This window comes from Carex rostrata, chromosome 25 (genome assembly GCF_964058835.1).
Source record: "Carex rostrata chromosome 25, lpCarRost1.2, whole genome shotgun sequence".
Taxonomy (NCBI): domain Eukaryota; kingdom Viridiplantae; phylum Streptophyta; class Magnoliopsida; order Poales; family Cyperaceae; genus Carex; species Carex rostrata.
In genome coordinates this window covers 1,084,998-1,155,232 of record NC_135942.1, presented here as the reverse complement: position 1 = coordinate 1,155,232, position 70,235 = coordinate 1,084,998, and the positions used below count along the sequence as shown (strand labels likewise).

The window sequence follows — 70,235 nt, the reverse complement described above, 5'->3', positions numbered from 1 at the left end:
ACTTGCTGTGGTATTGTAATTACAATAAACAACTATTAAATAGAGCACAGTTAAGGTGCTATTAGAATGAGTTCAAATGTTTATACTTCAAATCAATCAAAATGTGAACATCGAAATTAATCTCTCTAAATAATTAATTTAAAAGAGTTGCAAACTTGCAATGCAATACATATTTTGTATTCATTCTTCATCATAACATGCATCCATATAGCACAGAGAACAATGGTGTAAGGAAAAAAAAAATTATATACAAATCAGCTTCCAACTGAATAATTCATGCATAAGAATTGAATTGATGATAATATTTGCAACTACACTAGATTGTTTTTAAGTTACAACGCCACCGCTACCGTTACACTCTGCTTTTAATTTGTATGAATGAATTTTATCTATTAAGCACAAATATTAGCTATTGACCATTAATGACATTTTCATTATGAAGCTCAAAATCCAATTTCCACAATATTCAAATTTTCATTTATAAAAGCATTTTTTTTTTCTCGGCTATGTCAAGATGATTTCGCGCAAAGTTAAATCCGTCATCAGAGACATGTTTGAACTACTGTAAAATATTTTGTTGTTAAAGATTATTTGTAAAATTAACTTGCTTAAACCCTAGACCCTAAACCTTAAATCCTTTTTTTTTGTAAAATTCACTTAGTTGAAATTTTTTGCTCAGGATATGTGCAAATGGCATTGCAATATTGCATCACGGTCCAACTTTAATATTAGCCAGGTGTAAATTGCAATTCACTTTATGTGTCGAGAGAGTTCGAATTTCTCCACCCTTTTTTTAATATGTTTTTATTCTTAAAATTTATTAACTTGAAAAATAAATTTCAAATGACAAAATAGAGCTATTTGATAATTTAATTGAAGGATTTAAAAAAAAAAGATAATTCAAATGAAAAAATAAAACTATTTGATATGATCTAGTATTATTTTTTATGATATTTTGATTTTGTTTTGATTGATATTACTAAATTTGTATAAATACACTTATGTAAATAGTTTATGAACATATACAAATAAACTCAAAAAAGTAATAATTATTTATGTGGACATAAAAGAACCTTCCTTGTCAACTCCAGTTAGGGGTGTTCATCGGTTCGGTTCGGTTGAAACTGAACCGAACTTGGCAAACCAAAGTTATAATTCGGTTTTAAAAATAGAACCGAACCGAATTAGCATTGCAACCGAACCGAACCGAAGTTTTATTTCGATTTGTTCGGTTCAAACCGAAATATATTAATTTTTTTTATTTAAAACAATTGATTTATAATAAACCAAAGTATATTAAGAAATAAGCCGGAGTATTAAGAAATAAACTAAGATATTTAGAAATAAACCAAGTATTTAAAGCAATTGATTAAGAAATAAATCGGAGTATTAAAAAATAAACCGGGGTGATTCCGATCAAATTCATATTATATGAAAGTTCAGTCGGTTCGGTTATTTCGGTTTTGAAATTTTTCAAACCGAACCGAACCGAAGTTATAATTCGGTTTTGAAAAGCCAACCGAACCGATCCAATAAACCGAAATAACCAAACCGTTCAAACCGAACTAATTCGGTCGGTCCAAAACCGATTAAACCAAACCGTTTGAACACCCCTAACTCCAGTTGCATAAAGCGATAATTTATTTGTGTCATCTCTAGATTTACAAGTATATATCAATGTATAGCAATGTCCGTACTGAGTTCCGTAAAATCGTTAATCTACACAGCTGAACGCCAGTTAAAAAATATGATGGTGACCAAATATATTTTTGAACGAGCGATTTAGACATAAACATTATGCTGAATCGACTAATCAAACAACTTAATTTCAAATGAACTTAAGTCAAAAGAATGTACTGGAGATACCTGTGACAAATCAAAGCTTTCTAGCTTTTGAAACCATCTATAAGCAAAAATCATCTCTCAGACAAACTAACTTGTGTTTTTCTTTTTGCTCCTCCTGGGATTTACTCAACTTTTACAGGCCTTAGGCATCGTGAATTACAACTTAAATGCCCTGTTACATAACTAATATCCAAATCACCACACTCCAAGAACTGAAGAACAACCCCAAATGACCAAACATCATATATACAAAAATCCAAATCAAAAGAATCATACCCTACTCTTGACTCCACCCGAAAACCCTATCCACCAGGACAAGGTGCATTGACCACAAGGATAATAGCACCAAATTCATACTTTACATTGCGCATTTATAAATTTCAATAGTTAGAATGGGTCAATTGCAATAACCATTTCACCGGTTCCGCTGTACGGAATTACATGCCGAAGGGCGACTACACATAGAAACAGCGGTGGCGTAGCAATCTCTCTCTATCTCTCTCTGCCGTGGAGGCAGAAGAAAAGACTCGAGGGAGACTCTGAATTGCTTGTTCATAGTTTGCCTTTATTTTTATTAAAGTTAACAGACATGTAGTCGTGTTTGGCCTGTCCTGACCAACTGGAGTCAAACAATCTCTGGCCAAATTAAATATCTCTTTCAGTGCTTTATGATTAACTTCTAAGGCCGGAAGTTGTGGGTCCAAAGCCACACTGACATTGTTCTCTGCCAGTTTTGCCATAACCTGTTAACAAAACTTCTACACATTAAACCAGAAATAATAGTGTTGTATTGTAACATTCTTTTGTTGTTGGTCTTTCTTTCTTTTTTCTTTCGTTTATCTGATAGTGGTTCTGTCAAGAGTAGACCCAATTAATCTGATAGTGTATCAACATCAGAGTCTTTTGTTTTCAATTTGTAAGACAAGTGAGACCTGATTTTATTGCAGTACCAATTGTAGTACAAAATCTCTTTTAGGGAAGTACCCTTTCAAAATGTGAAAAAGGGTAAGAAAGAAAAAGTTTTTTTGCATCATCAACCAATTGTTTATGATACATTAATGTTACTGACATGCAACAATCATCAAAACATTGGTCTGTTTCAAATGAGACATAATTTGACTAGTCTAGAACTCCAAACTTAAAGAAAGACATACTTTCGGAAATTTTGTGAATTTAGGTATTTACTAAAAAAGCATTATGTTCAAAGAATAAACGAAGGGAGAAAAGAAAAATATGAATACCCATTTTGCCGTGATCCTCTCCTCTGGTCTACTGTCAGGGTCGATAGGGGGCCTCCCAGACATTAATTCCACAAGTAGCACACCAAATGCATACACATCGCTCTTTTCTGTAAAGATATAAGTGTCAGTGTATACAGGATCGAGATAACCACCAAATATGTGCGAAGAAACATCTATCACTCTATCATTGAATGCATATGCAAATCCGTAATCAGAAACTTTCGCCCGATTATCTTCAGTGATCAAAATATTGGAAGATTTAATGTTTCCATGTACAATTGGATGACCTGCATGAGTAAAAGTTTGCTGTTTAATGTTTTGCTTGTTGCATAGTAGATCTATAATGTATGGACAACTTCACTCTTTAGATTGTTCTATGCAAGCTTTACCCTTTCAGTGTTTTATCATGTGCATGAATAACACCTAACATAAGAAAAGTAGACCTTACTTGAAAAAGCCGTAAACATGCATTTACTGGCTAAAAAGTATCTCCTTTAAAAAGATGTAACAAAATGAACTATTATGGATTATTAAATAACTTGAATTTTGGAGAATGCTTGCCTAAACATTTCGAATTCCAATCCCCTGAGGTTAACTCAAACTTTGAGTTTGAATCTGAGCCGTCCAATCAGAATCCGCATGAATATTAGAGGGGCCCCGTGAATTCTAACCTGGGCTGGACTGGCCCAAACTCTGATCAGACGGTCTGGATCTAAACTCAAAGTTGGAGTTACCTTAGAGGATCCGGACCCAAACACTTCTTGCTAAAATACAAAAGTGACAAGTAGAGGAAAGTATTGCTAAAGGCAACGTGTTTTCAAATTACCATCAAAGTATGTGTGAAGATATGAAATGGCTGATGCGACATCTATTGCAATGGTGAGTCGTGTCAAAAAACCCAGAAAAATTCCATATACACCTGCAATCATATTTTGTTACGCTAAACTTCATTTTGAACAATAGAAAGACACAGCATGTAGGAAAAAAGAATGTTGCTTTAAACCAAAACTTACCTGGGTTGACCAAACAAGAAGTAAAAAGACAATTATGGTAGCTAGATTTTCAAAGTCCATCGTATGTTTAAGTAGGAACATTTGTTTGACTGAACTTTGTTCATATATGATTTTTAAAAACAATATCATGTGTTTAGTAAATCAAATGAGCTTTTGTTGCCTGAGGTCTCAAGCTTGAAGAAGTAAAAACAAGCAACCTTTCTTATTATATCATTCCTAATCTAGAATTGTTATATTGAGATTTAACAAAACAAACTTTAGGACTAAAGAATTGTAAGCCAAGCTGGAAAAAAAATGTCCCAGAAATTACCATCTAGATGTTCTCTTAAATTTCCATGTTGTATGTATTCAAGAATAAATATCCTCTCGTTCTTGTAATCCAAGTATCCATAGAGCTTGACCAAATTCGGATCATCCAAAAGCCTCAATGTCGAAATTGCAGTCTGGAACCGAAACTCTGATGCATCATGGGGGCTACACACAGGCTGAACAGATCATCAGTAAGTCAGCTACCAAGGGGAAAAATCAATGAAAAAGATGGATCTGGAATATCTGTAGTTTACTAGTGAGAATTAATAATAGCCTTTCTAGTATCGATCCATGCACAGTATTTTAGAAATTTGTTTCTTGTAGAGATAAACTAGCTTAGGCTAAGGTGTGTATATGTAGGGGTGTTCATTGGGTTCGGTTTATTTGGATTTTAACCGAACCGAAAAAGTTTGGATTAAATGGTTCGGTTTTTCAGTTTAAATAAATCGGTTCGGTTGAATTTTTGAATTACTTTGTTTTTTTATATTTGGTTCGGTTTAGATTTTTCAAACTGAAAATACTGACCAACCAAACTCTATATGGTTCAAATCCATGCTTTAGTGTGATTGATGATTTGTTGACTTTTTTTGGACTAAAATGAAGAAAAAAATTGGTTTGGATATTTTAGAACATCTACATATTTTGTATGGAATTGAACAATGTGTGTAATGTCAACAACTGGTATATATAATTCATATTTATTTCTATGATTATTAAGTGTATTTGTATATGTATTGAGTTTTGATCTTTTTAAATTGAATCTCTCTTATTTCGGTTCAACCAAACAAACTGAAATTTACTTTGGTTATTTTGGTTTGGTTGTTATTTGGTTGACAATTTTAATTCAGTTGGTTCGGTCATATTTAAAAAAAAACGAATAAAATTTTGGTTGGCTATTTTAATTCGGTTTTAACAAATCCGACCCAATGAATACCCCTATGTATATGAAGATTTGCAGCACATAACCTAAACCCAAAAAAAAAAAAGTTATCAAGCACTACCATCGGTTACCTTTCTCGTGCGCTTAATTACGACAAGTGTTGGTTCTTTTAGGTTGCCAACCTTCAGCATCCCAGTATAGACAGCGCTGCACCAACCTTGTCCCAGAAGTGATGTGGGGTTGAACTTATTGGTCGCTTTATGTATGTCTTTAATATTGAAATCTCGATGATGCGATGCAGTAGAATCTTCCTCAAATTGAAAATTTGCTGTCAAATTTTAAAATTGCATTTGACTAGTTAATCAAATATTAACAGAATCTAACCTTGCGATTTGGCGTTTTATCCTCAAACTTTTAAAAAAAAAAAAATCTAATGTTGGGTTCAAATCTACAGGCAGGTACTGATCCTTGTTTCCAGTTTTTCTTAAATAAGAGTGTTTTCGGAATGAGAGAGATGCTCACGGGAATCTAACGGCACCACGGGACCGGTGCTCCCCCGGTTTTTCTTACTGAACCAGTTGTGCATGAAGCATTTCAGCAACCGAATGTTCGTCTTGTGGGACCCACTTCCCTGATCCTGCACATCCTTCCTTCTATTCAAAAACGAAAACTGTGACCTCCAACCAGCATTGCTACCAGTCACTGGCAGTATCCCATCCTGCCTCCGTTTTGAAACCGAAAACGACAGTCTCCAACTCCGTCTGCTGCTGCTATCACTGCTCGGTGGCAGTAGCGCTGACCTCCGGCTCCGGGCCCCAGCCCACATGTCAGCCCAGCTTGGCCTATGCACGCTGGGGTTGCGAGCGATAGCCATCTGCCCGCTCCAGCTGTGGATGGCATTTGGGATTTCTACAATTGAGTTGCGAGAAACTACGGTTCGGCCGCTGCAGCTGTCGCTGGCGGTCGCTGCTTCTTCGACCGAATTGAGGGAGTCGCCCTCGCGTGAAGGCGTCGGGCTTCCGTTGTTGTTCGATTCGGGGTTGTTCCTTTTGGCGTCCTCTGCCTCCACAGAAATAGAACCCATAGCTGAATCGGATTCGGGTTGGGGTTGGGAGTTGGATCAGCTGGCCTTGCTCCTGCTCTTCTTTAGCATGGTTATGGATTGGGATTGGAGAAGAAGGCATGGTATCAGTGCCTTGACGGAGATAACAATGCGGGAGGAGAAGAGCGACTGCGTCTGACGACGCAATTGGCAATAGCTATTGGTCGAGGAAGAAAGCAAGCTCTCTTCTACACTCGCTCACATTTTGTTGCAAGAAAGAATATTATTTATGTTATTTTTTTTGTAAAAAAGCAAAAGCTCGTTTCATTTAGATGAAATTTAACCGTCTTATATAATTGAGTGAGTCTATGCTACTATCCATATTACGATTTGTTACTGTATTACGGTTCTATATTTGAGTTTTCAAATTCTAACGGTCGATTCGAACCGTTCATCTTGTTCTCCATATTAATATATGTTTGGAGACCAAATTTTACATTTTTTGAAATTTTTTTAACTATTTTTTTAGATTTATTGAAAATCACTGTTTTTGGATGGTCCAGAATTTTCAGATCAAGTGATTTTCTAAATATCTAAAAAAATAGTAAAAAAATTTTCAAAAAATATAAAATTTGGTCTCCAAACACATTAATATGGAGAACAAGATAAACGGTTCGGATCGACCGTTAGGATTTGAAAACTCAAATATAGAGCCGTAGCACAGTAACAACCCGTGATATGCATAGTACCATTGACTCACTTTATATAATTCGGTGCATCACAGAGAATTTTTTTTATAAATCATAATTAATTAAATTAATTTTAGCAAAACAGCATAATTACTTTTTTTTTTTTTACAAAAATCATAAGGAACGAATTTCCAATTCGGTCTCTAAATTTTATTTTTTTCTGGACCGAATTAGGGATTCGATCTCCCTTTATTTTGAACTTTTTGGTGTGGTCATGTGTGTAGAAACATATTTTTCTTGGGACCGAATAGGCTATTCTATCCCATGATTTTTTTTTTAAACTGTGATTTAGGTTTTTGTTTAGTGTAATTTAGGTTTTTGTAGTGTAATTATTAATTATAGAATTTTTTAGTTTACATGTAGAGTAATTTACCGACATTTTTATTACTATCCAACTTAATGTAGAGCATTCAAAAAGTAATTACACTACCATGTAGAGCATTCAAAAATACACAGAATTGACATAAATTTTAATTTATTTGGATTTTTCTACAATTAGTTATGAATTTCTAAAGTTTAGCTTTTGAAAAAACTTTAAACAACCATAACTTTGGCTAGGAAAGTCGGATTTGTGCGTATAACCACTTTTCGAAAAGGGGGGACGAGACGGATTCGGATTTTGTCCAAAATTTCCTCCGGCCATCCGAAGCATCAGAATTACAAAATAACGTCGTTTAGTGCCTCAAAAATCCAATTTAAGTTTTCTATCAACGGTAGATATACAATGACCGGTATTTTGTTTAGTATAATTTAGGTTTTGTAGTGTAATTATTAATTGTAAATTTTTTAGCTTGCATGTAGAGTAATTTAGCTTTTTTGGATATAGTATAAATTAATTGTTGAATGATTTAATTTTTTAGTGAAATTTAAGTTTATGTAGTGTAATTATTAATTGTAGAATTTTTTAGTTTGCATGTAGAGTAATTTAGCTTTTTGCATGTAGTATAAATCAATTGTTGAATGAGTTAATTTTTTTAGTGTAATTTAGATTTTTGTAGTATAATTGTAGAATAATGTAGAATGATAGAATGAAGGTTAATATTTAATTGGGTTTGCATGTCATGCATGCTAATATTTAATTGGATTTGCATGTTAATATTTTTTTGGAGAGAGAAGAAGGGTATTTAAAAAAAAAAAAAAAAACATGGAGACCGAGTAGCCTATTCGGTCTCCCCTACGTGGGATTTTCTGTGGCCGCATCCACAAAAAGCTGAAAAATAAGGCAAGACCGAATTCCCAATTATATCCAGAAAAAAGTAAAATTTGGATATGAAATTGGAGATTTGGTTATTATGGTTTTTGTAAAAAAAAAAAAAATCATGCTACTTTGCTAAAATTAATTTAATTAATTATGGTTTATAAAAAAAATTCCATCACAGACGCTAAGCAAACAGAAAAGTAAAACTTCAACAGAAACTAGGATAACAACTAAGCCGCATCAAGAGAGTATTATGTAATAAATTGGCATCCATTACATAATAAGAAAGTGAGCATTATGCAATAGTTAAATATGTATTTTAAGATGCATTAAAAGTATGAAAATTTTAGGTGGATTCATAAGGATGGTTATCAGGGTTGTTATTTTTAAACAAAATGCTTGACCTGTACTTGCCTCTTAAGTTTGCAGTCAAAAGTCCTTTCTAAGCAAATATTATTAAATATAATGTCAACTAGTTAGGTAAACTTTAGAAATGTAGTCCTTCATTAATCTTTGGACACCTGGCACAAAATGTAGACAAAGTGTACTTATATTTTTTATAAAATTTAAAATAATTAATCTAAATCTTTCTATCGAAGTCAAAACTAGTGGGATTGGAATACCAAATGAGAAGCTTGGATTGTACCGTCAATAAAGAATAAGATATAAGATTTGCATTTTCGAAGAGAACAGATAATATCTCCATATAATTGAATTGCTAAACACTACCAAAACTACAGACAAGTCACAATGAAGATAAGAAATATATTACATCAAAAGGGAGTTTAACAAATGTCTCAATTTAAAAGGAAGACAAGAAAATATATTATGCCAGGAAAACATGATTTGGCCACATTTGGTGATAATTTTTTATCAATTTAGTAGCACTTCAGTTTGAGTAGACAACAAAGTTACATTATTGTGCCATAAAAACATCTCTAGTTTTTACATGAAACCATACATGCTATCTTCAAAATTCAAAAACACTATTCGACTTTGGTCCAAGAATTATGATACAAGTCAAGAGTGATATTATCCAGTACAGCTTATAAAGATCGAAATAATAAATTGCATAGAAAAATTATGCATGCATTCCATTCTACCAAACACACGCGAAACCCCTAATATACACAAAAGATAACCCAAACATCACTAGCAGTTCCTATACTTTATACATTAACAAAAACTATTCTATAATCTTCTATCTTTACAACAAATTCTAGTTTTACCCTTACAACCTTGTTTTGATCTACAATATGGTCCATGTGTTTCTCCCCTATGAATGATTGCAATTTGGCTGTTATAAATGTAGCTTTGAACTCAGTACAGCCAGTAACAACAATTTACAAATCTTTTTCGAAAGGACTAACAAGCCATGTAGGACCACTAAGTACCAAGCACTGAAACAAAACAATAGTATCAGATTGGTTCAGAGTTATTCAGAATCCCAGACTACTATTAAGGCTAAACTAGACTCAATTGATCCTAATTATAAAAAAAAATGAAACATAACAAGAAATCAAACTGAAAAGAATTCATGCTTACCTCTATCAGTAATTACTGAACTCATTTTCCACCTTAAGTAAATAACTATTTACTGTCAGAAATTTTGCCAACTGAATCTGATGAAGCATAATTATAGGTCTCTGAAATCCTTCCGAACATTCCAAAGGATCTCAGCACACCGCCTCATGCTGGGCCTATCCTTTCTTTCTGGACCCAGACAAGTAAAGGAGAGCTCCAGTACCCTCTCCAGTGCCACAATGGTTGCCTCATTTCTGGGAAGAGCAGGATCCAGAACCTCTATTGACTCGCCCTCTGTGAACTTCTTCATTGCCTGTTCAAACCATATGTAAACATTTGTTGTTCTGTTTGTTTGTGTAATTAACGTAAACTTCATCTAAGTGCTTATGTCTTCGGTCATTTAGATAAATGTTGACTGTTCTGTGACCATTTTTGTGCCTACCAAACATAATTTGGATATCTGTTGACACAGTTGAGACGCATTAAGCATTGCACAATAACTACGAAAGAGACTGCAGAGAAAATTTTCTGAAAGAAAGTAAAAGAAATCATCTTAATTAGTTCATCATCTTATCAGAGAGAATTGCAACAAGACAGCAACCCGTCACTTGCTATTATTGCAAAGCATCATCTAATTTAACGAAAATTCAATGGCAATCTCTGATCTTGATCTTCGATATCAGAAAAAGTTTCTTTTGCAAAGACAACTGTTTCTTGCAAAGGAACAAAGTGGGGCAAAAAGGAAATAAAAATCGAACAGACTAAAACCACAAATGATAGTAGAGAGCTAACTCTTAGTTTCTCAGTAAAGTAGCAGTCCGTTTGATACAACTATAAGAGGACTTTATCGATAAGGACCTTCTGTTGGCCAAAACAAATAAAAAAAAAAGGACAGAAAATTAAAAATAAATAAATAAATAAACTACCCAATTAGAGCTCCTACAAAACCAAAAAATTTAGCACATAAGGAAGTAGAAGTGAATTCACAAAAGGTAGTGGGTCATAATCAGGCATAAAAGAAAAGGTAATAAACTACAAAAAGGAGCAAGAAATAAATATACCCATTTTGCTGTTATTTTTGCTTGAAGTTCTCTCTTGGGCTCTATTGGCCTTCGACCTGATACCAGCTCCACCAGTAACACGCCAAAGGAATACACGTCGCTTTTCTCAGTCAAGTGGTAAGTCTTCAGATACTCTGGGTCAAGATAACCGGCAGTTCCTTTGACTTGGGTTGAAACATGGGTCACACCAGAATCAGAATCACCCGATCCGAACCGTGCAAAACCAAAATCAGCAACCTTCGCACGCATGGTTTCAGTAATAAGGATGTTGGATGCCTTTATATCTCTGTGGATTATTGGATGATCTGGAAAAATAATGAAGATAAACTTAGCTTAGTACTTTAAATTTGCAGTACATGAAATAGCACTCAATCACAAAATATGATTTTAAAGACGGAATTTAATTTAAATGCTTAGTCAATCCTCATCTTGTTTTGGGCCTGCACTATGAAATATAAAAGAAAACAAGCAACATATAAAATGGGGAGAGGATTGCCAAATGTCAGGTATGGATATGATAAGTACAAACATATACCTGCATACATGTGGAGATAAGTGATGGCATGAGCAACGTCAATTGCGACATCTAGACGTGCACCCATGTCTAGCCATTTACCCTGATGTCCTGCATAATACATTATATATATCTCAACCAAGCTGCACATAACTAAAACTTCTTGTACTGCCTGGTTTTTTTAAAATAGTAGCTCAAAATGCTGACTAGGCTCTTGACAAACAATTATGGTAAAGTTAAATATAAAGCCAAAATGAAAAAGGGCCAAACAATCAAATTAGAAAAAAAAATGCAACGTGCGGCAAAGTAATGCATTAGACTTGTAAGTATTAGGATCTGAATGGAACCTGCACCAGACCTGAAGCCAAAACAGTTCATGAGATTTTTTATCAGAACTTGGATTTGGATTCTACTCGAAAGATAAAATTGGGAAAACAAAACAAGATAAAATTATATACAAGGAACAAAATGTTTGGTCAGCATATATATATATATATATGAGTACGGCTAACGCGCTTCCACTAGTATATTAACAATATGCTTCCGGCCTCTAAAATCTATTTAATCGGCTTCAAATAAAAAATCCGAACCGTTCAAACCAATGTCCTTAACGAGAACTTCGTTTCCATATAAAAAAATTTAAGTTTCGAATTTATTTATTATCAAGTCAAGTGGTCAATAAAATGAGCAAATATATTCGAAACTTAAATTTTTTTGACCGCTTGACTTGATAGTAAATATATTCGAAACTTAAATTTTTTTTATATGGATACGAAGCTCTCGTTAAGGACATTGGTTTGAACGGTTTAGATTTATCATTTGAAGCCGATTCGATAGATTTTGAAGACCAGAAGCATATTGTTGATATACTGGAGGAAGCGTGTTAGCCGTACTCTATATATATAAATATATAGAGTACGGCTAACGCGCTTCCTCTAGCATATGGGCCGAAATGCTTCCGGTGGAAATTTGAAATTTCAAAATCCAAAAAGTCGATCTGAACCGTTCATCTTCTTCTCCATATTAATATCTGCTTGGAGACCAAATTTTACATTTTTCTGAAATTTTTTACTATTTATTAAGCCACTTTGAAAATCGCTGATCCAATGGTTTTACTGTTTTGTTAAGCCACCGTTGGATCACCGATTTTCAAAGTGGCTTAATAAATAGTAAAAAATTTCAGAAAAATGTAAAATTTGGTCTCCAAGCAGATATTAATATGGAGAAGGAGATGAACGGTTCAGATCGACTTTTTGGATTTTGAAATTTCAACTTTCCACCGGAAGCATTTCGGCCCATATGCTAGAGGAAGCGCGTTAGCCGTACTCTAAATATATATATATATATATATATACCAGACCTGATTTCACGTACCATCCAAGTGATTCCGTAATGTTCCGTTTGGTACATACTCCACAACGACGATCCTTTCATCTCCTTGCTCAAGGTATCCATAGAACCGCACGAGATTTAAATGCTCTACTTTAGCCATTATCTTTATCTCACTTTTAAACTCCACGCACACGTGAGGGTTATATAGACTCTGAATAGAAGAGAAATCGACAGTTATTGTTTGGGGTCCATTTCTTGCCCAAATAGATAAAATAAAACTTGATCAATTGCTGACATGATATGCATAAAAAGGTTCATTAAAGAGAAAAAGGATACCCAAAACAAGTCATATGGTACTAATGTATAACAGATCTATTACATCATGATATTGGTACATATCTTATATGGTTGCATGATTTCTTTTCTGGTAAGTTGAGGTTTCATGTAAATAGCAGGACATCAAAACAGAATAAATAGATGTTTTTAGATTTTGGAATAAAATTGAATAATCTGATTATAAATACCAATTGAGTTCCCCATTCCAAATTGAATAATCTGATTATAAATACCAATTGAGTTCCCCGTATGAATGACTTTTTCAATTTGGAAAAATTAACTCCTTAAATTAACAAACTACCTACGACATTTGTAAAATTGCAAAGTTAGAAATCCCATTGCTGAATTTAACAGCTCGGCCATTATTTTACTTAGCAGCCTAAGGTGTTGACATCACTTCGACTGCTGGCAGTTAAACGATGTAAAAAGGCCATTATTTAACTAAACAGCATGGAAACCAGGTCCATTGAAAAAACTATGAGAATTCCAGCTTTATAAACACCTGAACTGCATTGGCACTTTGTCAAATTGTATAATTGATATCTCCAAAGATGAAAATCACTCGTTGTAAGTCCATCTAAGATAAAAAAACAAGGAATTCTGACCCTTTTGGCACGTTTAACTGCAACAAGTGTACCATCATCAAGCGTCCCTTTGAACACCGTGCCAAACCCTCCTTGTCCAATCTTGAGCCCAGGGGAGAAGTTCTTCGTTGCACGCCATATCTCTTCCATGGTGAAAACACAACTCTGGATATCATTTGTGAAGTTGCCAAATGCATTTCTACCCGATTGCTTTCCCCTTGTGCTGTATGAACCACTATATGGGCTACGAAATTGTGCTGCTGACATGAAAACATGAGTGGTGATTAAATAAAAACGCACCAAATTAACTCATTTTGAAAGTTCCAATCCTTAAAAAATGAATAGCTTTTGAATATGCATTTAATATTTTAATCTTTTTGAAATTTATGAAATCATGGAACCGCACCTTCTAGAAGGAAGTATGGTTCTCAAGTTATTGGTGTACGATCATAACATAATACAAAACATCTTCAGAATTTACACTGATCATGGTCACTAAATACACTGATCAACCTTTTGTTCATAACACACACGCACACAAAAAAAAAATCTGCACTAAACAAAAACACGAAAAGAAAAGAATCAAAAAACTCACAGGAGGAATTCTTCGACATGGTCTCCGGAGCCGACGACGCCTTCTCAGAGACACCAAAGCAAAGCCGCATGGATTTGAAGAAACCTCCAACCTTCCGCTGCCCCTTCTCAACCGTGGCAGCCGAAGAAATGGAGAACGGACTGGCGGTTGGGTCCCACCTGTCAGGAGTCGCAGTGGAGGTCGACGCTCTTCTCCTGCCTCCGCCTCCATTTACTCCACCGGATATGTTTCGGCGGTGGTCGGAAGAGAATGGGTCCCACCTGTCAGGAGTCTCGGTGGAGGTCGAAGCTCTTCTCCTGCCTCCGCCTCCATCGGAAGAGAGCGACGCCATCGCTGAAAAGTTCTTCGTTTGCCGAAGTCTTGAAAACTGCGTCTGATGAGTGGCGCGAGCTGTTTAGAGCGTGCAATTGAATAATTCTATCGGGTAGAAGACTCCGTCGTCTGAGTACTTTGACCCGGTAAAGATATTGACATAGCTGGTTTATCTTCATGCAGTGCAAGATCAATAGAAGATAAAATGAAAAATTATTTGAGTGGTGCACTGTATGAAGTGAAAACACCTCTATCAATATATTTACCCGCGTTGACCGGGGGTTGGGACTTAACACCTTGTTTGGATGTAGAGTAGAGGAAAGGAGGGAATGGAAAAGAACACAAACTTTTCGTTGAATTGTGTTTGGTTGATAAAATTATGTTGGAGTTGAAGGGTATAGGAGGTGAAAGATTTAACAATGTATCATTATAATTAATAGAATCGGTTTTCCTTCCAAATTGAGGTGTAATGGATGGAAAGAAATTTTGTTACAAATATTTTTAAAAAAAATCACACAAATACCCAATCCTATGTCTTACATATATAATTCTCATACAAGATTTTTTTTCTCAAACCTACAACAGTCACCGAATTTCTCATTAACCTCCTAAATTTTAATCAACCAAACAAGAAAATAAAACAGAAATGAAAGTTAAATTTATTTTCTCTCATTAATCATCCAAACACGAAAAAGTTAAATATATTAATCTTCCTTTATATTCCATTCCATTCCCTTCTATTCTTTACCTCCCATTCCACCTTCTACTATCCATCCAAACAAGGTGTAAGAGTCTTAAGAGTGCTTTGGCTGTTACGAGATTGTATGATTTGTTTATCGTTGTATTGTATGGGATGAAATCTCTCGGAAATAGAATTCAACAACGCAAATTTCGGGATTCTATTTTTAAATGGAAATGGATGGAAAAGTGAAGTAAAATATTGTTTGGATGTAATGCAGTGCAGGTCACAATGATAAATGAATTATTTGGATTCGATCTAAAAATTTGAGATTTGAAAATAATTCAGAAATAATTTAGTATTATGAGAAAGTAAAAAAAAAATAACCAAAAAGAACTCAAAAAAAAATTAAAAGAGTTGTTTTTTTCACAAATAATTAGTACTTCGCGTTTTATTCGTGAATAATTCGGTCAGCCAAATAATTTGTCATTAGGTTCGGAAACACTTTAAAAATATTATGACTGTAATTTGTTCAAAGGTGAAAGTTGTTATTTTCTATTTTATGGAGTTGTATTAATTATTTTAACCATATAAATTGAAAATAATAATCTAAAAACTGTATAATTATAAAAAAAAAATTGTACTGATGATAAATTTATTAAAAACCGAAATCAATAAATTAAATGAGGTTCGTAGAAATAGATACAATAATTTATTTATATCCATTTTCAATACACTAATATATTTTAAATTCATTGTTTACAAAATTTAATGACATTTTATCCATTCAAATTTAATTCACTTTTTAAGTTTTCCCAAATCATAACAACACATACTTTTCCCAGTATAAAATAAAATATCCTAATTTCCAAAATGATGCGGGGACATTTGGTCTCTTTCAAATGCGGACACGCCACGGTCCTCCTTAAACGCATGAAAGCATCACATTTCTAAATTCCGTGAGCGAGCGAAACAAACAAGCGGCTGCGAAAATATCCACGAAGACCACGAGTCATAAATCATAATATGCTTGGTTTGCAAAATTATGAATGGTCGGCAGGGGCTCATAAACAGCTTTTTCCGCTCCTCGTTTTTATTTTTTGAGTCGACTGAATCATGCACAGCTGGAGGCCACATCTTTCTCTTTCTCTTGGACTCTCTTTTTCATTTTCTTCTAAGAATTTTATGTTATATCTTAAATTCTTTCTAATTGTAATTTTTGACTGTTGATTGTTCAGAGGATTTTACTGGAGCAAACTAGGATCTTGGGGTTGCAAGTAGAACGCCAAACAGGAACCCGTTATGTTAGTGCCCTGCACCAGTCCTTTTCAGTAGGAAATACATCAAATCATTCTTTATATATATTTGGATATACGCATTTTTATAAATAAGTGTTTATAAGTAAATAATAAGAAATAGATAGCTAGGTCTATTAGACAATAAGCTGATTCCTTAAATGTGAGCAAAACAGAAATTTCAGTATTCTAAGACTTAGTCAAAAGTGACTAAGTCATCTCTATAATTTTACAATTTTATTTATACACATAGGAATTTAATTGAATTTAATTTTTTTTAAACTCTTTATATAGTCTAGATGCTCTCAGTAAATGAATAATGTTTACTTATAATATAATGGTTAAAGCTCTATTTTATAATTGGGAGATCCTGAATTTTAATCTCAATCACTATAATTGTGCATTTTAGTTTTCAGCCATCTCTATTAAAAGTTTCTAGTTCCGCCCTTGTGAATCTAGTTATTAAAATGTACAACCAGATGAAATTTCATTTGTGTGTTCGGTTTCGATTAATCTAATAAGAATTTTAAACTCAACTTTTAAGCAATGATATACTGAGTAAAATTTTATCTGGTGTTATGTATAATTTGCACTGTGTCTGTAAGCATAGAATAATGTGCACCAAATATTGGTTTATCTAATTGATTCGGATTATTTGTTTGTAGTTAATTAACAAAATCAAACCGAGATAGAGATGCCATTAGCCCATTAGTCAATCTTTTAGTCCGAATCGAACCTTTTAAAATACTTGGGCCTGCGGCCCAACAACTCATTAAACCCATAACATTAACCTTCCGTTAAAACTTGCTAACCTCCAACTACTAACATAAATAAGCCCACATTGAAGGCCCACAGTTGACCCATTTGAGAACACAAAAATGTTAGGATCATGAAATTTGCATAATCATAATTAGGACTCCACCAAAAATTCGTAGTTCATGATTCGATTTGAGTTTGATTCAAAAAAGTCCATAAAAAATTCGATTCGAAATAGTTTGAAATTAATTCAAACTGGACCTGGTTCGCAAACTTTTCTAGTTTGAAATTCAAAATAACGTGAACTGTTGATTTCCACTGATGACTTATGTTCGCTAATGACTTAAAAGTTAAAATATAAGGCCACCCAGCCATAAGTTATAACTCGTAAGTCGTAACCCTCATTCTTAGTTCTAAAATCCTAGACAACTTTCATCTCTCGCTTTCGGCAACTACAATCACTTTTCCTTGTCATGAAAAAGTTCGTAAAAAATTCGAAATTGAGTTCGTAAAAAATTCGATTCGAAATTAATTCAAACCAAACTCAGACTGAGGTAAGTTTGATTCGGTTCGATTCGCTTGCAGCCCTATGACATAATAAAGCTTCAAACCTCCAAAATATATGTTCTAATTATAATTATTGAAAACCCACGGTTTCCCATCATTAATAGTACAGTTTAAGGTATAAAATTAAGCACGATAAAATAAACAAAGAATTATATTAATGTTTCTTGCATTTATATAGCTCGAATGTCCAATTTAATATAATTTAAAAGACAACTAATCTATGATGGCATAATTGAAATTTAACAGCACAATTTTCATTTTACTTTTACTTGATCACTAAATGACATCAAATTATAGAACAAGTCATATTAAATTTAACAGCAAAACTGCACTTACAAATTTTTTCAATTTTGATAAATTTCATGTTAGTTATTACGGTTATCAAGTTAATGTGTTAATATATACTAGGTACTGTTTCCTTGAAGAATACATCTAAAGTACCTTATTTTCATTATCTGCTTCAGGGCCTTCATCAGTGTTTGCACCAAGAATGAAATCTCTGCTATTCTCTTTCTGTGAACAATAACTCTACTATTCTTATTTTTTCGAATCCAACCATTCAATTTTTTTTCGGAAACGAATCTCAAAGTAACTTTTTTCAAAACTTTTATGTGCGTACATCTCGAAATAATTCAATGACTGAATTTGAAAAGGCAGAGATAACAGAAGTATTCTTCATGCACGAGAATAACAGCATATTTTGATCCTTGCACCAAACGCTACATTCAAGGGTGACATTAAATCATTAACACCGGGTGCAAATTTGGTAACCACAGCAATGATTAAACCATTGACTTAAAAGTTAAAACCATGCACGTGGCATTTAATCATTAGCACCCTAGCTAAATATTTTAAAAAAAATTAAAAGAGGGATCAGTTAACGATAATTATTTCGACAAAAAAACAATTTCAACACAATTTAAATTAAAATAATTAAGCATGTTATTGAATATATAAATAGTCTGCTAATTAAATTTCATGTTGTTTGAATTTGAAGATATATCGATAACTATTCATTTTAGCTTGTCAGAATTTCAAATTATTTTATATATGTTGAACCATATACAAAATCTCAATATCTTCTATGTAATTTATTTGTACAGCATGTAAATCACATCTTCTTGATCATTTCAAATTAAAAAAAAAAAAATTGTCAAAAAAAATTGTTATTATGTTAATCCTTCGCTTAATACAAAACTTTCTTATTGTCAGGCTGTCAGCGTCACCAACTCTCAAATTATCTTTCTCCACCTGAAGTTGGGCCCCATTTGATAGATGCGGGAACCTTATTTTTTTATTTTCGATGTTAACATCTGATTCATTGATTGTTAAAGTTTGTTTTTCTTATCCCGTGTAAAGATTCGGATAATAAAAGATGTGATTGTTGATTGAGATGGAAGTTATTGATGAGATATTCCGGGGACAAACAAGTCAGAGGACACCGATCACGACTCACGAGGCTGTACATGCGATTCGGGTCTCGGATTTTGTACTACTGTTGGTTCAACCCGGTTGAGGATTTTAGTGAGCGACGTGTAGGGATAGATCATAGGGGTGTCAACGGATCACATATTATCCAATTTCGTCTGGATTCAAATCCAGAAAATTGTTTAAATTATCTGATCCTTATCCGTATCCGAGACTATCTGTATCCAAAAAGTTATAACATATAATGATATGGTAAGATTTTTAACTATTTGTATCCGACCGTTACATTCATAAATCACAACAAATGTACTTTATTATGTTCTTAAATTGATTTATTAAATTGCATATTCATACCAGTGATTTATTAAACTGCATATACATATACTAGCATCGTACCTGTGCGTTGCAACGGAAACATATTATTTCATTATAAAATATTATAAAATGAAGAAGATCAGGCGTTTCATTATTTCAACAAATGTAATGATACGGTAAGATTTTTAACTATTTTTATCCGACCGTTACATTCCTAAACCACAACAAATGTACTTTATTATGTTCTTAAATTGATTTATTAAATTGCATATTCATACCAGTGATTTATTAAACTGCATATACATATACTAGCATCGTACCCGTGCGTTGCAACGGAAACATATTATTTCATTATAAAATATTATAAAATGAAGAAGATCAAGCGTTTCATTATTTCATTATTTGCGTGACCTTTTTGAAAATCAACCGTTCAAATATATGCTGCACAAATCTCAAAGTAATAATGATACGGATACTGCAATACGGTAATTTTCAAAAATGAAGGATACGATACGGCTATTAAGAGATGGGCTATGGTGCATTGCAATGCATGGAGGGGTTTGTGCATTGGACCATAAATCTAAAATTCAAAATCTAAATGGCTGATCCAAACCGTTCATCTTGTTCTCCATATTAATATGTGCTTGGAGACCAAATTTTACATTTTTCTGAATTTTTTTACTATTTATTAAGTATTTTACAAAATTGTTGATCCAACGGTGGCTGTTGATTTTACTGTTTTGTTAAGCCACCATTGGATCAACAGTTTTGTAAAATACTTAATAAATAGTAAAAAAAATTCAGAAAAATGTAAAATTTGGTCTCCAAGCACATATTAATATGGAGAACAAGATGAATGGTTTGGATCGGTCATTTGGATTTTGAATTTTAGATTTATGGTCCAATGCATAAACCCCTCCATACATTGCAATGCAACACAGCCCATCTCCGGCTATTAATATATATATATATATATATATATATATATATATATATATATATATATATATATATAGTTAGGCTGGGGTGCTATGGATAGCATAGTGGCCTCCCGTGCTACAGCTCAATATTTAAGTTTTCAAAATCCAAACGGTCGATCCGAACCGTTCATCTTATTCTCCATATTAATATCTGCTTGGAGACCAAATTTTATAATTTTCTGAATTTTTTTTACTATTTATTAAGCCACTTTGAAAATCGCTAATCCAACGGTTTTACTGTTTTGTGCAGCCACCGTTGGATCAACAATTTTGTAAAATACTTAATAAATAGTAAAAAAATTCAGAAAAATGTAAAATTTGGTCTCCAAGCAGATATTAATATGGAGAATAAGATGAACGGTTCGGATCGACCGTTTGGATTTTGAAAACTCGAATATTGAGCCGTAGCATAGAGGCCTCTATGCTATCCATAGCACCCCAGCCTAACTCATATATATATATATATATATATATATAGTATGGCTAACGCGCTTCCTCTAGCATATGGGCCGAAATGCTTCCGGTGGAAATTTGAAATTTCAAAATCCAAAAAGTCGATCTGAACCGTTCATCTTCTTCTCCATATTAATATATGCTTGGAGACCAAATTTTACATTTTTCTGAAATTTTTTACTATTTATTAAGCCATTTTGAAAATCGCTGATCCAACGGTAGCTTCTGATTTTTACTGTTTGGTAAGCCACCGTTGGATCAGCCATTTTCAAAGTGGCTTAATAAATAGTAAAAAATTTCAGAAAAATGTAAAATTTGGTCTCCAAGTAGATATTAATATGGAGAAGGAGATGAACGGTTCAGATCGACTTTTTGGATTTTGAAATTTCAAATTTCCACCGGAAGCATTTCGGTTCATATGCTAGAGGAAGCGCGTTAGCCGTACTCTATATATATATATATATATATATAGCGTCTGTCTAAATTGCTGCTGGCAGCATTTCGGCAGAGGTGCTGCCGGGGCTATATTTAGCCGCGTGATGTCCAAACAACAAATCCAAACCGTTAGATGTTTAATCTATATTATAATCTACTTGGAGACCAAATTTTACATTTTTTGGAATTTTTTTACTATATATTAAGCTGGTTTGAAAACCGCTGATTTCAGTAAATTTCTGCAGCATTGAAATCAGCGGTTTTCAAACCAGCTTAATATATAGTAAAAAAATTCCAAAAAATGTAAAATTTGGTCTCCAAGTAGATTATAATATAGATTAAACATCTAATGGTTTAGATTTGTCGTTTGAACATCAAAAAATAAAAAAAACAGTGGCAGCACCGCCTGCAGAAATGCTGCCGGCAGCAAATTAGCCACAGCATATATATATATATATATATATTATTTTATATATGATATTTATATAATTATAATTTAAATCAAATTTATAGAGAAAAATAGTTAAATACTATATTTATCTATAAGATAACACATGTGAACTCTAGTGTAGTGGTAAGAATTTTGGCACCAACAGAACCCCAATGCGCGGTGCACAGACTCGGTCCGCAGGCACCGTGCGTGGTTCAGAGGCGCGATCCACGGGTGCGGTGCGCGGTCTACAGGCGCTAGGATCATATGCGGCGCGACCAGTGCATGCTTAAGTGTTGAAGCGCATAATTTGGAAAATTCGTCTATGTGCAATCTGAAAATTCAACGGTTGAGCATCCTTCCGAAAAAAAAACAGTAAATCAGGACCCTTACAGGATCTAGACATTAAGCTTCTTAATAAGGAGGAGAGATATTTTGATAAACAATATAACACTATGACACAGTTAGTGACTAATATTTTGATAATAAGATATATATTTTATAACCAACAAACTTACTATAAAAAATATTAGATCTATTTATGAATAGTGAATAGTTTTTATCTGTATTCTTATTTGTATCCATAAACTAACAAAAAAAATTATTTATACTTGTGTTACTGAATACAGTACAAAAGTTCAGATAAAAATGTGCTACTGACACCCATAACGACGTGGATCCCATCATTTTGTATTTTCATCTCAATTAATGTAATTCCCGACAGCTGTAATTTTTTATTATTAGAAATTAAAAAATTAAATTATCGAAAATAAGATTAATTGTGTTTTTTTTAGATCCATAGATGAAAACCAATTATCCGATTCCATCAAAAAAATTTAATGAAATGATTTGATTTATTTAGTTTAGTATTTTTTGTAAGTTGCAACATGTTTTTAATGAAACCAATTGTTCGGTCCCATTGATTTTTCATACCGTGTGATTGTTGGTGTGATAAATTGTGAAAATCAATCGAACCAAATAATTAGCTTGCTTTTAGTTTCATCTATTTATTAAAAAAAATGATCAATATTTTTTTCAAATTTTCTTTTAATTTCCAAAAAGACAAAAAAAAGTATGATAGCTACAGATGTCATCACCACGTCAACTTCACGTGCCAAAAAAAACAGGAACGAAATCTCCTACCCACCTATGGACATGATTTGTTTGCTTCAATCTGGATTATTTTTCTGACCACAGGTCCATCCGTTTATCCATTTTATGTCTGCTTCATTATGGATGGTCAATATTAAAGTATGGAGAGTGTCTTTCAAAACTCAAATTGTACATATTAAATTGGAGATAAAATAGATGGAGGATGAATATATGAGCATAATTTTTTTTCTGACAACAGGTTCACAGGAGATTCGGTTCAAAAAAATTGACCAGTAAGTCAATTGAACCATTGTAAGAGTTTAATGTTGTGGCTTTCTTGAAACTATTTTTTTTTTCTTTTCATAATTACTCGATAAATACTTACAAAAGGTAACACTCCAACACTGACAATTCATCCTAAAATTTTTAAAAATACCATAATTCAAAAAATATAAACCAAAAAACCAGCCTTCTTGAGAAATTTAAATTTTGACACGATTGCATCCCTAAAATGCGACCCCATTTACTGGAGACCGCATCTAGGAGATATGAAACATTAATGAGATCCGCATCCCTAGATGCGGCCCCATTTTTCTTTTTCTTTTTTTTTCAAAATTTTGAAGTTTGACCATCTGATACGAATTAATCATGTTTTTTTTTCTTAGAGAATACGAATCATTGTGATTCAAATTTGGAGTTATCATTATATATTAAATTGATTATTTTATTTTATAATTATTATTCACTGAATGTCTTATAAGTTTATTTGATGATAACCATAAATTAATTTTTATTACAGAGAAGTCCAATTAGATATATATATATATATATATATATATATATATAATTTTATTTTATGGTTATTTTTCACCGAATACCATAGAAAATTATTCGCTGATATCTATAGAAATTTAAGGGTCTCCGAAGAAAAATGATAAAAAAATACAATATTATATATGTTATTGGACTTCTTTAGAATAAAAATAAATTTAACGATATCGGTGAATAAACCTCTAGGGCCTTCGGTGAAAAATAACTATAAAATAAAATAATATATATGTAATTGAACTTCTTTGTAATAAAAATTAATTTAGGGCTATGGACAATTAAATTTTTAGAATCTTCGAAAAAAATGATTAAAAAAATAAAATACAATAATATATATGTTATTGGACTTCTTTGAAATAAAAATAAATTTAATGATATTGGCGAATAAATTTCTTCGGTGAAAAATACCGATTTTTTTATAAATACCCAAAAGAAATATAAAATTACGAAATGTACCCACTGTCTGATTGAAATTCGAAAAATACTCAATCTGGTTAACCAATAACCGGATTTGGGAAAAACTTCTGGTTAACCATTAACCGGTTACCCATTAAACATTCAAAACAATATATCCGGTTAATGGTTAATCGGAAAGTTGTTGGTTTTTTTTTTTTGTATTAAAATATTAGAAATGTTGAATATATTTATTTGAAAATAGATGAAATACAATATAATTTGATTTATTAGAAAGACTGCAACAAATAACCAGATCAATATTTTTCAGGCCGGATTTTTCGCAGCTGTAAGAAAAATTAATATATTTCTTTATGTGTTATTGGAAAAAAAATAAAAATGCTTAGATTATGAGTTATTGATCCCGGTTCAAAAGTCACTTCTATGTAATCCAGAAAATATTGTGATCCTTCTAGGACATTTAATTTATGAAAAGTTGTATTTATTTTTGAAAAAAAATATAAACTTTAAGTTATTTAATAATTGTTATTAAAAAAGAATTATCAAAATAGATACAACTTTTTATAAATTAAATGCCCTAGAAGGATTACAATATTTTCTGAATTACATAGAAGTGACTTTTGAACCGGGATCAATAACTCAGAATCTAAGCATTTTTATTTTTTTCCAATAACACATAAAGAAATATATTAATTTTTCTTACAGCCGCGAAAAATCCGGCCTGAAAAATATTGATCCGGTTATTTGTTGCAGTCTTTCTAATAAATCAAATTATATTGTATTTCATCTATTTTCAAAGAAATATATTCAACATTTCTAATATTTCAATACAAAAAAAAAAATTTAAAATTTTCTGTTTTACAAAAAAAAAAAAAAAAAAAAAACTTTCCGGTTAACCATTAACCGGATATATTGTTTTGAATGGTTAATGGGTAACCGGTTAATGGTTAACCGGAAGTTTTTCCCAAATCCGGTTATTGGTTAACCGGATTGGGTATTTTTCGAATTTCAATCAGACAGTGGGTAGATTTCGTAATTTTATATTTCTTTTGGGTATTTATAAAAAAATCGGTGAAAAATAACTATAAAAAAATATATATATTTAATTGAGGAGGGTTCAAATGCACCCAAATGCACTCTATCCTTTTTCTCCGTTTTCAAAGTCCGAATAGTAAATCGGAACCGTTAGATGCGATCTATATATTAAGATGTGCTTGGAGACCAAATTTTACATTTTTTGAAATTTTTGTACTATTTATTAAGCCACTTTGAAAATCGTTGATCCAATGGTCCAGAAAATGTAAAATCAGCGATTTTCAGAGTGGTTTAATAAATATTAAAAAATTTCAAAAAATGTAAAATTTGGTCTCCAAGCACATCTTAATATATAGATCGCATCTAACGGTTCGGATTTACTATTCGGACTTTGAAAACGGAGAAAAAAGATTTGAAAGATAGAGTGCATTTGGGTGCATTTGAACTCTCCTCTATTTAATTAGATTTTTTTGTAATAAAAATTAATTTAAAGTTATCGGCCAATATAACTATAAAATAAAATAATTAATTTAATATATAATAATATGTTCAAAGTTTGAATCAATGATTCGTATTCTCTGAAAAAAAAAGAAAACATGATTAATTTGTATTATGCTCAAACTTCAAAAATTGAAAAAAAAAAAAAAATGGGCCGGAGATGCGAACTTTATTAATGGTTCGCATCCCCAGATGCAGCCCCAGTAAATGGAGCCGCATTTTAGGAATGTGCTGTGTTAAAATTTGAATTTTTCCGTAATTTTGGTTTATCTTTTTTTTTAAATGATATTTTTTAAATTTTCGGCAATTCATCAAGTCAATGCATATGAGTCATGCATTGATATGTTTGCAAATTGAATAGCTTTCAAACCGCAGGCTTGGACAGGTGGAACCAAAACAATCTTAGAAATTTGAAAGGACAAAAAAAAAAAAAAAACGGTGGGCTGAGGAGAATTTCATGTATATCCCTAAAAAACTTTGAAATTACATCTCTGGCACTAAAGTTCTTAATATCATATTTACACTTCTAAATTTCAAAAACTCACAAATTTATTTATTTTTTGGTTTTTTTTCTATTAAAACTCATCTAAATTTATAACATTCATTTTACTCTTTATTATAAAAAAAGTACAAAATACGTAAGCATGCTTTGTTAAAATGTCAGCCTTCTAATGATCGGTTTTCCAAGACAAATGAATAATTTCTTTACTTCTGACTCATATAGAATGAGATTTATTGTAACTGTAGAAGGATAGATATTACTCATTTGTCTTTATATTTCTTAATAAATTTAAGTATATGTCTTTATATACTTCTAATGATCTGTTTCCAAAGAGTAACATTTTTCTGAACCATTCTATCTATTTTTATATTTCTTAATAAATGATAAAATTGGTACTTTATAAATTTGAAATGAGTTTTAATATAAAACAATAAAATGGATAAATTTATGACTTTTTAAATTTTTAAATTTTAAATATGATATTATGAATTTTAGAAGGGAAAAATACATAATTTCGAAGGTTTTGAGGGATAAACCAAAAAAAGGACAGAAATGTCGTAGGCGTACCTATAAGAAAAATCAACATATAGCAAATAAAATATGGTACAAATCAGATAACCTCTACACAGACGACTCAAAAGCACGATTAAAATCCATGTACAAATTCAAAACATCAGCATCACTAAAATAGCCTGATCGCAAACGAGACAATAGAAAAAGCAGTATGAAATCAGAGCAGAGACGTCTTTGACTGTTATCCTATCTACCAAGCTTCAAACTTGTGGCTTGGAATGACTGCCAACCATCTTTTCTTTGACAAACTACTGGACTGAAGAAATTAATATAATATAAGTTTGTTTTTTAGAAAAAAAGACTGAAAAATATTATTATTTGTGAAAATTATAAAGGATAAAGAACTAAGAGCATCTACATCCCTGAAATTCTTTGAGTTTCTAATCTGATGTAGCAGTTTCTAAACCAGTTTCAGGAATGCAGATGGATTTCTTATTTAGCAACTTTGCTTCAAAGTTTCTTAATAAGAAACTGTTTATAAACTCTGACGTGGCCAAATAATTCGCTGAAATTCTTTTCTCTTGTAATTTATTTGCTGATGTGACAATTAAGAAACTCTAATTTTGAGTTTCAGGGATGTGAAGGTTTATAAACTTTCAGAGATAAAGTTTCTAAAAATTAGTTAACAGTTATTTAGAAACTCCAAGAGTTTCAGGAATGTAGATGCTCTAAATTGCTAATTTTTATTTATAAAATAGTTTTACTCCTACATCCTTCTAAATCCGCCTCTGACTTTTATGACAAACCACTAACCAAGTCATTTTCCAAGAAGGCTGGAAGGAATTTTATATTTCAAAAACGGACAATTTTATTAGTCATATTATTATTATTATTTTTGCATTTTTCTATTAGTCATTTCTTTGATTTTTCCATAAAAATTTTCATCACAGAAGTTCAACAGATAAATTAGCTTCATTTAAGAAATAACAATTAACAAACTACATTACAAAATTAACATCCCAAATATTTTTGTCGAATTATAATCTCTTCCAAAATAATAAACAATTCAATATTCAATTTGTAAAACTTTGAATTGGACTAATTTCTGCTACGGACTAGATCTTCAAGATTTGAAAATAAGATGTAATTTCCATGAATATTTCATTTTTAAAAATTTCAATATCCCCTATTATATAATATTATAAGAAAAACACTTCTTATATTAAAATTGAATAAAAATACGTATTTACCAAAGAAACCCCTGCAAAAGTTAAGCCTGTGCGATCGTGTTTGAGTAATTAGGGTAAAAAATAAACAAAACAAGATATTAACATGAAAATATGACAAATTTCCAAAATTTCAATTCCAAATTTTGCTACTTACAAAGGAGCTTTACAGCATACCATGTACAATAAGGCCAAATAACCATAATAGACGAAACATCTATCCTATTAAAAAAGATGATATACAGAGGGGACAAAATTCAGAGAAAAAAGAGGGCCAAATAGTGACATGATCAAGAAAAGGTTGCATGGTTGAACTCAAATGCCATATACTAAGAAAGGAGGAACAATATATGGTTCTGTTAAAGTTTTTTGAGTACCCAACTTAATACTTGCTTGTACCTTTTTAATGCATCTCTAGTAAGCATTGTCCCTACTGGTACATTTCCTCTATCATCAAGATCTGAAAAATTAAAAAATAAAATTTCTTTGAGAAAAAAAGAAAGGTAAAATAAGAAGAACAAACAAAATATATTATGCCAACCTGATCGCAAACTGGGCAGGTCTCGCTTCGTTCCATCCAATCAAGCAAACAAGCAAGATGAAATTCGTGTTCACACCTTGTAAAATAACGAGGATTTTCTTTATCATACTCTGCACAAAACAACAGAAAGAAGTTGAAAACACCAACCAACAATTATAAAAACTAGATAATGCCAAAGTCGTTAAGTCCAAATATCAAAATCCTTCATGCTCATACTGAGACAATATCATATGTCGCATCGTATTTGTAAAGAGAAGAATCACTTGATGATAATAATTTACCTTGACACTGTTGACGATATTTCTCAAATCAATTCAAATAAGGATGAAAATTCAAAATTAAATCTGAAGGTATGCTGTTGGATGTGTAGATGGTCTACCAATTAAATTTATAATAGCATTATTTAGCAATGCATCAAGGACAGCTAATTTTGATTCAATTTGAACATTCAAGTCGCTTGTTGAACAATAAAACATGCCCCAAATGTTATCATTTATTACAGGCACCCACCATATAGAATATAGATCTCTCCCATAACATTGGAAATCAAATTTAGTCAATTGTCTAGTGATCCCTCCCATTTTTTATGCAAAAGCTGTATAATTAACCCAGTACACCATTTTAGGACATAATTTACCATTTAAGCAAACTAGATCCTTAGCAGGCTTGAGTTTTTTTTAGTGAGTGTTTTTTCTAAAAACTCACAAGTTACAAAACATGCAAATACAACCCTCATTGGATTCTCGTTGATACATGCTACCCTACAGTGTGCTGGGGGTGTAGATAATCCAGCATTTAGAGATAGAGAGAGAGAGAGGCCAACATGGAGACATGGAGGCACAGAGTGTGTTCCACCCACAATTGAGCAATAATATGAGAGAGAGAGAGAGAGAGAGAGAGGATACCTTCAAGACAGATGGGGCAATCATCTTCATCTTCAGCCAGAGGAAGAGATTCCATCTGCTTCGCCTTTTCCTTGCAATCAGATTTCTCCAAATCCTGACCCGTATCTGTTTAAAATTTCATCAACCAAATTAATCCACATTTAGGGACTCTCTTGTCAATTACCATTTTATTGGCAAGGTTCAGCACAACAAACTGAGTCTGTTATGAACCAAACATATTGCTTTAACCGAAATTTCCTGTTTTTGAGTACTTTTTACCTTACTCACTTTTAAATGGTTACACATAGCAATTTGTCTAGTCTGGTATGATACCAGTTTGCCATTACAATCTAGTAGAGAATCATACAGTACCAGGATTGTCAGGGCTTCTACTTAGAACTTCTTGAACAGTGAGACCCCCATCATATGGCAGAGGAGCAGGTGGGGCCCGAAACGTGTCAGGAGTTGACCCATCAAGATTTGTATCCACGATTATAGCATTTGAATTAACAGAAGACCCATCATTTGTCGTAGATAGCAGTTCATGCTCTTCTATACTGGGCAGATGCTACAAGAGTGAAAATAAACATAAACAGAAGTTTTAATTATAAAATCATAGAGCTTAGGAGCTGAACTAAAGAAAATGATATCTGAGGTTAACTAAGACTAGAATTATCATTGGATTTTGTGACATATGAACTACAATGTAATGTGCATAGCATGGTTGACAATTTAACTGCTGGTATTACTAGTTCTTTTACTTCTCTTAGTTTCCTGAGGCAAAACCCGAGATTTAATTATAATAAATTGAGGCTTCACTAGGCTTACAATTTTTAATGTATGGTACACATATCTTAGATAAAGTAAGAAGAACATACATAAATATGCCTCCTGTCAGGCTCAGATCTACCTGACGCAATACAACAACATGCGCCCATTCTTCTATTAATCAGCTATTTCAATATCAGTTGAGCTATTGTAAAATGTTGTACAACCACAGACAAATGATAGCTTTCTCATAATCTAGACAAACAGGCATTTCAAGTTAAATTCAACGCTAGTAAACAATGAAGAAGGAAGCATAGAGTTCAACTCTTTTGCTGAAATTGTAAGTAAAACCCTTGACAAAGTAAGCAGTTGGTAGCACTGAATAGGCAAAAAAAACAATAAATAATAAACAAATCAGACAATATATTTCCAAATTTCTTGTGTTATTTTGGGCGCTATTTTGTTATTTCAGGATAATGGCCTCACATATATAAGATCTTATCACGCATTTAAGACACCAATATTTCTTCCATTTTTAGAAAAAGAATAGTTCGAAAACATTATGCTTAACAGGAGACGAGACATCAGTTGTGAATCTCTGATCAACAAAAAATATCTGTTTCACAATACTACTTGTGCGATCATTCGTACGAGCTGATTAACAAAAGGATGCTAAAAAAAAAAATACTAGCTATCTCAATTTCACGAAAAGGAACAGTAATTGATTAGGCAAGTACAAAAGGAAGGGCAAACAATTATTGTCCAGACAACATATAAAGTGAATCGAATAAAAGCACGAAAAGTCCTGTTCAATTTCGGCTCCTACGACAAGCAAAGTAATGGATTCTACCGCAAAATCGCACTGATCAGTAGATAAACAATAAAAACGAAACAGCCCGTGAATTAAGCTGGAAATTCAGCAAAATAAGCAGCAACAACTCGAAAAGAACATGAGATCATACCTTCAAGAAAACCCACAGGAGAAACCTCAAGAGAGAAAACAGTAATCGCAGAATTCTTCACCTATGCTGCCTCGATCTCCATCAGAGGAAAAAGAGGGAGAGAGTGAAAGAGAGAGAGAGAGGGTAAGGGTTTTTTTAGGAATGGATATGGATATAAAAAGAAGAGAAGTATCGGGGTTCTCGAGATAAAAAAGGGAAACGAGGAGAGAAAAAATAGAAAACAAAATGTCGAATGAGATTCCTCTAATCCTAATTTAATTTCATTCAACAGATGAAACGAAAGAATAAACAAAGTAAATGGGAAGAAATCCGAGTCCGAACCCTCTCAGGTAACAGAATATATGAGTTTAGATCTGGACCGTCCGATCAGAATCAGAACATCCTAATATTCGTGTCAAAGCAGATCGGAACTTCTCCGTGAAATTTGTGTTACAACAGTTGAAATTAATTCAGTCTTTCCCTGCACCACCGCAGTTCGAAACTTCTCCGTGAAATAATCGGAAGGGCATCAATGATTGCTTTACAATTTGAGAGGAATAAAGGGTTGAAAATGAAACAAAAAGAAGAGATACAAGTTGGTTGGGCTGTGTCGGAGGTGGAGGTTCGACTCGGGCTGGATTCCAGGCTAGATGCAACGGGCCGAACACAGTATCCGGACGTGTCGCCGTCTTGGGCGCACACGTGTCCCAGCGTCATGGGTTGCTAGAGCGGATTTTTGGCGGCTCTGTCCGGTTATTCATTTTTAGGGGTGTAAACGGATCGGATATTATCCGATTTCGTTCGAATCCGAATCTGAAAAATTACTTAAATTATCCGATCCGTATCCGAGACTATCCGTATCTGTATCCAAAAAATTATAACGGATACGAATACAGTAAGATATTTAATTATCCATATCCGACCGTTTATATTTTTAAACCACAACAATGTATTATATGTTTTTAAATTGATTTATTAAATTGTATATTATACTCAATAATATATTAAATTGCACATATATATATATTTTGATGAACAGTGTAACACTATGACATAATTAGTGACTAATATCTTAATAATATAATAGATATTTTGTAACAACCAAGCTAATTATGTAAAATATCCGTATCTGTTCAATATCCGATCTGTATCCGTATCTGAAACTATCTGTATCCGAAAAATTATAACGGATACGGATATGATAAGACTACTATCCGATCCGTATCCGACCGTTTACACCCCTAGGTATAGTTCATATCAGCTGAGGTAACTCAAATTTTGAGTTTAGATCCAGACCGTTAGTTCCGCTTCAACACGAATATTAAACGATTTCCGTGCATTTTATCTCGATCCAAATTGATTCAACACGAATTCGGTTCGTTTGCGTTAACACAAAATTTGAGTTAATACAGAATAAATTCAAACCGTCTGATCCGTATTAGCACAAATATTATGAAGTTTCGGTTACATAAATTTTTGTATGTGTTCTATCTTAAATGAGGAGCACATATGTTGGAACTTTATGATAAATACGTTTGTTTGTTTATACTTTATACAATTAATCGATTCTTTTTATAGAAATTTTCATGCAATTAAATATAGGTTATTTTTTACTATAAATTTGTTTATTGTTTCGAAAATAATTCTATCCAAATGTTAATTGGTTGTAATATTCTCTTATATAAATTATCGCTAAAAATTCATTTTTTCTTTAAATAATATTATTTTTTCGGATCAACTTTTCTTTCAATTTACATTATTAACATCAAAACCTCTATTATATTTTATTAGACTGAGATGAAAAGAGTCCCAAAATAAAAGTATTTCAAATATTAAGGAAAAAGGTTATTTCTATCTAACCAAAATACTCTTTAAGGTTTCAAATCACATTTATATTATATTAGTACAGAGAAGTTCCAACTTTGATATCTAATTAAATTTGAGGAGGGTTCAAATGCCTCCATGTTTTTGTGCCTCCATCATGCCTCCATATATATACGGGTTATTACGGGTTATGCGGGTTAGACGGGTTAAACGGGTTATAATTTTGATCGAAAATCTATTATATATCTTTTTACTATTTTTATTAAAACTAGGTACAAATAAAAGTGACAAATATAAATAAAATAGAAATAATTTAGCATATAACATCTATAACAAAAAAAAAACATATCCATAATGTAACATCCTAAAAAAAAGACAACAACATATAACAATCACATATAAAATTCATGAAATAAAAAAAAACATAACAATTCAAATTCATGTAGCGGATCATCATTTCAACAGATATCTTTTGTGATTTTTATCAAAGCTTAAACGGGTCCGCATCCCGTGAGATATCTCATATTTTGAGTGACCTACGTGTCCGGTGCCTATTCGGGGATAACGCAGGGGCCCAGTATTGTTTAAGCTTTGAGATTCAAGCAAAACGTCTTTGAACAGTTGGATTTTCCAAAAAGTCACGCAAAATATGAGATATCTCAGAGGACAGAATGTCTTTGAACAGTTGAGATTTTCCAAAAAGTCACGCAAAAAATGAGATATCTCAGAGGATGCGAATTCAGGCTAAACAAAGCACTCATCCTTTCAACAGAGATCTTATGTAATTTATTTCATGTAACGAGTCAAACTGAATGAATTATTCTTCCACATAGGTTTGAGGCCGGGTCCGGGTATAAACGGGTTATTAAGAGAATTCATGACCCAACCCAGAGTAACGGGTTTGTCAAAATCCAACCCGTACCCGACCCAGTAACATCTCAACCCAGTAAAATACGGATCGGGTCGGATGGGTCAGACGGGTCGGGTGGGTCAACAGTATTTTTGTACACCCCTAGTTTCACACCACCAAATATGATTTGTTCAAATTGTTACATTTTTTCCGTCACTTATCAACAAGCCATTTTTTCGCTATTAAATTTTGCCAAACCAAATTACTTTTTCTCCCTCCGATGTTTGATTGTGCGTTCAATAATGTAATTGTTGCTCTCAAAATAGTACCGTCCAAATTTAAATGATGAATCCAGATTAAGACAGAGGGAATTTGGTTTGAAGTGTTCCCATAATTGAGATGCCTTACCTGAAACGGTGTCAAATGCCCCTGCTCTATCTGAACCGATTGAGCTGTCATATTTTATTAAAATAATAATAATTGAGTTGTTATGACTAAAATTATTCAAACCAAGAACAAAATAGATAATACAAGTTACAAGGTGCTTTGTTTTTCAAATATTAATTTGTTAGAAATTACTTTCAGAGAACAGAAACTTTTTATACTTAACAATGCTTATGCTGTTAGTTGTAATTATAATTTTTCCAGATAAAAATTGAAGTCAAACTTTTTAACTTTTAAGTACTCATAAGTGATTTTCCAGTGAGACTTTAAACGTGTGACCTTTCATGCAAAAAAATATTATCTTAGTTATTAAATTAAATATTAATTCTCTTCAATTATATCTTGATTCTTTTTTATGTATTTATGACATAAAAAAAGCTCATTACACTTTAACAGTTGGTTATGTTGATGGAGAGCGTTGAAGTTAAAATGCAACAAGACAAGAATTAGAAGAGTTGTGTTGTCATATTTATGCTTCCTTGTTGAGCTAACTGCCTAACTCACACCTCCAATATTTGCGTTTGAGTGAGGCTATGGTACGACGCGTAGCAGGGGCCCAAGTGCGGACGTGTCGCCGTCTTGGGCGCACACGTGTCCCAGCGTCATTGGTTGCTGGAGCGGATTTTTGGCGGCTTTGTCCGGCTATTCGTCTGGATCCTTATTTTGGGTAGAGTTCATATCAGCTGAGGTAACTCAAATTTTGAGTTTATACCAGGACCGTCCGATCTGTTTCAACACTATATCCGTGCATTTTATCTCGATCCAAATCCATATATCTATAATATCTCAATTCCATTATTAAGCACGTTGGGTGTCCGATCCGCCAACAGCTACGATTGAAAGATGAAACTTCGGATTTAATCTCAGCCCTCAAATTATATAATTTGTCTTATGTTTATTAAATGCATCTGTTTTATGTATAGAAGTCTAAATTTAGTTAAAAACATACTCACTACATATGCTGCCACACGATATGTTACATTTAAAATTGAATAGATTCTGAAATTTAGTGATATATTTCTTTGTTTTTTTATTTCTTTGTTTCCATATTTCTCTTCTTCAATTAAGTAGACTCCACATTCCATTTTCTTATTTCTTTGTTTCCTTACTTCTTCTTCGTTTCTATACGGATCACAATGGAAAATAATAATTTTTTATTTCATTATTTCTCTTTCTTTGTTTCTATACATATTGTTGTGGAAAATTTAGAATATATTTTCAATATATAATATATCAATGTGTGTGTGTGTGTATTCTAAATTGGAAACAAAGAAGAAGAATAATATAAATTGGACATGTGTGTATAGATATATTTTTCTTATAATGTGTGTGTATTTATGTTTTTTTATATCATATTATATGTTGATGTTGAATTGTTGTACGATACTTGATATTAGATTCGAATCGAACTATTATTTGATATCATTGGTACTTAAAAATAAAGAATTATCACATCATCAAATTATTATCAGAGATAACGATTCAAGTTAATTAAAAATACAGAATTATATAAATTCTTTACTAACATGCCTCTTAATTTTTGGATAATTATTATTTTCATTGATATATTTTTAATTTTTTTTTTCTTCTAATATATCCCCGTTGCAACGCACGGGCACGATACTAGTATATATATAGAGAGAGATAGATAGGCTAATAAACAATCGATTGTTCCTGAGGTCCCGTACAACCAAGTTGTTTTCCGATTTTATATCTATATCTATTTTTGGATGCAAGCTTCAGTGTTCACCTATAGTGATAAGAAAGGTGAGACTTACAGATAGAGTCCACTTGCCAGCCTCTCCGACTCTGTAGCTCTATGATGTGCTCATAAAAGAGTTTAATAAATATAACTTTAAACTACGAATTCAAACCGTTTAAATCCTTCGAAACAAACAAATAAACAAAGAACCCTATTCTAGTTTCGGACAATTCTATAATTTCATTGCTTTGGAAAACATACAAATAAACGCAGAACCTTGAGCAGATATTTGTAAATTCAAAACGAACAAATATTTGATTTAATTTTCTGTAATATCATCAGTTTCAAAATTAAGTTTTCAAACATTAAATTAAAGAATGGCATCTAAAAAGGATGCACAAAGTTGCCAATTGATATGTCCATCTCAGAGGAAGACCCCACCATTCTTCCGCATATTTTCTTTTCCATATTTATTTCTAAGCCTGATATTTTAAAATATCCTATGCTTCTAAAATATTATCCTCCGCTTGTTTTTTTCCCTTTTAATATTTTATTTGATCATTGCACGCCCAAAATAGCTTCCCATTTTATGAATTTGGCATGAAGTGCCAACAACACCCCTTCTGCCCTGCAAAGATCATGTTTTTAAACATTACCATACAATGAGACAATTATTTTCAAACTCAATAACTTATGCATGGAATCATTTAGAAAATAAAATATACAGAAATAGTGTTTTCAGATTCTCTCTTTTTTTTCTTTTTTCTTTTTTTTCTTTTTTTTTTTTGAAATTCCATGGTAGAAGTTACCAGGAGTATTATTTTTTCAGATTCTCATTTGTCAATTTGTTCAGGTAACCTTGCATTACCCAAGTACACGAGTTGCATTTCTCCTCTCCATATCTATAATCCCATAATAAGAATGCAGTAGAAGGATAAAAAAAAAGTAAAGCATGTTTCTGTGTGTGTGCGTGGAATAAGATGAGTTTATTTGAAAGGGAAATGAAAAAGACACCATATGACGAAATTCAATCCTAATTCGAGGCACATTTTTTTTTGTGAATATCATTCCTGTCAAGGTCCCTCTTATAGTAGTTTCTACCAATCCAGTGTGACTGCCCAAATAAAAAATATATTCAGAATATTTTTGCAAACAGAAATTAAAAACATGCTCAAGGAAACCATAACAATTAACAGTATAACAGCCTTCATAAATTCAATATAACAGACAATAATACCCTTTATAAGTATACCTTGCATTCATGAGAAAAGCCCAACTGGTAAACTGAGTACCTAGCAATTTCACATAGGTCACATGAACTCATCTTCCACATTTGCAAAATAAAAAAAGGAACCAGGAGAAAGTAGTGTCATGGAGACCTTGGATGGTGGTTTTACAAACTTCTGTTTTTGCTTTTTTTATTCCCTTTTGTTGGATGAGGAAGGGGGTTATTAGCAATCCCAAATTTAGAGAGAGAGAGAGAGGAGATTGGCAATGAGTTTAAATCTCATACATATCTTTCCTCTTTTGGTTTTAAGTTCATTTACTAAAAGAACCTTCCAATCAGACAGTCAAATGGCAAAGACAGCATTTAACTGGAAAGGTATCTTCAGAAGAAAAAAATGGTAGGATGGCAAATCTTACAAGGTTATGAGGTAAGGTGGAGCCCAGCTGCTTACATTCAGCTACTCTTATATTATATAAAACAGGTACCAGAAACAATCAGACATGTCATCAGCATATACTGGCAGGAATTCTGGTGTTCAAATTGAAATTGTCAGGTTCTTGACCTGACAATGCTTGAGAAAACATGAATTGAACAAACAAACTACTAATTGGAACTAATTACAAAGGAATCTGAGAACTGAATACAAAGAACAATAAACTAAGAGAACTATAGAAACACTCAATTTCATATTTCAATTCATAATCCGACTCAATACAATGACTTTCCTTTTATAGGCGAGGCTTACAGAAAAAAAAAAAAAAATTAAAATCAACCTCACAAATCTCTCTAACAAAATACTACGGGCTGCCAACTCAGCAAACACAACAAAAACGCTGATCTAACGAACAAACTTGCGAACCATTCAGTCGATTTCTTCTCCAGTTCCTGCCCCTCCTCCATTTCAATAGAAGTGGGCCCAGTTTCCAGCGACCCAGGGACATGACACAAATCCTCATCAATCATCGATACTGAGGTGGACCATTCAGTTGTATTCCAAACTGGTATCAAGTTTGACTGATCGAGTAATGAACCTTTTACAGCACCAGATATTACAGGCTTTGCTCATATCAAAACATGACATCCAATCCTTTAGAATTGACATATGGCAGAAATGCGACTTTGTATGCTATATTTAAAAACAATTAAATGCTCTCAGGCTGAAAAGATCATTGAATGCCATATTATTAAGATTTCCTAAAATCAAATGATAAGAATACAAAAGAAAGTTGATTTCCTAAAATCAAATGATAAGAATACAAAAGTAAACTCTCTGATAAAAGTTAGGAACTAGTTTTAAAAGTAAAAACAGGAAGATTACAAAAAATGTTTTGCTGTGCTAATAAGCTTCAGTCTATGACTGTCACCTGCATATAATTGTATAATATAATCTAAGAAAAGAACCCAGTCCCTGCGTACCCCCGGTGCAACAGATTATGTGCAATGCTGTCCCTCTCCTGTTTCGCAGTATGTGATCTTAAAGGATTCTCTGGCACTGTTTCATCATCAACCAATTCACACCGTATCTTTTGTTCCATCTCCTCACCTCTCATCTGGCATATATTGTGCAACACGCAACATGCCCCGAGCACCACTGGCAAATCCTGCAACTTCACTTCTGTACGCTTTTGCAAGCAGCTCCACCTGCTCTTCAACTGCGTAAACGCTTCTTTCGCAATCCTCCTCAACTCCCCAATTTTCTCATTAAATGCATGTTGAGTCCATGTTAGATTTTGGTGGTCATATGGTACAAGAACCCAATCCATTAAGGGATAGCTGTTACCACCCACAACCCAGGTGTCAGTCAACATACCAGCTGCAGCACGCTGGTACAATGCCGATTTCTCCATCACCTGATCGTCAGGCATCGACCCAGGCCATCCAATGCACACGTCGGTGAATGCACCAGTGGGATCCACAACCCCTTGTAAGGTAATTGAATACGAAGTCTTCTGATTCCGTTCAGTATGCCGCCTATTGAAGTAGGCTGCCACGCTTATCTTCGGTGCAATTATGGGGATGTGAGTAGTATACATTGACCCGATCACATTAGGTATCCCTGAAATTGACTCGAACTTCGACTTCATTGATGAAATGGCATCTGCATCAGTCGGCCACTGAAGAAATTTAGGCATCAGCACAGTTTTAATAGCAGAGCAAACCTCGAGTACCAATTTGTGACAAGTGGAGATACCAAGACCGAATCTCTTTGACACTAGTCGGAGCGGTTCCCCAGTGGCAAGCCGCCAGATGCAAACCGCCACGCGCTGTTCCACAGGGATGGCAGCACGAAGCATAGTATTCTCCCTCGCCACAACAGATCTCAACTCATCACAGATCATGTCAAACGTGGCACGGCCCATGCGAAAATCAGCTCGGAACTCACTTTCTGGGTAGTCAGGACTGTTGCACCGGTCCCACCAAGCCGTTGACCGGTCTTTGACCCAGAGCCTCCTGTGGTGAGTCCCACCAGAAGCCGGCTCAGCCGAGTTTTCTGAAACTGAGGCTGCAGCAGCTACAGTTGTCACAGCTGCGGTTGCAGCAAGTCGCGCTCTTTTTGCACGAATTGTGTCAGATTCATCCAATTGATCAAAGTGCTCTTCCATACTTGAATAGTAATCCAACATTGCCTCTGTTTTCTGTTGGTGGTTCGACTCAAGAAGAGAAAGGTCACGCCTTTCTGACTCATCAGTATCATGCCGGTCAGACTCGTCTTGTGCATCCAAGACAGCCAGAGAGGTCAATAACCTTGCAATTGATCGCTTCTTATTCTTCTTCTTGCCTTGATTGTCAGCAATTGGGTTGAAATTGGGATTGGTACTGGGATTGGGATCAGGGTTGCTATCCTCATCAGTTGTCCGGTGTTTTCTCCTCGGCATGGAGTCAGAAAAGGGGGGGATGGGGGATAACTCAGTGGAATTACTATCCAATAAAGAGATATAATAGGAGAAAACGTCGTCAGTAAAGGAAGCGGGGGTGTCGTTATTCCCGGAAGGGGTTCTCATATAAAAGTTGAAAAGCTTTTCGTTTCAATTGATTGGAAATTCGGAAAGGTTAGTTCGGTATAGGTGGGAGGTGGGAATGGATGGTGAAAGGTTGAATAGCAAGGGAATAAGAGCAATAGTGAAACTGAGACTAATGTGAACGGGGAATAAGAGAAGGGATACTTATATGAAAGAGGTTCAATAGCGTGTGAACGCGCTTCGCAAGGAAGAAGCCTTTTTTGCTTTGTGGAGAAGAAAGAGAAAGAAGTCGGCGACCGCCTTGTAGATCTTCTGCAACCACTGATGTATTTATAATTTGCGTCAAAAATCTGACTGTGGGGAGAACACACACGGACGGGTGATACTGACCCGATACACAGAAGACTGTATCTGACTTGTCGACAGGCAGGGAGGTGCCACCGCCATACTAGTGGGGACATTGACTGGGAGGGGCCTTGTAGACCGCGGCTCACGCGGTTGAATAATTGTTAGATTTTTTGTGGATAGGCTTATGAGAGCAACTCTGTGGGGGACCATTTAATTTCCAAATCACACAAGGGCCCCATCTTATTAACACTGGTGCGCTGATTTTACTGACAAATTCTCTGCTGTATCTGGTTTTAATGATGTACGTTGTCAATTAAAATTATCAGTTCTCACATTCTTTATAGTTTATACATGTTAATATAAATTTTAATTACTTTATTTGTAAACTATGAAATATCGAAGTAATTCTAGTCGTATCTTTCTAAATTATCATCATAACGTGATATTTTATTTTATTAAACTCAAATTATTGTAAAATTTAGTTCGTTGTACAGTTTTAATTCAAAATTTTGTATGCTTGTGTATGCTATTTATTTCAAATTTTAATTTTTCACCAACACTTATTTTCAAATTAGATTATTTTTTCTCAAAAAAAGATTTATTTATTCGACGCTAATGCTTTTTATTAAAAAGTTTGAGGTGTATTTCTTTTGTATAGCAACTTAAGGTCCTGTTCGGCCGCGTTATTGTTCCCGTGAGAAAAAAAAAATTCAGTTCAACTAAATTTTTTTTTTTCACAGAAACAATACTTTTCAGTTCAACTCCTGTGCCCATACCCATTCTCAATTAGAGGCCGAACAGGGCCTAAAAGAAGGAAATTATTTGGAAAACACCTTTTTAGCATTCTAAATAAACAATTCAAAATTTCATATTGCCGTATTATATAAATTATTAATTATTAAATAATAAGGCGTAACTACTAACAAATAATTGATTAGTATGCTCCTTAAAAGAAAAATATATTTATTGTGTTGACTTCTGTGTGAACCTCAATATTATTTCTACGAGAACAATAATTATATTAAGCTATACGAAATCTACAAAGTCTTGGTTGCAAAGAATCTAAACAAAATGTGAGGGAATGGAGTAGGATAAGATAAGCAGAGGATTAGTGTGGGACAAAGTTGTCATGACGTAAGCGATGATCAACTTTTGCAGAGGTTGGAAGCAAAAAAAAAAAAATGAGCAAAACAACTGTGTGTGATGTTTGGTGAGCACAATTTTAAAAGTATATTGAATTGATTTTAAATGTTGAATTTAAATAGTTGAAATTTTTGTACTTCATTAGTAATGCATGTACATAAATTTTTTTGAAAGTTTTGAATTTATCTTTACAAAATCAAGCGGTCAAAGAAAGAATTTTTTTATAACTTAATTTATAAGTTGTTTTATATATTCAATTTTTATCATTTTTTTGACCGCTTGACCGTGTAGCAAATAAACTCAAAACTTTTAAAATTTTATATATACATACATCACTCATGAAATACATAGATTTCAACGGTTTGAATTTTGAGTTTAAAGTCTATTCAATATACTTTTGAAGTTGTGCTCACCAAATCCTCTTGGTGAGCACATCACATTCTAACTTTACTAAAAAAAAAAAAAAATTGCAATTGAAGAAATCCCTTTTAGAATAGATCAAAATTTATGAATGAAATCAAGTCTTCATGTGGTGTGAATAAGACTTTCTGACTATTATCATCGGAGCAATTATATCTCAATCTCTTTTACTTATGAGGCGAATTCTGTATGATATTTTAAATTTTTGGTTTTATAGATTTTAGTACTTATATATTTTGTACATGACATGTACTTACCGAGAGAAGAGTTTGAAACAATTTTTTTCCAACAGAAAAATAGTAGTAAATATGCTCGGTTTATTGAAGAAATTTGATATTTAAATTTTCCAATCTTTATTTTCATCCAAAATTTCAAAATTTGCACGAAAAGGTTTAAATGTCTCTGTGTTATGAAAAAAAAGGAGCTGGACCGTTTGTAAATTTACCCTTTTTTTAGTCAATCATATATTTATATTAAATGTCACCGTTTGTCATATACTCGTATGTACGATATATAAAGAGTAAAAGTTCTATTAAATTATATATTTTTATATCAGTAACTAGGTGTGGGGGTTTTGGACTTTTGGTTAGGCCGCAACCGTTTTTCTTATGTAGGTTGGTATACAGAGAAAAAAAATTTCTTCCAAAACTGACTTAGTCAAATAATAATAATTAGTTCATGTACTAACATTCAACAAATGCATAAAAAAAAATTGCAGGACAAATACAATACGTAACTATCTAGATAAGCACAATATTTAACTTGAAGAAGCTAAATTACCTGGTACCATTATACAAACTAATTCAATAATCAATGAACATCCATAAAGCATTATTCCAGATTTGCTCAAACTGCAGCACGTCGATTCTCATACTGTATATCTGACCGTGATTCGCCAGGTGTTTTACCAATAGGAAGCACCAATTTGTCATTCCTGCTGCCACTGAATTATACTCCATGTGTTCAAATCTCTCCCTCTGCCATATTTGACCGAGTTGCCTATTCATCCGCGTGGGATCAACTCAGTTACCAATACCAAAATCTCTCTTGTTGCCAGATCATACCGGTGTGGGCCAAACCATGGTTGATTCTGGTACTCAGTTCACATTTCTCTTACGTGATCCATACAACATATTCAAAAGTTAAAACAGAGTTTCTTCGCCAAACAAAAGGAATCTTGACGACACCATTAAATGAGCCGGATTATGTTTTTCGAGGATCTTTTGATATCTGTTTTATGTATTTTTAATTACCTTGAATCGTGATCTCTGATAATAATTTGATAATATGATAATTCTTTATTTTTAAGTACACAAACCGAACTTGCTCTGAAATCCTCTTGACATAATCAAGTCATGTAATGAATTGAAACTCAGCTATAAGAGTACTCAGAACCTAACTGTCAGAAAATTGCCATAAAACTATAAAAGAGGTCCATCAAATACCCAAGAAAAAAATGAAAAGAAAAAAAATAAAAAATTAGAGAACTAAACCAAGAACAGAAACCAGAGACTAAGAATTAACTGCAATTCTCGAAACCCTCAAAATTATTGGAAAACCTCAGTACAATTTCCAGGGATTGTTGCAATTGACGCAGGTGACAAACTTTAGTTTTCCATAAGCACCAGGTCAAGATATAGCTCCACTTTCTTCCTATGATTAAAGAAAAGAACAATGCCTTTTGTTTCATTTACATGAAACGGGCTTCTAAAGCCTTTTATCAAAAAAAAGAAAAGAAAAGAACAATGCAGAAAATTGACAAAGAAAAGATATAGCTCCCCTTGCACATAGTCAAACACATATGCACACAAACAGATAAAAGGGTGTCAACAGGTCAAGTCTGGTTGTGTCGTGTCATCCATGGATCAAATAGTAATATTTCATTACTATTCTTATGCTGGTTAGATCTGAGACATGAATCAGCATGCAAGTGAAGCTGGTCAATTAGAAATTGAATCCCTCTCTTGAAAAATTGTTTCAATTTATATTTAAAATTTGTTGTTGAATATTAATACACCTTTCCATGATAGTATAGAACAATGGTTAAAAAAGTTTATATCGCTATATATCGTATAACAATCAGAGATGAAAATATAGTTCAAGAGCAAATAACGAACAATATATGGTACTATATTGCCTTCAAGATATATGTCAAAGCACTTCCAATTAAGCAATGTATTCTAAAACCCAAATTACACATAACCCCTAGAGACTATACATATACCTGCCAAGTCTTCTTCTGAAAATTTTCTCCATGACTACGCTTGGGTGGAAAAATCACGTGAGACTACTGATCGAGACTCTCGTTAGCACCAAAGCTGTCAGGCACCTGCTCAATATTTTTTGTGCTTTTGTTTTCTCTGAAGTTGATCCCCTAGTAGATTGTCCACCTCTCTTTGCAAATCAAATGGTATCGACACCTAGACATAATCAAATTAATCAAAAATTACCATTTTGCCATCCAGCTCAGATATTGCAATTGCCACTTGAGAAGATCACAAGTAACACAGGCTTACAATAGCAAGGTTGCTAATCAATATCCAAAAATTTCAGAAAAATATCATAAAAATGCCCCTCAAAGTCTCCAAATATAATTTCCCAAAAATAACAACATAAGACTATGAATAGTTTATAACTTAAAAAATAATGGCTTAAAAGGTGTAGGTAAAATCATAACAATGCCGCTCACGCTAAAGGCAATTTGGAAGTTATAAAAAGTATGATACCTCTCTTAAATATTTTTCATCATCGAGATCCAGTCGGTAATTGGGAAGTGGCACTTTGCTAAACACACTCTTTCATACTGACGGCTGAAAATTCAATTTAACATAAAAACGACCAATTAGAAGACAAATATTTTTAATGAAGGGTGAAGTGGGTATTTTATAGATTTAACATGAGTTTTGATAGAAAAGACAATAAAATGGGTAAATTTATGAGTTTCTGAAATTTAGAAGGATAAATATGATACTATGAAATTTAGAGGGGGGAATACATAATTTTGAAGGGTATACATGAAATTCCCCCTTAGATTTTTACTGGAAGGATGTATGGAACATGTAACTGTGCTACATTCCTCTAAATGTATAAAATTCTAATTAAAACAAAATCGAGACAAGTCATTTAGATCAATATGACACAGTTTTTTCATAATTCTTACTACTTTGCATTAGAGGTTTGATCTGAGCGAAAGCTTTTGTGCCAGACTTCCTACGATGACCAAAAGAAGGTGATTTTCTTCTGTAATTTCCCGTCACTAACTGCTACATGTAAATTCTCACTTAGAATATTATCCATGTTACTTGCCCTACATTTCTGGTACTGATGATGAAAATAAATAAATCCTCCCAGAGTGAAAGATTTACTACCAGTTTTACACCAACCATGCATCTTTATCTTCCCCCTTCTACTTTTGACATACTACCGTCTGATATTTATATATATATTATTCCACAGTTGCCTATATACCACTTGCACAATGTTCTTATCCACAACTGTCATGATGTTCAAAATAATTATTTACCTTGCTACTTCCTAAAATTATATTTTCCAAACTACATCTACTTCCAACTTATTTGTGTTTTCCATAAAAAGAAGATGGTGCCCAGTATTGACATATTCATAATATACTTACCATCTCAATCCCCGGGCATGAATTTACAGAAACGAAGAGATTATGCTGCCTCTGCTATACATTTACAAGTTCCACAATAATATCCATGGATTAATATTGAGGATTCTAATACCCCAAATTTCGACAACATCACTTTTATTTATTTGCGTATGAATATTTCCATCCTACCATGTACCAGTATTTGAGTTTTGCTTACTGATTAGTCTTCCCCTGTACCAGGTATCCGATCACAGCGCAGTGCTTACATCATGCAGAGGAAGCCCCCTCTCTTTTTCTTCAGTCTAATGTATCAAATTTACACAGAAAAAAACAGAAGGATACATAGGGAACATATTTATTGAAATCTCTACTACTGACATGGCATCCTGCAATTTGTATCACCGATTAATAGCCTCCTAATATAACTACCTGAATTGAAAATTACATGATTTGTCAATCGCACTCCAAAACCTAAGAAGGGTCCGGCAAACTTAAAAACTCCCCTACTTCCTTTGTATCTTACAAATCGTAGATGACTTGCTGTCTATCGATCCCTAAAACTACATTCATTTACTCACTCATTCGCGAACAGCAATGATTGCGGCAACAATGAAACTGTGAAAGCGACTCTCTTGTTTGACTTTTAAGAACAGCTGTGTATCTGCTTGATCTCTCGCATTTTCACTCAATAGTCAGTACTCACTACTCACTGGATCTCTTATTTTGATCTCTTACAATGGACAACCTACTCTCCAATGGGGAAGTTTATCAAACAGTTCCTAAGCAATTCATTCTCCCGCCTGAGAATCGCGTGTCCGGAGAGGTCAGTTCTACTGTGAGATTGCCAGTGATCGACCTGAGAGGTGGGCCTCACTGCCACGTGGAGGACCGTGATCAGCTTATTGGAGAATTCCTCCGCGCTGGCAAAGAGTTTGGTTTCTTTCAGGTGAGGGCCGTGAGGCCATCCTTTGTATTGGCACACTGGACTGAGATTTTCTTCGTAAGTTATAACTGTTGATTTGTGTATTTATTTGAATTATGCCTGTTTTATTTTTCAGGAAAGTCCTTTCTTTTGCCTGAACTCTTACTAAAATCAAATCTCTATTAGTAGATAACAACCACACAATAGTTGAGCATAAGTAAGTACCTTGAATTATGGCACCAAACCCACTGTACTGGTAAACACCTTACCTGACCTGATACTACACCAAGCATCCAACATGCCCAATATCGAGCTTATTCTAAAATTACTTCTCAACTTAGTTTATTTCATAAAGGTAATATGTTTATAGGTCAAAAGTGCAAAATTTTATATTGATAGGAGGGGCTTAGCCTCCTTTCATTACAATGTAGTAACACCCCTGGTAATATGTACTTTATCTTAGGTGATAAACCATGGTGTATCAGAGCAATTGATGGCAGATATGATGCGGGTCACAGAGGAGTTCTTTAACATGTCGAAGGAGGACAAAGCGGCATATTACTGTGAAGACACATCAAAGACGAATCGCCTTTTCTCTAGTACTATTTACGGAAAAGACGGGCCGAGGTATTGGCGTGATTGCCTTAAGCTAGCCTGCTATCCCGTAGCAGAAACCATAAATGAGTGGCCTGATAAACCAGCAAAACTAAGGTATGACATGTCAATTTGCCTTACTAGTTTTACTATTTACTTGTGCTGTATAAAAAGTTCCTTTAACAACTGTTATATTTTACAAATTATCAGGGAGGTTCTTGCAAAATTCATAGTTGAGGCAAGAGAGGTATCAATGACTCTTCTGAGCCTGATTTGCGAAGGATTGGGTCTCAAAAAAGGATACTTTGAAGGAGACTTGAGTTCAGGTCAGGTTCTAATAAATGCGAATTACTACCCGCCATGCCCAGAACCAGATCTGACACTTGGCTTGCCGCCACACTCTGACCGCAACTTGATAACCCTTCTGCTCCAGGGAGCTATTAGTGGTCTTCAAATTATGCACCAGGGCAAATGGGTCAGGGCAGAGCCAATCCAAAATGCATTTGTTATAAATTTTGGGCACCAGTTAGAGGTCAGTTTTAATTTGTTTATATATTGTTGTTACAAGCTTTTTTTTTTTTTTTTGAAAAAGTTGGCAAAATACCACCCCCTTCATTTTGTACCTGTACCAGTATATGAATGACAAATGGAAACATCAGTATGCAAATTGCAAAAGAATTAATGTAATCAAACTAATTTTCCAGTACAGTACAAGCTGTACTTACCAAATGGTACAAATTTTGATTATATTTTGGGATTTTTTCTCCAAGCGAGTAATGTTTTAGCATCAAATAGATTAAAAAAAAGGACCAAGAAACGAAACTGAATTTTATAACAAGATCCAACGTTTTGTCAAGTGCACTCTTGAGTCATTTCTTTACGCTTTAATATACAAATTTTGTTTCTATTATTCCTTTATTCTTATACACATTATGATTGCTTGATCAGATAATAACAAATGGTGTATTGAAAAGCGTGGAGCATCGGGCCATTACAAATTCGGGTGCAGCAAGGACGTCTTTGGCTGTGTTTATAATGCCGGCCATGGAGAGCTTCATTAGCCCGGCAAAAGAGATGGTTAATGAAGAAAACCCTCCCGTTTACAAATCTTTTGTTTTCAAGGATTTTCTTAGAATTTATATGGATCTGTCGGCTAAGAGAGTGGATGTTATGGAGGCTTTCAAGATCAGTGGTTGAAATGAAACGAGGTTGTCTTTGTAATGTTGAGATGGATGGAACTTAGATACAAGAAAATAAGTGATTATTCACTCGAGCATTTGTGATTTTTCTTCTTCTCCCTCTTCTTCTTTTTACTGTTTTTCCTTATTTTTTTTTCTTTGGCTTAAAAAAATCCTCTCAACATCAATGCTAGTGACTAGTGACTACATCTGCCAAATGATACCCATTGTCTTGCTAGTCATGTTACATATAAAACTTTGTGTGTGTGAGAGAGCGACTTTTATCAAGAGATAAGAAGAGGTCTCCATTATAAAGAAAAGAGGGAGGAGTTTATAGATGATTAAACTGGAAAAATATGATAATAGTAATCTTGATTGAGCAACCATCTCCATAGGTTTTTTAGCCGAAATGTGGTGTGCAGATCAAATGCGCATGAACGTGGATTGAACCGAAAATATATCAGCCTTACCAGTAGAAGCATCGTACCAGTAAATTATATTGCGTATGCCATGTGGTCACCCAAATAGACCAGTCTTTTGATGAACCATTCACTTGTAAATTTTTAGTACAAAAAAGGTAATATGCTGGGATACTTTGGTACAGCATTAATACACCCAGTAACTGTGATAAATGAGTGTTTCTTTCATGACAAGCAAAATGGTTTCTATATCTTCAAATTTGTGGGAGCTAATTCAGGAATCATGAGTTCTGAATTTTGTAGCCTAAAGTATTTATTGCAATGAACCATGGTTTCTGAGCTAATTTCTCTATATCTGCAGCTACAGTTTAACGGCTAAACTCCGACCCTAAAAATTTTTAGCAGCTAATTTATCCTTGCTCTCTACTGTACGAACTGAGGATGTGAACCAAGAGCACATATCAAATTTTGATTCTTCATCTATCCTCCTCATTCTTTATTTTTAATTTTTTTTTAATAACTTTCCCTATGTTTTCTTCTAGTCACCACAAAAGCTGTACTTCCATAGTTAGAAACCCATGGGCCTTATTATGGGCTTCTTGATAGTAGGCCTTAGAGCACAGGAAGCGGCATACGTATAGCATTCATTTCGTTTGAGATTCTATTTAGAAAATTGAATTTCTCCTCTTATCGTCATTTATATAGTTCAGCATTTAAAATAGGGTTAATAACTTCTGGAACAGATCAAGAAATAACTAGATGGTATTTTAGAATGATATCACGGCCACCCTTGCAAGGTGTTAGATTTCCTCTTTACCTCAACTGGATCAATTCCACCATTTCATATATTTCTTGAAAACAACCGCCCCGGCCACCACCCCCCCACCCCCCACAAAGAAACCGTTCAATCACTCTCCCGGTGATTGATCTCGGCGGCGGCTGTGTCGATGCCGATGGTCGGGATGAGATCATGAAAGCCGGCAAAGAGTTCTGCTTCTTTCAAGTATTTGTTTGCATATGTACAAAAAAACAAGTGTGATATTATTAATTATTTTGTAGTCTAATTAATACATGTATGAATTTAAGGAGTTATACTGTCGGAGGTGAATTTGTAGCAAGCTGCTTATGCAAAAGTAATTGTAAAGAGAGCAAATAACAAAAGGGGGCAAAATTATTTTTCTCTGAAAAAAAAGGGAAATATTAACGAGTAATGCTAGGGTGTGATGTGCTCACCAAGAGGGTTTGGTGAGCACAACTTCAAAAGTTCATCGAATTGACTCCATATACCGAATCCAAACTGTTGAAATCCATGTACTTCATGAGTGATGCATATACATGCAAAATTTTGAAAGTTTCGAGTGTATTTGCTATATGGTCAAGCGGTCAAAGAAATGAACATTTTATAAGTTAATTTATAAGTTATTTTATATATTCAATTTTTATTATTTCTTTGACCACTTGACCTTGTAGCAAATAAACTCGAAACTTTCAAAATTTTGCATGTATATGCATCACTCATGAAGTACATGAATTTCAACGGTTTGGATTCCGCATTTAACATCAATCCGATATATTTTTGGAATTGTGCTTACCAAACTCTCTTAGTGAGCACATCACACCCTAGCTTTACTCAATATTAATGCATAATTCAACCCGTATGCTTGCATGGAAGAATAATTATGAGAAGATTTTGCATGATTATTTGCATGCCCAAAAAAAATATCGGAGGAAATTAACATGATTGGTCTGCAACCAAAAAAAAAAAAGAGAAGCATGATTGGGCGAACTACTCTTTGTTTTTTTTCTCCTGAAGCATAGTTGCAATAAAGGTACTAATGGATTGGCCATTTTCCATGTTTTCTCCGTTTTCTTTTGGGCAACCAGTAGTTCTTCAAACGAATCGAACTTACTCTAGTTTGAGTTTGGAGAGTGCTATATTGAAAGCATCATTTGAAATTTTGAGAGTTAAGAGAAACTTTTATCTCTAAATACCAATTTTGTCCTTCTTTCTCTTCCTTATCTGTCACAATTAATTCTGTCGTAATTAATACAAAAATTAATAAAAAAAATTAACAAAGGAAATTACTCCGACAGAAAAGGAAAAATTATAATTTTGGTAGAAATGTGTCCATAGGCGTTCCTATATAAAGTACAGTAGGAGCAGACAATTAATCTCTAGGGAGCAGAATGACATAAGCCCTAGCCTCCTTGCCTCCTTGATTACCAGATTTACAGAACACCAGTCTGACTTAAGAAATTTACAAAAGGCACCTTCAGATAGACCAATAATACTATGAGTCTATGAACTATGATGCAACACAGTAGTGTCTGGCAACCACCAAAGAGCCAAAAAGAACAGAAAACCATCGGAAATGCCAAGCAGTAGTGTCTGATAACCCAGTAGTATGTAACAGACTTGAAGTGGAAATTTCAAATATACCCCCATAATTTACATAATTACACCAACCCCCCTTGTTTGTAAATCGAAAAGATCAGCAACCTTGAGCTGGTGTAATTGACTTGTATGTGACAAGTTCCCTGCCAATTATCCACGGCTGAGAAAAAACCCAACAAACATGGCCATTAGAATTATCCAATGCACATACGGAGAAAGATCAGTTTGGGCATGAGGAAGAGCCCTCCAAAATTTAGTGCAATTGTTTTATTAGCCTCTAACACCATCATCGTTATCCACGTAAAGATAATAAGAATAATGTGGTAAGAACAATTTAAAATGATATACTATTCAAATTTTTAAAAACAAAACTATATTGTTTTTTTTCTTTACTTTAGTTAAAGTGATACATTTAAATCCTTGAAAGAAAGAATTTACTTTTTGTAAGAATCACTCGATCATCTTATAGTAGGCTGTTTTGTTGAAGAAACAAGACACTGTTTTGAATCTACGGACTGATTAATTAACTTTCATTTTTGGTACACCTGAAGAACGATTTCAAATTAAAAGAAGTTTGGAGGAGAAAGAACAAAGTTCTAGAATAGCGGAAGGGAATGATTTTTGGGGATATAGTACCACAAGAGAAATATTTTTTGGATGTGCGTTTTTTTCTCACAGAAGAAGAATGAGTGAGAAAGAGAGTGGTCAAGGGCAAAATCGGTATTTGTCAAAAAATATTTTGTTAGCTCTCAAAATCCGAATAATTGCACTCAGTATAGCACTCCCCTTTGAGTTTAGTTTGAATTAATTTCGAATCAAATCTTTTATGAACTTAATTTCGAATCTTTTAAGAACTTTTTTACAATAAGGAAGAGTAATCGTAGTTGCCGAAAGCGAGAGATGCAAGTCGTCTAGGGTTTTAGAATTGAAAGCGAGAATTACAACTTACGAGTTATGACTTATTGCTGAGCGGACTTATGTTTTAACTTTTAAGTCATCAGCGAACATAAACCATCAGCGGAAATCAACGATTCACGTTACTTTGAAATTCGAACTAGAATAATTCGCGAACTTATTCGAAACAAACCAGGTTCAGTTTGAATTTGATTTGAATTAATTTCAAATTATTTCAAATCGAATTTTTTATGAATTTTTTTGAATCAAACTCGAATTGAATCACGAACTACAAATTTTTTGTGTAGCCCTACTAATCACTAACCAAGTACACAATTGTTTTTCAAAAGAATAAAGGATGTTGCACATATTAAAAAAAAAATTGTGATGTGTCGAGATGCGCCATATTAAATGTTGCACAATAATTTAGGCCATATAAAAGCTAATGCAAAGCCTGTCCGTTGGTACCAGTTGTACACTGCTCACACAGTACGTACACTGACACCAAGCCTCATTCGGTGTGCATCCCTGTCACGCAGTGTACGTACACTCACACAGTAATGGTCATGAATTGGTACCATATTAAATGTTGCATCCCTGTACGTACTGTGTGAGTGGTTACGCATCAATATACCAGTTGTACGCCTCATTAGCTCAGAGCTAGATAGAAAGGGGAAAATGGAAAGTATCAGCAAGCGCTGCAAGCCTCATGCAGTGTGCATCCCTCTCCCAGCTCAAGGCCACATGACACCAATGCTAGCAATTGCCAAGCTACTCCATTCCTCCGGCTTCCACATAACCTTCGTCAACACCGAGTTCAACCACCGCCGTCTCCTCCGCTCACACAGTACGCACACTGCTCTCATAAATTTTGCTGATTTCTAATCAGTTAGTACCAGTTGTAGAAGACCAACTCTTTATATTGATAATAGTTTTGGTTCGTATTTAATTTGAATTTTCTTCGAACTAGACGGTGATCTGGGAGGTTTTCCTGATTTCCAATTCATGACCATTCCGGATGGACTCCCGGTGTCCGGAAATCCCAAAAGTGACATACATCATATCTGATGCATCGATGAGCTTTGCTTTAGACGCGGCAAATGAGATTGGTATTCCATGTGCTCTCTTTAGGTTTTGCAGTGCTTGTGCCTTCATGGCATATCTTCACTATCACAAGCTTCTAGAGAAAGTCCTATTTCCACTCAAAGGTACGTGTCAATTTTTCACTCTGTATTTTTTTTTTAGTTAAATTATCTTGGTTAATTTCTTCGTAGGGGTGAAAACGGAGCTGATACGGATTCGGAGAAATCCATAGAAGATCCAAATTATCCAGATTCGGATAATTTGGCCGGATTCATATAAAAGAGAAATTAATATTTGCTATAGGTGGGATTTGAACCCATGTTCTCCCATCTCAAGGTCTTTGAACTAAGCTTCAAATCACTAAACCACAACATCTTTTGGTACCATTCATTTATTTGTTATATATATTATATAAATAGATTATCTCCCATTTCTTATAAGTTCATTAATATTTATATTTAATGTTTTAATTAATATTTGTATCTTAGAAGTTCATATATCTTAATTATCTGATCATTATTCGTTTTATATCCGTATTCGAATCCGTATCCGTGAACTATCTGTTCCGTATCTGTATCCGTTTAAGGCGAATTTGATTTTAAATTTTGATATCCGTTTACTATCCGTATCTGTATTCGTATCCACTCATTATCCGACGGATACGAATATGATATCAGCATTATCCGCTCCGTATTCGCTATGTTTTCACCCCTATAATTCTTCAACATTTCTTAGCATAATAAATTACTGAGCCAGATGCATAATAAATTAATAATAATCTGAGTAGAACTATGGTTTTTTTAAGCTCACTTAATCCTTTGTCACTTTAATTCTAAAATTTATTGGATTGAATTTAAACCACCAATATAAGCCATTAAAACCGATCTAAAAGATCTATTTCCCAAGTCATGCATTTACATTATACTTGTTTTCCAGTTTCCAATTTCAAGAACCACTCAGGCGATTGGCTCCACAGTTTCTCTTTCCCTTGTCCTTTTCTATCCGGAGTTATGCATGAAAAACTAAACGGGCCGAAGCCCATTTTCTTGTCGGCTCCACGATACAACAATAAATTATGAGATAAAAACAAAGAATACTGATTCAAATGTTAACAGCACCAGTATTTTTGTCTTGCTTATCGACGTTATCGTATGTATTGGTCAAAAAAGTTACATTAATAATTCACATACAGCCAAACCTACTGTTACCGCAGATTCCCATTGAGTAGTGAATATTAAAATTTTAATTTTACATACACAAAGAATTGAAAATATCTGTGAAGATAAAATATAACTATTGCCGAAATTTACCGACATAAATTATTGTTTTCTAAGGTATTACTATTACCAATAACATCTGTGAGAAAACTGACACAATTATTTTTTTTCCTAACAATGCATAATTAAGCATTTTTATCCTCGCAAATACTCATGAATTATTGAGTAAGCTTCCTCTGTCACGCGGCGGCACAAGTTAAATAAATATAATTAATTAGCTTCCATGTATCCTAAAGAATAAAAACAAGTTCACCTTTAACCTTTAAATTAGCGTTTATCTGTGACTTACTTTATTTTTATTTTTTGTTATTGTTACTGCCGTTGTTAGTAGTTTTGTTTCAATTGTTATTATAAATTTTTTATTAACTATATTATTACTATTATTATTTAAAGATAGTTGCATGAATCTTTACTTTGTGCTTACAACTAAATATTGCAGTGACTTCAGCATGGAATCCAAATTCAATTATTTTATTATTACCAATGCTAACTATAATTAAAGGTCATGCAAAGGTTTGAATCAACATCTTCAATTATTTTACTTTAACAGATAATGCTCAACTGCACAACGGATTCCTTGACACCGCAGTTGATTGGGTCCCGGGTCTGAACCTCATAAGACTTAAAGATTTTCCAAGCTTCATTCGAACCACCGATGGAAACGACATTATGTTCAATTTTATTACGCATGAAATGGACCGTGCACCCATGGCTTCTGCAATCATTCTAAACACATTCGATGAGCTCGAACAAGAAGTTTTAACCGCAATGGCCACGATTTTACCACCGATTTACACTATCGGACCTCTCCCCATGCTCTCGGAACAAGTACCAGTAAGCCCAATAAAATCTCTGAGCTTGAACCTGTGGAATGAACAATCAGATTGTTCAAATTGGCTTGAAGGGAAGAGGGACCAGTCTGTAGTATATGTAAATTTTGGTAGTCACGCCACCGTGACAAATGAACAATTGACAGAATTTGCATGGGGCCTAGCAAATAGTGGATATACATTTATGTGGATAATTCGACCTGATCTGGTTAAAGGTGATAATGCAAAGTTGCCAGTAGAGTTTTTGGAAGCGACAAAAGATCGGGGTCTAATTTCGAGTTGGTGCCAGCAAGAGACTATTTTGAGACATCCAGCAATTGGGATTTTTCTAACACACAGTAAAGTTGCCAGTAGAGTTTTTGGAAGCGACAAAAGATCGGGGTCTAATTTCGAGTTGGTGCCAGCAAGAGACTATTTTGAGACATCCAGCAATTGGGATTTTTCTAACACACAGTGGGTGGAATTCGACATTGGAGAGTATATGCGGTGGTGGACCGATGCTGTGTTGGCCGTTCTTTGCTGATCAACAGACAAATTGCCGCTATATTTGTGCAGAATGGGAGATAGGCATGGAGGTTGATAATGATGTGAAGAGAGATGAGGTTCAGAGTTTGATTCGAGAGATGATGGATGGAGAGAAAGGCAAGGAGATGAAGAGGAGAGTGGGGACGTGAAAAGAGAAGGCGGTTCGTGCGACGCAGCCCGGTGGTTCTTCATATGTTAATATCAAAAAATTAATTAATGAAGTATTGGTTCATAAGGCAAGTGCTTAACTTGCTGAGGCATTTTATTATTTTAGTAATTTGCAATCATTGTTGAGACTTGAGAGTGTTTAATATATTTAGTAATTTTTTTATTGGGAATTGTTACTCAATCATATAATAAATTATTATGTGAATGCTCAATTTCTTTTGTGTAAAATTAGATTAGCCTAAAGAAGTTGAGAAAATATTTTTTTTGAATTAATTGGAAAATAAATATCACATGTTCATGCACTAATTATGCATTGTATGAGAGTATATTCTCTTGTAGGTCTGCTAATGGGCTCAACTGAGTCCAAAACTCGGCCCAGCTCGATCATGTAACAAAATAAACTCAGCTCGGACTCAACTCAAATTTAAAGGAAAAAACCCGACTCAGTTTAATGAGTTTGAGCCTTCGGCTCGGCTCGAATTCGGGATCGGCCCGTAACTCGACTCGAACTCGTAAATACAGAAATGAATTTCGCTGATACACTTACGTGGCTGCCTAGGTTTGAACTCGGAAATAGAGAAATGGGCCACGTGGCTGCCTATTCTAAATGCATGTTTTGAAGATTTATCATTTTTTAAGTTCGAAAATTCATTTTGAGATGTATGAATTCGTTAAATTAATATGGTTTCTTTAATAACAAATGAGTTCGGCCAAAAATATATTTTACAATAGCAGAAACTTTAGTGATTATTTTAATTTGCTCTAATAACAAATTATTATTTTAATTTGCTCTAACTTTAATTACTTCTATTATCCTAAGTTGATCAATCTAAAAATGGTTATGATGAGATGTGAATTTCAAATAAAATTTAAATTTTAAAGAAAATTATAAATTAAAGTATTTACCTCTAACACTACTCAAGAATGCGACATGAATGGACGGATTTGGTCCAAGTTGAAGCTCTCATCAATAGAGGCAAACCAATCCTTTGAACAAAGAAGTGCCTCGATTGTCTCTGGTGTCATAGAACTCCGCATGTGATCTGTCAAGCAACCTGCTGCACTAAAAGCTGACTCAGATGCAACGGTTGACACTTGAACCGCCAAGAAATCCCTTGCCATCTTTGCCAAAGTCGGATACAATTTCGAATTTTTTCTCCACCAATGCAAAATATCAAATTCTTCATCTAACTCTACCACCACGGCATCTTCCAAATAGTTATCCAACTCGGATCTCTTTTGTCGCGATCGACAATTTTGAGAACGAAATTCCTGAAAATTGATCTCAAGCTTCTTTTGTTTCTCGTTTTGATGTTCCACTTGCGGTGACATACTAGTTGTCGCTTGGCCAGTTGTGCTCTCATACTCCTTATACCATTTTTTAAGCGACTTCTCCACACATTCAATTTTTTCTTTGCACGCATCAGTGCCTTCTCCGTATGCAATACCAAAACAAAATTCCACCCATTCAAACTTTTTTCGAGGATAAAAAACACAAGCTAATATTAGTGTCCCGTTCGGCTCTTCCCAATATTTCTTGAATTTCTTTTGCATTTCCTTTGATAAGCTTTGCAAAATGGGATTGGTATGCTCTTCCAACAAAGTGCTACAAACAGTCCACACCTCCTTCAAAGATGCATGTGAAGAAGGTCGCCTAAAGGTTGAAAAAGTCTTTGTTGCATCTCGAAATACCCGCAAAAACTTTTCCATCTCTGCCGCCGTATTCCAATCCTCCGAACTAGGAAGAATCACCACACTACCATCTCCATATCTTAGCAAGGCATCCTTGTACTACAAAGCTTCAACGACCATATCTTAGGTCGAATTCCATCGAATTATGCAGTCTAAAGTCAACTCTCTTTTGGATGGTAATTGCATTGCATTTAAGATTTGGTTGAAGGTTTGGAGTCGCGGGCCACTCGAAGTTATATAACACATCAATCTCTTGATTCAAAATCATCCTATGGCCGTGTGCCAACTGTCTATGAGACAAAATCTATGGAGAACAACATGGCCAATGATGTGGTGCCCTAGGATACCTACCAGGCTTACAGTTATCTTCTACTAGTTTATGTACTCTCAGCTCATGGGAGTGCGCCAGGGTGAATGTTTACCATGCTCTTAATATGTTCCAAGGGTCATTATATCCCTCCAGCTATTAATGAGGTTGTTCCTAATCAAGTGTGATATTAATCGAGCTACAATAAGTATTTGACTTGTGAATTAACTCGCCAATTCACAATTGTTCCAATTCATACACCTAAACAGCTATATAGGATCTCTAAGATGTTATTTTAAGTGTCTGGGAGGTTCTTTCTTGGCCTTGCTCACTCAATTGACCCAAAGCCCTAGCCGTTGATGGCTTCCCCGTGAGTTGACCCAATTGTTTCTTCCCATTCTCGATTAGTTGAGAAGGGAGTGTTATATGAATGTTGGAAATGCCCCTAAGCTTTCGGTTTAAGTTCTCGCCTTGTAATTTGTTGTGTCAATATGCTGAACAAAGAGGTATTTCTCGGTCTCCTCTCTACTTAGGTCGTGAGGGGTCAGATTGAAGGCCTTAGTGTCTTCCCTTCAGCATATAATAGCCAAGGTTAAGAGGGATTAGAGTAAGATCCCTTCTCTAGCGCAGTTTTTCCATTTTCTTCTCCTTTTTCTCTGTCGTGAAGCGAAGTTCAGAGGAAGAGAGAGCTCATAGTGCGGGTCCCTCTGTCTGTCTCTGAGTGGAAGTGTATCCTCTACGGAGCCAATCCCTGCTGAGCTGTGCGGAGCTTTTAATCTGGTCCATTCATTTCGGATCGAACGTATTAGATCAGATCTTGCCCGAATTGAAAAAAAGAAAATATTCTCAAAATTTGCAAGATCTGATCTGATCCGTCCGATCCGAAATGAACGGACCAGATTAAAAGCTCCGCAAGGATTGGCTCCGCAGAGAATACTCTTCCGTCTCTGAGTGGGGGGGAGAGAGAGAGAGAGAGCTCATTTTGTCTTTGGTTTGGGGTATGGGTGAGTCCTATATTCGTGAACCGTTTATGTATTGCGGATCATGTCTTCTAGGTCTATTCTGAGATGCAGGGTTTGAATGGCGTGAGTCATTGGGCAATGGGCAGTCGTGCCCACGTTTATCAGTGTTGAATTGCTGGGACTGCTTATCAGCGCATTTTTATTAGTACTACTTGTCTGTGGGACCCGCATGTCGGCGCCATGTCTTTTTTGTCCTATCTTTTTGTGCCACTGATACGCGCGTCCTGCTTGTCAGCGCCCTCACTTGGTGGCTCTAGATTGCACTCAGACTTTTGAAATGGGTATTTGCCAAAAAAATTAATTTTACCTTAAAAAAATGATATACCAAAGACACAAAATCTGAGAAATATCATTCTTGACACGAACGCAACATGAAATTGCGATCAAAAATTGAGTGGCCGCAACTTCACGTTGAGTCCATCAACTATTTTTTTCATCAACTTTAACCATTCAAATAGTTTGATTGAATCTGATTGGCTGGAAAAAATGTGGGGCCCACTAGAAATTAGTTTCACATGAGTTGGAGAAAAAAAAAGTTGGTAGACTCAATTGTTATTCTTAAATGCACCGCTAATTGCTCAAAAAACTGAAAATAATTGCAATTAAAAGTAAATAGATGAGTTTAGAGAAATTTGACACGCGGGATGATAACGGAGTTCGGCAAAACAAAGGTTTACAACTTGTGAACCGATGAGTCCTTACAACCAAGGAAAGTCACCCGGCCAACTAGAGGTGAGAGCCGGCGAGCCCTTACAACCAAAGGAAGTCACAAGGACAACTCAATAAGAGAACGAAGTCTCTAAATCAATGTTCGCAAGAGAAACATTCAAAAGCTCACTCTAACCTAATCTAACTCAAGATTAGTGAATTGGATTTGAGGTTGTTTAAGGGATATTGAAGTTTTAAGCTCTCACAACAATGGAGGAACTCAAGCTCACAGAGATCTGGCTTTTTGAAATTTGGGGCGGCTAAGTTCAAGTGGGGAAGAGACCCCAGAGCTCTATTTATAGAGACAACTCCAGAAAAAACAATTTGACTTAAAACGTTACAGACGTTTATTAAAACGTTACAACGTTTTAGTTCAAAATACGATTTAGGGTTTTCAATTTTCTGTGAGCTCTGTAAAACGTTACCAACGATTGTAAAACGTTATGTAACATTTTGCATTGTAAAAACTTGATCAAATTCAGGAATTTCTAAAGTTTGGAAATTAATTAAAACGTTACCAACTTTTTAAAACGTTACAGCTTTTTTCACAAAAGTTATAACTTTTTAAAACGTTACAACCATAACTTTTTAAAACGTTACCAACTTTTTAAAACGTTACAGCAACATTTTCAAATTCTTTGACTTTGATCGAGTTGTTTCACAGCGTTTTCTTAAGATATAATTGTTATAACGTTTTACAAACATTCTACATTGCAATTTCAATTCGGCTTGAACCTACATAATTCTAAAATAGAAGAAATCGTAAAATTCAATAATTGTATATTTTGTAAATTAGTCAAATAGACAAAAAAAGATTATTGCTAGAACAACATCAATGTAAAGTTACGACCACCTAATTTATGACTGCAATTTCACATTGTGTCCGTGTCAAAAATAAAATTCTAACTAAATCGTGGTTTTTAGTATTTGTTAGAGTTACCTGGCCACGTGTCACTATTCACGGCCCCGTAAACTTTAAAAATTCAAATAAAATCAATTATTTTGAGTTATTGAGAGTTCTTATATCAAAATTCATGATTTTGTATGTAGAATTTAATCGTGAACTTTATTTTATGAAAAAACACTTTTTATTTTAGTGATATTTCAAGAAATTAGATATTTATAGTTTCATATTCATCCTAATTTTGAAGATTTAATATGATAAACTATTCATGATATTTACAAATTTATTTAGAGTCCAACACTTAGTTCATACTAAAACTATCAAGCGAAAAATAAAATAAAAGTAAGATGTCGTAAAATTTGAATTAATACGGAATAAGTTACTCTCTCTCTATGTAGATTAGTTTATTTCACATCTTTTTTTCTTTTAAATCTTCGTAGAAATTGTAAAGTGATGAAAGGAGCTCAAATCTATGTTGCATGAATACGAATACAGATATGTATCAAATACGATACAAATGTCATATCAGATACAATAATATATCAATTTTAAAAAATCTAAAATACGATACTCCTGTTAATCTTCAATTGATGAGCGATAAACCTACAAACAATAATACAATGTGTCCCCGGTCGAGCTTTGGTTTAAAAATTGGCTGAATTTTTTTGCCACACGGGCGAAGATTAAGTACGACCAAATCGGTGGTTTCTGACATCCATTAAAGAATAGTTTTGGAAATAGCTAAAAAACAGTGATAATATTGAAAATCGCTGATGAATTTGCTGTCCTTCAAGTGGCGACCCACTCCATGAAAATAAGTGCGAGAAAATAAAAATAAAAACATATAAAAACACAGGCACACACTGACACACACAAACACACACACACACATATGTTATTTCTTCGCGCGTTTTACCATTGGTCCAGATTTTTTGACAATTTCGGAATGTATGACAGCTATATATTGATAATTTGGTTTAGGAATTCGGTATACCTTTCAAAAATATAAAAACAAAAGAATAGTGATTTTCTAGTAAAAAAAGTAGCATAAAATATTTAAATATGTAAATTTTTATTTTCGAGTACATTTTTATACGAAGATTGTATTGAGTGATTCTAATCAACTGTTTTAGTCTTAAAAATGAAAAAAATAATTAATAACATCGACCAATATGTTCGTTGCAGAAAATCAAAAGCCAAGGGATGACTCAGTAAGGGTCTAGAGTCGGCAGTTGTCTACTTCTGAATTTTGAAAAAAAAAGAAAATTGTGTTATGACTTGTGAGGCTATATATTTACTCCTGAAAAAAAAATGTTTGCCGATGTTGAAGTCCAATACCTTGTTCTGGTCCAACTGATTTTAATTTTAATTTTTCGCGTTGTTAATAGTGCTGGTTCTCTTAGATGGATTTAAATCCGCTGCTATTATCTTTTCGTGAACAGTAACCCTGCTATTCTTGTTATTTCAAATTCAGTCATTCAGTTTTTTTTCGAAAATGAATCTCAAAGCAACTTTTTTCATAACTTTTCTGTGTACACATCTTAAAACAATTCAACGATTGGATTTAAAAAAAAAAGAATAATATGGTTACTGTTTATGCATGAGAATAACAGCTGATTTAGACCCCTCTTAGATGATCGTTGAAGCAAATTCGACTTTGTAATTTGCGAATAAATAATAAAACATTGAACAAAAAGAAAGGTAATGCGGGTCACTGGGTCAGGTCCAGTACAGGACGGCTATTTTTTGTGTGACAGAAAAATTAAATAATTTTTCTTATGTGCGTGACACAAAAAAATAGTTAGGATCAGAATTTCAAATTTTCACGTCTATAAATTCCGAATTTTATTTAATTAGAATGTTATATTCCTTAAATTAATAATTTTGAGCAATCGTTTTCTACTATCATGCCTGCTATATATTATCATGGAATTTTGCTTCTGTAGAGGTATATATCTTTTTCGTGCAATTATATATATTCATTCTTTTTGTCTTCTAAAATTCCCGTACTTTTGCATTTCTCGAGTTTGTTGGTATAAAAGACCAACTTTCACCATTGCACCCCAATTTCGGAAACAAAGAAAAGAACTATAAAAACACAAATTAGTAAATTCGGGTGCCTAAGTGCCTTCTTGTTCGCTGTTATTTCTTCCTTCCACAATATCAACTTTTACCAGGGTTCCCATTGCACATCTTTCTCTTCCTTCACAGCTCCATTCCAACAGCACTCCCACCGAAGCGATCACCAGTTGCAAGCAGTGATGCATAAATAAGCTGTACCAATTGCACCTTTTTCCGAGGAAAAAGGAGAACTGAGCCGTTTCTCTCCAAACAAATCAAACAACTTCAACCCCCTAAGAAAAGTAAATTCCGATCTCCAACCCATCGGGAGTACAAATTGATTAATACCTCCTCCACCATGGACTGCTCTCCTCTCATTTCAAAAGTTGGCATTTCATCGAGCCCTTGTTCATCATCCCCTACCAGCCCAAAAACCCCAAACACTGCAAAAGGCACCAGAACCAATTGCTATTTTGAGGCCGCACTGGCGAAACACGATGAGGAGACCGGGGCCCTCATCTCAGCTGATGGAAATGAGACTGCTGAAACAGCAGTGGATGTGGCACCTGATATTGCAGCACCAAAGGTAGCTACGAAAGATGTGGAGAAGGTAAGGAATGCCAGGCAAGCATGGGAGGTGTTTGTCAACGAATCAAAGGTGCTGTGGGCAATAGCTGCACCGATAGCATTTAATATAATCTGCTTATATGGGATGAATTCGGCTACTCAGATAGCTGTCGGGCATGTCGGCAATCTTGAGCTCTCAGCTGTAGCTATTGGGCTGTCCGTTGTGTCGAATTTCTCCTTCGGTTTCTTGGTTAGTATCTTTTAAGTTGCTACTTTGGGACTTTTTAAATTTTTTTGGTTGGCTTTGCAGAATGCTTACGTAAAAAAGTTTGCAAAGGGCGTTCTCCCTTTTTATGATGATCTCCCCCCATCTGCTATCTCCTCCAAAACAAGCGCAGGTTAAAAACAAAAATTCATAAAATCGTGGTCGGCAGGATTCGAACCTGCGCGGGCAAAGCCCACATGATTTCTAGTCATGCCCGATAACCACTCCGGCACGACCACCTTTTTGTTATTTTTGACATCTTTATGATATAGACATACTACAATTTCGTCGTAATGCACTTTAGTTGCGATGTCCCAGAGCGATATTTGCATTTACTTGGGTTAATGTTCTCGAAAAAACTAGTAGCGGCTTACTTTAATACGCTACAGCACAAAAGGGGATGTTTCTCTGCTTGAAGCAAAGCCTCCATTTGTTGACAAAATTAGGTCCCAATTAATGTAGCGGTTTACTTTTTATCATTTTGAAATCCTTATTGATTCGCTTACCTCAATATATATTAGATTCTTCGTTGGGCCGGGGAAGAAGTAAAATCCTCCTTGTATTTTGAAATATTTATTGATTCGTTTACCTCATTATCATATTATTATATTATAAAGAAGTATGACCTTGCACATTTGTTAAGAACTTGGTCAAAAGATAGTGACTACAATAGTTCAATAGCATGAAAGAGCTCATTTATAGAGAATGTTTAAAAAAAAAATGATGAGGCCCAAACAAAAAAAATTATTAGGCCTCATTGATAACACACAAATAATATTACGAGTGTGGTTTTTTTTTTTTGAGATTAAGATGGGTTAAAGTCTTTTAACTTTATATTTATACTTAAAAAAAAAATCTGATTTTAAACTTGTGATCTCATGCAAAAAAAAAAAAAAAATCTTTTTGAGGAAAATTTCATGCGATTTTTTATACGGAGGATAATAACTCAGTCATTAGATTAGAAATTGGTTCTTCACAAGTGCAAGTGTGGTAGTTAGAAGAGTACCGTAAAAAAAATGAATGAATGATACTTTAAAGAATTTATAATAGAATAACGCTATGGATAACACTTGGTGAGTTAATTTGGTAGTGCTAGAATTCATACATTCAACAATAGTACTGGAATGGAGGGTCCAAATAATCTCTAGAACCTTTCTTGCGAGGCCACAAGCCCACAAGCCCACAAGCTAGAGTAGTACTCTTAAACACCCTAGCTTGTTCTTACCAGCACTTTTGACAATTCTCTTCAAGCACTATTATAGAAAGATTTTAATTATTTCATGCAAAAGACTATACTAAACACAAGGATGATCTGGAAGAGCAGTCTTAGAGGAACATTATTCTGCTATTACAAATAATAATAATAATATTGAAAAAATGAAGAACAGATGAGGCAGAAAATACACTCTTCCTCATGTTTTTATTTTTTATTTTTTATTTCAAAACACACTTCACACCAACACAGATAACACTCTTCATCTTTTTTCGTATCACTTATTCTGACACTCTTTGAAATCTCCTGTACTGTGTTAATTAAGTGTTAAATCCTCTTCACTAACAGTTAGGCATGGGAAGCGCTCTAGAGACGTTATGCGGGCAGGCATTCGGTGCAGGACAGGTGTCAAAGCTCGGCGTATACATGCAACGCTCCTGGATCATCCTCATCTGCTCTGCCATCCTTTTGTGCCCTCTGTACGTCTTCTCCGCATCGATTCTCAGAATCCTCGGCCAAAATGATGAGATTGCTGTCCGGGCTGGCCAGTTCACGATTTGGATCATTCCACAGTCATTTGCACTTGCAATCAACTTCCCGACCCAGAAGTTCCTCCAGGCCCAGAGCAAGGTCATGGTGCTCGCATGGATCGGGTTTGTTGCCCTGATCATCCATATCGGGTTGTTGGGTCTGTTTATCTTTGGTTTCGGATGGGGCCTCGGTGGGGCCGCATTAGCGTACAACATCTCTAGTTGGGTAGTGTCGATATGTCAGGTGGTGTATGTGGTTGGATGGTGTAAGGATGGATGGACCGGGCTCTCGTGGGGAGCGTTCAAGGACTTGTGGGCATTTGTCAAGCTGTCTCTTGCCTCAGCTGTAATGCTTTGCCTTGAGATCTGGTACATGATGGTCTTGGTTGTGCTTACTGGACACCTTAAAAATGCTCAGATTGCCATTGATTCTATTTCTATCTGGTATATACCCTGCTTTTCTTATAAATTCTGTACCAACGCTGGTTTTTACCTTGTTCGGTACACTGTTGTCCCTGTTCTACATATTACTAAAGTAACTCCTGTTCTCCTCTATTGCAGCATGAACATCAATGGATGGGAAGCAATGCTATTTATTGGACTTAATGCTGCTATCAGGTATACAATACCAAAGCTCTACTGTGACAAACTGTGTAAAGATAACAGGGTACCCAGGCGTTAATTCTGAAACCTCATGTGGCATTTTATTTCCTTTGGTTGGAAGATAATTTAAATCTGTTTTAAATACTGTACCAAGCATTAATTAGTCCTCCCTGTACATTTCTCAATTAATCAATTGGACAACATGAAAACTAAAAAAGAAGGGAAAAACAAAATATTGAAAAATAGATTTGTCACAGACAAAAGTTCTAAAAATTTGGATCCACCAGGCAAGATTTTTCATAGGCAACTAATTAACAGGACCCTGTATTTGATAAAATAAGAGTCTCTGACCTGAGTGCTGTCATGTATATTAAACTTACCTATTTAGGCTATAAATTTCTTTCTTCAAAGAAGAAATGGAACATCACATATCTTCTCATTTCAGTGTGCGTGTGTCGAACGAACTGGGATCAGGCCGACCCAGAGCAACCATGTATGCAGTCATAGTGGTTCTGCTCCAGTCGCTGGCATTTGGTATCCTTTCCATGGTTGCCATCCTTGTCTTCAGAAATGATTTCGCTGTCATTTTCACAAGTGACCATGTGCTACAAAAGGCTGTTGGGAACATTGCTTACCTCCTCTCCATAACTATGGTCATTAACAGTATTCAACCCGTCATCTCAGGTCAAACTCTCTTTAATAAATCATGACCATTTTACATTAATTTTTCTTTATACCCTTGGAAGCAAAGCAAGGTTTGTATGGACAATAAAAATGGTACAGGTATTGCCATAGAAAATACTCATAATTAATCAGATTTGGCACTTCAATGCTAAAAGCAGCTAGTCTGGAATTATTTTTAACGCAATCACTTTTGACCTGCACACACTCAATTTACATTCATATGCTTAAAATTGTTTTACAGGAGTAGCAGTAGGAGGGGGTTGGCAAGGATTGGTGGCATATATTAACCTGGGATGCTACTATATTTTTGGGCTTCCTTTCGGTTTCCTTTTAGGCTATGTTCTCAATTTGGGTGTACAGGTACAAAGACATTTCTCTTACTAAGCTCTATTTCTTAAATTTATCTCCAGATTTAATTTACTTGTCCAGTGTGCGTGCTATATATTGCTCTAAATACTTCATAAAGAATAATTGCTTTGAATTTACTTTTTTTTTTTTAAGGATTATTCTAAAATAATTTAGATTGATACTAAAATTATGTACTGGCGTTGTATTATGTGGTGTCAGGGAATATGGATGGGAATGCTTTGTGGAACAACAGCACAAACAATTGTACTTCTCATTGTTGTATGGAGGACTAACTGGAAGGATGAGGTACTTAATTTGTCTGCTTAAACTCATAATGCTTATTTTCTAACTAAATTTTAATAATTTTGAACTGACTTTTCATGCAACTTAAAAGTGATATGTCAGGATAGCTCAAACTTTATCATATGACATACCAGATACTGGTATGTCAACGAATGAACAGTTTCGGTAGGTGCATTTACAATACTGGAATGTACTATCTAACTAGATGCCCCAGTACAGAAATTTAATATATTTGAACTTCAAATTTCCCATATTTGGATTCAAGCCAATTACAGATATACCCAGTACCTGGCTTTGTATTATCTTTTGAAATATATTTCTTTGTTTTATTCTTTTCAAATTATTGTTCTCTAAAAATTATTAGGCAGTAAAAGCTCTGGAAAGAGTGAGACTATGGGGAGGTCAAGAGGAGCTAAAGCTGCCGACTGAAGTTTATTAACCTTCTAGAAATAGATTTTTTTTCAATAAATATTTCATTAAAAAAAATTGGTGCAAATTCAACAACAAAATGGTTGAATATCGCTCGTTTAAGTAGCTTCTAGTCTGATGGTTCTGGTTGAAGTTGGCTTAGGAAGTTTAGGGCTTTAGCATTGCTTATTTGCATGAGGTTATGGTGATGATCACATGCTAATGGATTAGATTAAGTGAATTTAAGTAAAGAAGAATTAGAATAAGGATGCAGATTGTAGAAGCATGATCTTATCTAGGCCTCTCTTCTATTTTTCATGTTAATTAGTGTTGAATAATTCTTGATGCCTTTAATATATCTTTTTGTCTTTTTCCCTTGTGTATTCACTGATTTGTAACATTTTGATTTTCGTAGTAGTACATGGATCTAAGTAAAGAACAAAATTATCCACGCAGTAATAAATTAGTGTGGATAATTCTGAAATTTATCCCAACTGGCTTGTGAGCTAACTACATAAGGCATCAAACTATTTTCACAAGAGCACCTTTTATTGCTTTTACGCATATATATATTGTCTCTGAGATGTAGCAGGCAAGCATTTCCTGTGCTAAATTATCTGCTTAAAAGTAATGTGTACTTATTTCATGCCAAGTAAAATACATATTGATTATGGATTTTGAAAATATATCGGTTAAAATTCAACTTTATTGGATAATATAATTAAATTTGTATTTTTCATAATTTTGGATGTACACTAAATTAATTTTAAAATAAATTACACTTAATGAATCGTTGCTGTTTATCTTTTAGTTTTCTTAAAAAAAAATTCTATTTACTATTATATTAATAGCAAGTGCTGGACTTCTCCATTTTAATCAAATACTTTAGAAGACCTGAGACGAATATTTCTTCTCAATCAATGATTGAATAAAAGTTTCCTTTTGTATTTGTTTAATTGACAGCTCATGCTTACCATTTCGTATAGCTTACCATGTCATCAAATCGCCTATTAATAGGCATGTCATCTTCTTATTCGATATATACAAAACAGAGATTTAAAACCTTCTTCTTATTATTTACCAGTATCAAATGAATAGAAAATAGAAACTTTTATATATCAATAATGGGTCAAATTTTAATGATGTTTTCATTACTAATTACTATATATTTCTATTGTTGTTCAAATTCATTAAATTTGACCTTCTTACAAATACGAAATTTAACGGATAGAGGAGATATCTTCTAGAAGCTTTGAATCGGAACTTGCACGGACGATCGGAGAGAGAAGCACACACGACCCAAAATCGTAACCGTAAATCGAAAACAGTAAAAAGGGGGCACGGCGCAGACGGGAGAGAGAAGTTACCGGAAGAGAGAACCTTGGAGAGAGCGAAAACATCGAGAAGAGAAGAAAAAAATAGAGCGAGGGATTTATCGCTGAACAGGGGGACCCACCTTGTCAGGCAACGAAATATGAAAAGCGAAAACGAGAAAAAAAAAATTGGAGGGATTTCTCGCTGAACATGGGGCCCATCTTGTCAGGAACGAAAAATGAAAAGCGAAAACGAGAAGAAAAAATGGAGCGAGGGACTTTTCGCTGAATTAGGGGTGCAAACGGATCGGATAGTGGTAAAATCATATCTGTATTGGTTTTTATTTTTCGGATACAGATACGGATCGGATATTAGACAGATACGGATACGAATACAGATATTTATTTTTTATAATAGTGAATAACATATTTTTTCATAATATAAACTATATAATATATATCTATTATTCAGATACGGATAGCTAAAATTCAAAACCATATCCGTATCTGCACGGATATTTAGATATTGAATAACTGTATTAAATTTTCGGATACGGAGTCGAATCCAATCAGATAATATCCAACCCGTTTGCACCCCTACGCTGAATAGAGGACTCACTCTGTCAGGCCACGAAAAATGAAAAATGTATTGTCAGAAGTGGGATTTGAACCCACGCTCTCTCACGAGAACCAGAACTTGAGTCTGGCGCCTTAGACCACTCGGCCATCCTGACATACTGTATATGTTGTGAGATTATATTATTTATATCAAGAAAAAGACAAAACAAGAGCTTTCCCTCACCCGGTTAAAAGTTAAATGGATAAGATTTTTTATTTTTTATCCGATTTTATTTATTTATGTCTGATTTTTTTTTCAGGTTCATAGTCCCAGAAGGTCCCAAATTCTTTTGCCAGTAACTGACTTATTTAAATAACACGTAACGAGTATGTTTAGATGTACGGAAATAATATTAACCCGATAATAATGTTGTTATTTCATTTAAAATGTGTTTACATTTCGTTTTTCAGAATAACATTAGATTAGCATTATTTTGCTCATTCATCGATCAGTTAGCACTAAATAGAAAAAAGTTAGTGCTATCTGACATTAGAATAACATTAGATCAGCATTTTATAGAAATAACGAATTATATATATAATAATCTAAAAAATAAATCTGTAATTCGTAATAGCACTAACTTAATACTGATATTGTTCTTACACTATTAGAATTAGTATTTTCACATTTTAGTCCAAATAACAATAATATTGTTATGTTTCTTTGATGATCCAAATGAACACAATATCTTGTTATGCACAATTGGTAACTACTCTCGCAGAGAAAGGGAGAAATTTGCGTCCAACGCTTGTCATA

At 34.0% G+C, this 70,235-nt stretch overlaps 7 protein-coding genes, 1 long non-coding RNA gene, 2 other non-coding genes and 1 pseudogene across 15 annotated transcripts; 3 read left to right on the top strand and 8 right to left on the bottom strand.

The window, feature by feature from the left end:
* Positions 1–1,937: 1,937 nt before the first annotated feature.
* LOC144576066 (calmodulin-binding receptor-like cytoplasmic kinase 2) lies at positions 1,938–6,574 on the bottom strand. Of its 3 annotated transcripts, none has more exons than XM_078326314.1 (6): positions 5,811–6,574; positions 5,420–5,616; positions 4,410–4,584; positions 3,913–4,005; positions 3,087–3,373; positions 1,938–2,588 (listed from the first exon to the last, which is right to left on the bottom strand). In XM_078326314.1, the coding sequence occupies exons 1-6, from the start codon at positions 6,370–6,372 to the stop codon at positions 2,301–2,303; spliced, it is 1,602 nt and encodes a 533-aa protein (XP_078182440.1). In that variant the 5' UTR covers positions 6,373–6,574; the 3' UTR covers positions 1,938–2,300. The 3 variants fall into 3 exon arrangements, with proteins under 3 accessions (XP_078182440.1, XP_078182439.1, XP_078182438.1); XM_078326313.1 differs by having other exon boundaries at positions 3,087–3,193; XM_078326312.1 differs by having other exon boundaries at positions 5,420–5,595.
* A 2,548-nt stretch (positions 6,575–9,122) lies between these two features.
* On the bottom strand, positions 9,123–14,665 carry LOC144543838 (calmodulin-binding receptor-like cytoplasmic kinase 2). 2 transcript variants are annotated; one of them, XM_078292268.1, is made up of 7 exons: positions 14,224–14,665; positions 13,650–13,888; positions 12,751–12,919; positions 11,398–11,487; positions 10,863–11,167; positions 9,823–10,114; positions 9,123–9,677 (listed from the first exon to the last, which is right to left on the bottom strand). In XM_078292268.1, exons 1-6 carry the CDS (start codon positions 14,552–14,554, stop codon positions 9,914–9,916), a joined length of 1,335 nt encoding a protein of 444 aa, XP_078148394.1. In that variant the 5' UTR covers positions 14,555–14,665; the 3' UTR covers positions 9,123–9,677; positions 9,823–9,913. The 2 variants fall into 2 exon arrangements, with proteins under 2 accessions (XP_078148394.1, XP_078148395.1); XM_078292269.1 differs by having other exon boundaries at positions 13,650–13,885.
* Positions 14,666–28,094: 13,429 nt separating this feature from the next.
* LOC144543839 (putative E3 ubiquitin-protein ligase RHB1A) lies at positions 28,095–31,413 on the bottom strand. 2 transcript variants are annotated; one of them, XM_078292271.1, is made up of 6 exons: positions 31,137–31,413; positions 30,285–30,429; positions 29,800–29,974; positions 29,428–29,532; positions 28,523–28,632; positions 28,095–28,441 (listed from the first exon to the last, which is right to left on the bottom strand). In XM_078292271.1, exons 2-6 carry the CDS (start codon positions 30,342–30,344, stop codon positions 28,412–28,414), a joined length of 480 nt encoding a protein of 159 aa, XP_078148397.1. In that variant the 5' UTR covers positions 30,345–30,429; positions 31,137–31,413; the 3' UTR covers positions 28,095–28,411. The 2 variants fall into 2 exon arrangements, with proteins under 2 accessions (XP_078148397.1, XP_078148396.1); XM_078292270.1 differs by having other exon boundaries at positions 29,779–29,974; positions 31,137–31,410.
* A 4,807-nt stretch (positions 31,414–36,220) lies between these two features.
* On the bottom strand, positions 36,221–37,278 carry LOC144543840 (uncharacterized). The gene is made up of 3 exons (XR_013508096.1): positions 37,188–37,278; positions 36,950–37,049; positions 36,221–36,837 (listed from the first exon to the last, which is right to left on the bottom strand). It is a non-coding gene; the product is annotated as an uncharacterized LOC144543840 (long non-coding RNA).
* Positions 37,279–38,332: 1,054 nt separating this feature from the next.
* On the bottom strand, positions 38,333–40,666 carry LOC144543835 (protein ANTAGONIST OF LIKE HETEROCHROMATIN PROTEIN 1-like). The gene has a single exon (XM_078292266.1). It carries the CDS (start codon positions 40,163–40,165, stop codon positions 38,552–38,554), a length of 1,614 nt encoding a protein of 537 aa, XP_078148392.1. The 5' UTR covers positions 40,166–40,666; the 3' UTR covers positions 38,333–38,551.
* A 5,392-nt stretch (positions 40,667–46,058) lies between these two features.
* LOC144576344 (2'-deoxymugineic-acid 2'-dioxygenase-like) lies at positions 46,059–48,408 on the top strand. Its single transcript, XM_078326707.1, has 4 exons — positions 46,059–46,593; positions 47,033–47,280; positions 47,374–47,695; positions 48,112–48,408. Exons 1-4 carry the CDS (start codon positions 46,384–46,386, stop codon positions 48,358–48,360), a joined length of 1,029 nt encoding a protein of 342 aa, XP_078182833.1. The 5' UTR covers positions 46,059–46,383; the 3' UTR covers positions 48,361–48,408.
* Positions 48,409–52,700: 4,292 nt separating this feature from the next.
* Positions 52,701–56,012, top strand: LOC144543903 (7-deoxyloganetin glucosyltransferase-like; annotated as a pseudogene). The gene is made up of 4 exons (XR_013508105.1): positions 52,701–52,896; positions 53,020–53,257; positions 54,960–55,547; positions 55,663–56,012. The product of XR_013508105.1 is annotated as a 7-deoxyloganetin glucosyltransferase-like (transcript).
* Positions 56,013–56,850: 838 nt separating this feature from the next.
* LOC144543902 (zinc finger BED domain-containing protein RICESLEEPER 2-like) lies at positions 56,851–57,642 on the bottom strand. Its single transcript, XM_078292352.1, has one exon. The coding sequence runs from the start codon at positions 57,640–57,642 to the stop codon at positions 56,851–56,853; it is 792 nt and encodes a 263-aa protein (XP_078148478.1).
* A 5,065-nt stretch (positions 57,643–62,707) lies between these two features.
* On the top strand, positions 62,708–67,813 carry LOC144543631 (protein DETOXIFICATION 35-like). Its single transcript, XM_078291964.1, has 7 exons — positions 62,708–63,443; positions 65,020–65,645; positions 65,763–65,819; positions 66,250–66,488; positions 66,730–66,848; positions 67,056–67,142; positions 67,504–67,813. The coding sequence occupies exons 1-7, from the start codon at positions 62,985–62,987 to the stop codon at positions 67,576–67,578; spliced, it is 1,662 nt and encodes a 553-aa protein (XP_078148090.1). The 5' UTR covers positions 62,708–62,984; the 3' UTR covers positions 67,579–67,813.
* Positions 63,616–63,697, bottom strand: TRNAS-AGA (transfer RNA serine (anticodon AGA)). The gene has a single exon. It is a non-coding gene; the product is annotated as a tRNA-Ser (tRNA).
* Positions 67,814–69,510: 1,697 nt separating the features above from the next.
* On the bottom strand, positions 69,511–69,594 carry TRNAL-CAA (transfer RNA leucine (anticodon CAA)). Its single transcript has one exon. It is a non-coding gene; the product is annotated as a tRNA-Leu (tRNA).
* Between the last annotated feature and the right edge of the window lie 641 nt (positions 69,595–70,235).

What these genes read in the sequence shown, in the direction of transcription:
- LOC144543631 (XM_078291964.1), top strand. Translation starts at nt 62,985, where the DNA reads ATGGACTGCTCTCCTCTCATTTCAAAAGTTGGCATTTCATCGAGCCCT. An exon ending in GGACTTAATGCTGCTATCAG is followed by an intron (nt 65,820 to 66,249) that starts GTATACAATACC and finishes TTCTCATTTCAG; the next exon opens with TGTGCGTGTGTCGAACGAAC. An exon ending in TTCTCAATTTGGGTGTACAG is followed by an intron (nt 66,849 to 67,055) that starts GTACAAAGACAT and finishes ATGTGGTGTCAG; the next exon opens with GGAATATGGATGGGAATGCT.
- LOC144576344 (XM_078326707.1), top strand. Translation starts at nt 46,384, where the DNA reads ATGGACAACCTACTCTCCAATGGGGAAGTTTATCAAACAGTTCCTAAG. An exon ending in GATAAACCAGCAAAACTAAG is followed by an intron (nt 47,281 to 47,373) that starts GTATGACATGTC and finishes ACAAATTATCAG; the next exon opens with GGAGGTTCTTGCAAAATTCA. An exon ending in ATTTTGGGCACCAGTTAGAG is followed by an intron (nt 47,696 to 48,111) that starts GTCAGTTTTAAT and finishes TTGCTTGATCAG; the next exon opens with ATAATAACAAATGGTGTATT.
- LOC144543839 (XM_078292270.1), bottom strand. Translation starts at nt 30,344, where the DNA reads ATGGGCGCATGTTGTTGTATTGCGTCAGGTAGATCTGAGCCTGACAGG. An exon ending in TAGAAGCCCTGACAATCCTG is followed by an intron (nt 29,533 to 29,778) that starts GTACTGTATGAT and finishes AATTTTAAACAG; the next exon opens with ATACGGGTCAGGATTTGGAG. An exon ending in TTGCCCCATCTGTCTTGAAG is followed by an intron (nt 28,633 to 29,427) that starts GTATCCTCTCTC and finishes TGTTTTGTGCAG; the next exon opens with AGTATGATAAAGAAAATCCT.
- LOC144543902 (XM_078292352.1), bottom strand. Translation starts at nt 57,642, where the DNA reads ATGGAAAAGTTTTTGCGGGTATTTCGAGATGCAACAAAGACTTTTTCA.
- LOC144576066 (XM_078326314.1), bottom strand. Translation starts at nt 6,372, where the DNA reads ATGGGTTCTATTTCTGTGGAGGCAGAGGACGCCAAAAGGAACAACCCC. An exon ending in TCTTCACACATACTTTGATG is followed by an intron (nt 3,374 to 3,912) that starts GTAATTTGAAAA and finishes TTACTCATGCAG; the next exon opens with GTCATCCAATTGTACATGGA. An exon ending in AGAGGATCACGGCAAAATGG is followed by an intron (nt 2,589 to 3,086) that starts GTATTCATATTT and finishes TTTTGTTAACAG; the next exon opens with GTTATGGCAAAACTGGCAGA.
- LOC144543835 (XM_078292266.1), bottom strand. Translation starts at nt 40,165, where the DNA reads ATGAGAACCCCTTCCGGGAATAACGACACCCCCGCTTCCTTTACTGAC.
- LOC144543838 (XM_078292268.1), bottom strand. Translation starts at nt 14,554, where the DNA reads ATGGCGTCGCTCTCTTCCGATGGAGGCGGAGGCAGGAGAAGAGCTTCG. An exon ending in CATGTCGAAGAATTCCTCCT is followed by an intron (nt 13,889 to 14,223) that starts GTGAGTTTTTTG and finishes TTTTCATGTCAG; the next exon opens with CAGCACAATTTCGTAGCCCA. An exon ending in CAGTTAAACGTGCCAAAAGG is followed by an intron (nt 12,920 to 13,649) that starts GTCAGAATTCCT and finishes TCTTCTATTCAG; the next exon opens with AGTCTATATAACCCTCACGT.